Genomic DNA, 60,948 nt, shown 5'->3' with positions numbered 1-60,948 from the left:
ATTAATTACAAATATTGCCTACACAGACAAAAAAGCGCAATGTCACACACAGTGTCTCACAAAAGTGTGATGGCGGCAAAAAATGAGAAACTCTGAGCAAAAGAATATTATGGCACAAGGCTCTTGCTGCTAGTGCCTACCTTCAAAACAAATCACACAAAAAATAAATTAAAAGAAAACAACAAAACCAAAAACTGTTTGCTAAGGCGGATACATTTCTCACTAGTCCAATGGGCAGTTTGTGTGCCTAGAAGCAGATCTCAGTTACAGCGTTGCAAACGACTTTCTAGGACATCTGTGCTACAACAGCTACAAAGTAGCCTGCATTGAACACCAACTTTTCGGGCATTGCTTTTGTGTGTTGGTGCTTTTTTTGTTTGTATTTCTGTTTTTTGTAATTTCTGTTATTGCACATATAAAAGCCTCGAGAAGGCTGTATTATTTAACAAAACTAGTTGCTAGACAACTTTCCTTGCAATTTCCTACGCGACACAAGCAAATTCATATTCACTACCTACAATTGTCGCTTGACCGCTTAGATAATCCTTTGCGGCTTGCAACGTTTTAGCCAGATAAAGTTATAAATTTTACATTTGACAGCAGCTGGCTCCGGAAGGGATCGCAGCGTATCTCTATGGGCGTTTGGTGGCAAACAGTAAATGTGCACACTTTATTCTCCACTCAGCTAATTGCTTGTAAACAACAATAAGTGAATGGAGCGAGCAGCTTTGTACAGAATTGAAATTTACTATTAGCTCCTGACAAAGCATGGAAGCCGATGGACGACGGCAGCAATTAAAGTGCAATAAGATTGTAGCAAATGCAGCTTCTTGGTTTCTGTGAAAGTTGGTTGCAAAGTGGAAAGGAGTCGCTTTGGTCGGATGTAAGCAGTTAAGTGCCACTGGCAACGCTTGCAAACAACCACCCAAATGGTCACCATAACAACCTTGCCACCTATTGTTTAATCAATGAGTTCGTTCCAGCCAACTGGAGTCTAACTGCAGTTCAACTACAAATTGGCATGCGGGTAGAAAAAGTAAACAAAATTGACTTAATTTGAAAATTCTTGAAAAAAGGCAAATAACAGCAGAAAACAAATTTCCTATCAAATAAAGAAAAACGGTTCGAAAAACTCCAGCAAAACAATGTCACTTTTCGAAAATCCCGATCACATACGCATGTTGCGCGACTTACTCACACCACCTGAGGAGCGAGACAACTCTGACACCGATGACGACGAACCAATTGCCAGCACCGGCATACGCAACAATCTCAGTAAGTGTTTGAAAAGCTGAAAAATCTCACAAAAAATACGAAAAAATAAGCATAAAGACCATAAAATCCACAAACATTTCTGAATGGCATGGCAATTTTGTAGCACCCGCAAATATTGGCAAAGACAGCAATGAAGCGGGCGGCAAACAAAAACCAGCGCAGACCGAAAATGCACCTGAGCGACCAGTGCCAGCCAGCATTGAAGAATGGCAGCAACAGCAGGCGCGGGAAGACGCCGAGGTTTTAGAGACACGCCAGCGACCAGAGTACAATATGACCTATCGGCAAGCGGTGGGCACAGAGGACCTTTACTTGCAGGTACGACCAAGTAATAATGTGCAACACATATGATCCGTGCTGTGTGTGTGTGCAGATTTGTTGTTGCATGCTTCTATTTTGCGCCACCACATTTTCACATCCTTCACTTTATGCATTTTTTGTCTTTGCCGCTCATTCGCCTGCTTTGTTGGTCACAGATGGGCAATCGCACTAATGCCACGGCCAGTTGTGAGGATTTGCTGCTAGAAATACTGCTGCCGAACGAGACGACACCAGCGGATAAAATGGATTTGTCAATTACCGAAGATGAAGTGGATTTGGCGACGCCAATTTATCGCCTCAAATTGCCACTGCCGCACAAGGTGAATGTGGATCGTTGCAAGGCCAAATACGATGCCGAACTGCGCAAACTCTGTCTGATTTTGCGACTGCAACGTGAATTCGATTATGTGAACTTTTAGAAGCACCGAGGCTAAGCTGTCCGGCCCGTTTGCCGCTACCACTAACTACTGCGCCAAAAAATTTATGCATTGCAGTGGATTTGTTTTTCGCTCTATTTTGTATGCAATAAATGTTGTTGTGCAGCTAATAAATGTGTGTTTATGTATTAGTATATATATGTGTGTGTATGAGTGCTCCTGAGTTGTGCACCACCTGTGTGGGCTCCGCAGCAGCTTAAAGCGACTGAAGGCATCACGTTTAGGTGATTATGTGATGCAAATGTGATTTGGTCGAAAGCTGGCTCGTTATTTTGATGGTGCACAGCTGCGGTTGAGTCATTACAAAAAGACTGTGGAGGAATTAAAATATGGAAAATGCGCGCTGCTCGTTTGAATGAAATTTTGCACGTTTAGGCAACAAATAATATAATTTATGACTGATTACAATTATAATTGATTTTTATTTTTTGAAAACGAAAACAGTTACGATACAAAATGAAATTTATTGTATATGCTGCTATTAATTTTGAGATCACTAAATTTAATCAACTGACAAATAGCGTTCGGCGATGAGTATTTTCTGATTGAATGTCATTCAATAGCAGTTTATAGTGTTTAATTTTTCTTAGTTTTGAGTTTTTAAGTAATAATGGGTAGGAATGAGCTGGAAGAGAGACTTTCATGCTCTATTCGAGAATCAGAAATGTATACTCAATACGAGTAATAAGGACAGCAAACTGCCATTAGGTACTGAAAACATCTCTATAAAGTTAGTTATGTATATGCAACTTATGCTGAAGGACAGACAATCATTTCATTCCTAATTTGGCTTAACTGATTTCTGGAGTTGCTCAAGCTAAATGAAAAAGTGCCTGGAAAATGTGCAAAGAAATGGGAAAATGCTTTGCTTGCGGCTGTGCTGGTCTCAGTTACCAAAATTTTCAAAAGAAAACAAACTTTTAAAGACTGATTAATCTTTCAAAAACTTCTGGGTATGCAGTTTTAAGTATAATAAAATGTAAGTTTGAGGACGGACAAAAATTTTGTAGATTTTTGACAATTTTTTTTTTACATAGGAAGGTGAGAGTTTTCGGAACTGTTCATTTCCATTTTTTTTGTTATTGCTTTTACATTGATTTTCTTATTGTAATTTTTTTATTTATTTTCTTATAACAATTTTTTTATTATATCTTTTTTTATTTTCTTCTTATTATTTTTTTATTGTTATTTTTTTTATATTTATTTTCTTATTACTATTTTTTTATTTTTATTTTCTTATTATTATTTTTTTATTTATTCTCTTATTATTAATTTTTTATTGTATTATAATTTTTTTATTTTGTTATTACTATTATTTTTAATTATTTTCTTACTACAATTTTTTATTATAATTTTATTGTATTTTTATTTGATTTTTTATTTTCTTATTATTTTTTTTTTTGTTATTTTTTATTTTATTTTCTTGTTACTAATTTTTTATTATTGTATATTTTTTTTTTATTTTCTTATTATTATTTTTTTATTGTTATTTCTTATTTCTTATTATTATTTTTATATTTATTTTCTTATTACTAACTTTTTAAATTTTATTTTCTTATTACTATTTTTTTATTTTTATTTTCTTATTATTATTTTTTTATTTATTCTCTTATTATTAATTTTTTATTATAATTTTTTTATTTTGTTATTACTATTATTTTTATTTATTTTCTTACTACAATTTTTTATTAATATATAATTTTATTTTTATTTTATTTTTTATTTTCTTATTATTTTTTTATTGTTATTTTTTATTTTATTTCCTTGTTACTAATTTTTTATTATATATTTTTTTTTATTTTCTTATTATTATTTTTTTATTGTTATTTCTTTATTTCTTATTATTATTTTTTTATTTATTCTCTTGATTGGTTTAAGGGTGACCCCGCATCGGAGTGCCACATAGACCGCAAGTTGGGTCCGTTGTGTTGCCTTAGAGCTCAATATGTGATATGATTTCCCCACCTAACCGAGATTTTGGTCAAAGATGTTAATTCGTTTCGAGAATTTGATGAGAGATTCGATTTCCAGGTTCGAGAGTACTGAAAGATTGTCAATTGTTGGAGAGCCAAGAAGAGCGAGTCGACTTCTGGCTAGACCGGGACAACTGCACAGCAAATGTCTGCACAGGTCGTTTTGAGGAACCCCGAGCCGACGTGCGTGAGTGCCCAAAAGGCAGTGTCCGGTGATAAGAGATATTATATGCCTTAGTTCGTGTTTCGAAAGATTTATAAGGGTTTTTGTCTGTTTCAGATTGTAGGATGGCCAGATTTGTCTGGTTGTAACGCAAGTAGTTTCCACTCGCCACCTCCGATCAGCAATGCTGTGAAATTCTCGATCAATGAGCAATTTACATGTTGAGAGCGGAATGTGGATTGTGGGTAAGTTACTAACATTTGATTGCGCAGCTCCCGCTCTTGCGAGCTCATCAGCTTTGCAGTTACCTTCGAATCCACTGTGACCCGGTATCCAGATAACTTGGACAGAATTCTGAACACTTATCTCGTTAAGAGATAAGAGACAAGATCGAACCACATCTGAGTGGGTAAAAGAGAAGCTGAGTGCTCGAACGACCGCTTGACTGTCGGTGAAAAAGCGGATATCCTCTAGTGATATTCTATTTTCTAAGAGAGTTTTCGCAGCATACCAGATAGCGCATACTTCCGCTTGGAATACGCTACAGTAGTCGGGTAATCTAAATGATAGATTGATGTGAGGGGAATTGGAAAAGATTCCAAATCCCACTTTGCCGTCTTGTTTTGAACCATCTGTATATATAATCAGAGGGCCATCGATTTCGGTTAGATTTGTCTTCCATTCTTCCCTAGTTGGGAGTGAACAGGAGAATAGCAAGGGTGGTGATGGAAGACTTACATGATAGTCTATGTCGGAAGAGATAACAGTGTTCCTGTTCAGTATGGCCGAATGGCCAAGATACTAATTCCATTTCGATATAGCATTCATGCGAGTCGCTGCTTTCGCTGCAATCGCTTTGCCAGCCAGATCGATAGGGAACAAGTGAAGCAACGTGTTTAGAGCCTTAGTAGGTGTTGTACTTAAGCATCCTGTTATCTGGAGGCAGGCTGTTCTTTGAACTCGATCAATTGTGGCTACTCTACACCGTTTTTCGAGTGCTGTCCACCATACAACCACACCGTAGAAGAGTATCGGTTTGATGATCGAGGTATATATCCAATAAATGATCCGAGGTGAAAAACCCCAGGTTTTGCCTATAGCTTTCTTACAAATATAAAGAGCTATGAAAGCTTTTTTACATCTGTTTTCGATGTTCAATTTCCAACTCAACTTCCTATCTAGAATAACTCCTAGATATTTAGCTGAATCAGATAGAAGTAATGATTCCCCTTTTAAGGTTATTGTTTGCAGTGGAGGAGATTGTTGTTTCCTATTGAAGAGAACAAGATCTGTCTTTGCTGGATTCGCATTTAGTCCGCATTCGGTGAACCATTTTGACAGAATATTGATTGAGCGTTGCATGAACTCAGTGAGGGTATTCAGGTGTTTGCCTGACACGCAGAGAGCAATGCCATCTGCATAGGCTACAACCTTGCAGCCTGCTTTTTCGAGATTTCGAAGCAAACTGTTTACAGCGAGATTCCAGAGAAGGGGTGAAAGTACTCCGCCTTGAGGAGTGCCTTTGACGGCGTACATTCTCATGCGGCTTAACCCAAGCTCTGAAGTGATTATTCTATTTTGGAGCATTTGTTCGATCATCTTTCGGATGGAGTAATTAATACCCAATTTGGCAATTTCAGACAAAATAGCGTTGGGTTCAATATTATTAAAAGCACCTTCTATGTCCATAAATGCGACAAGAGAGTACTCCTTATTGTGAAGGGAAGTTTCCACTGTTTGCACCAGTGAATGAAGTGCCGTTTCAGTCGATTTCCCTTTAGTGTAGGCATGTTGTGCCTCAGAGGTCAACTTAGTATCAAGTTGGGTTTTGATTTGCTCATCTAAAACTTTTTCAAAAGCCTTTAAGCAAAAAGAGGTTAGGCTAATGGGCCTGAAGTCGTTTGGTTTGCAGTGTGAAGGCTTCCCCGTTTTCGGAATGAATACTACCTTCGATTTCTTCCAAATTGTCGGAAGGTAAGAGAGATTTAAACACTTGTTAAAGATCCTTGTTAACCAAGGCAGTAGAATTTCCAGTCCTTCTTGAAGTTCTGCTGGAATGATGTTGTCAGGACCTGGCGATTTAAATTTTTTAAAACTTAGTATTGCTGTAGAGATGCTATTACAGCTGATTAGATCTGATCTATTCCCATAATTACTCTGAAGAGTGCTGGGAAGTGCAGGTAAGTTGGCAACACAGCCTGGAAAGTGAGATTGTAGAAGTATTCTAAGAGAAGGGGTGAAAGTACTCCGCCTTGAGGAGTGCCTTTGACGGCGTACATTCTCATGCGGCTTAACCCAAGCTCTGAAGTGATTATTCTATTTTGGAGCATTTGTTCGATCATCTTTCGGATGGAGTAATTAATACCCAATTTGGCAATTTCAGACAAAATAGCGTTGGGTTCAATATTATTAAAAGCACCTTCTATGTCCATAAATGCGACAAGAGAGTACTCCTTATTGTGAAGGGAAGTTTCCACTGTTTGCACCAGTGAATGAAGTGCCGTTTCAGTCGATTTCCCTTTAGTGTAGGCATGTTGTGCCTCAGAGGTCAACTTAGTATCAAGTTGGGTTTTGATTTGCTCATCTAAAACTTTTTCAAAAGCCTTTAAGCAAAAAGAGGTTAGGCTAATGGGCCTGAAGTCGTTTGGTTTGCAGTGTGAAGGCTTCCCCGTTTTCGGAATGAATACTACCTTCGATTTCTTCCAAATTGTCGGAAGGTAAGAGAGATTTAAACACTTGTTAAAGATCCTTGTTAACCAAGGCAGTAGAATTTCCAGTCCTTCTTGAAGTTCTGCTGGAATGATGTTGTCAGGACCTGGCGATTTAAATTTTTTAAAACTTAGTATTGCTGTAGAGATGCTATTACAGCTGATTAGATCTGATCTATTCCCATAATTACTCTGAAGAGTGCTGGGAAGTGCAGGTAAGTTGGCAACACAGCCTGGAAAGTGAGATTGTAGAAGTATTCTAAGAGTGTGGTCAGTTGAAGTAGTCCAAGTTCCATCTTGAGTCATGATAAAACTGGGAGAGACTGGGTTTGATGCAAGAATCTTGCGTAGTCTGCTTACTTCTGAAGTGTTCTCTAATTCTTGAGTGTATGATCGCCAGGATGTGCGTTTTGCACTTTTGACAGCTTTCTTAAAGTCTTTGAGACATTGTTCTCTTACTATTAATTTCTTATTCTTATTATTAATTTTTTATTATAACTCTTCTATTTTCTTATTATTATTTTTATATTTATTTTCTTATAATTTTTTTATTGTAATTTTTTATTTTACTTATTATTAATTTTTTATTAAAATTTTTTATTTTCTTATTATTATTTTTATATGTATTTTCTTATTACAATTTTTTTATTATAATTTTTTTTATTTTTCTATTTTTTCTTTTATTATTATGTTTTTATTAATATTTATTATTTCAAAACTTTTTTGGTCAACTAATCTCCCTTCCATGAGCACTCATGCCTTCATTTAGTTCATAAGTATCTTCCAACGATTGACTGCCGTACATTTATCGCGATATTTAAAGTAATATTTATTTAATAGTTGCTGCTCATGTGCAACCATTTTTGCCGCAGTTGCATACAACTGACAGAACTTCAAACCCCTTAAGCCTCATACTATGATTTCAAATTTTAACAAAATCTACTGGTTAGCTGTGGTGAATAGCAATATTTTTGGCGACAAGCAGTCTAGTCTTTAGAAGTCTACTCAAAAGGGATTTAGTGGCTTCCAGTTGATGTACAAGTCGCGCTGTTTGGTAGATAAGCAAACCACTGCTTTTTGCTGTAAAAGTACACAAAACTAATATTGCCAACTGCAGTTATATGAAATTTAAATACATACTAGCTGGTTTGGAGTTACTCTTTCCATTTTCTCGCTTATTAATATTTTACCTTTTTAAATCAACTTGCCGCGTAAAAGTTCAAGAGCTTGCTAGCTAGAATTACTACGAAATACTAAGTGCTGCCGCAACATATACACACAAATCATATATAAATATATGCAAAAATATTTTTCTTCTCAACAAAAAGCATAAAGCAATGCCGAAAGTGACTCCGCGGTGAGTTGTAGCGCACTCCTTGACATAAATGTAGTTTACATAGCATACATGAAGGCGCTCATACTAGCATTTCAGTAGCCAACGCTTGTACGCGCGCGGTGCACTTTTAGAATGCCACGGTTTCTCTTAAATTACATACTCTGTGCACACGCATACACACTCTGAAATAACAAATGTGTGCTATAAAAATTATTACTACCAACCAGGGTCGTAAAAAACGCGCTTATTACTTTGACTGCATAAATATAGCCTGCTAAGTAACTTTGTGGCAACGCAAACCAAGCCAAGTTAAAATGAAATACTCAAACGAAGATGCTGCAGAGGAAAAGGCAGAGCAGCAAAAACATATTCAAAATAATGTAAAAGCGGTGCTAAATATGTTTTACTCACAAAGTTAATCTGGACGGTTATGCGGCTGTAAACAGTCTTTGCAAAAGTTTGCTGTAAAATGTGCCTAAAAGCAGCCAAAACACAATGCGCGATTCAAGTGCGCACCTGTAGCTGGGTGGACAATTTTTCTGTACTTATATACATACGCAAAAATCTATTTTGGGGAGAATTTTTGCTCTATTTTTATTTGTTAATTTTGGCCGCTTCCAGCGTTTTTCTCGTGCAACCAGTCTAGTTCGTGGGTATTTGCATGAAATTGCTTTACGCCAGCAGCCATTTTGGTTCATTTTTAGATTTGCGCTTGTTCGCATATGTGGCTGAAATAATTGTTAATGGCATGCATTGCGACTTTCTTATGGTCAATTTGAGCAGTGTAATGCGTGAAAAGATAAGTTGGAAATTTCAGTACCAGGTCACAGGAGAGCTTATGTATCGACAGGAGCAGCAGTCTGTTAAATTACAGTAGAGCAGTTGTCCATGAAGATTACAGATCTACCAAATAAATAACGCCTGAAATTTTGGACAAATTTTTTTAATCCATTTCGGTTTCAAAAATTGCCTCAGAAAATGCTCTGAGAGAAGCTATAATAACAGAGTAACTCCAAACAAGTTGTTTTCCCATTTTCATTATTATAAAAAATAAAATGAACACCAGATATACATTTTTTTTTTTTGATTGTTTTTCAGGTTTTAGAAAAAATGCTCAATTGTTTTATATGCTCAATATTACTTATTTATTTTTTCGTTCAGGTTGTTTATTTTTTCGAAATAAGCTATAATTTATTACAAAACAATATTAAAATAAATAAGTAAAATGTGTATACATATATAAATATTTTCCAAAGTCATTCGAAAAAAATTTTTATATTTTTAATTTTTGTATTTGCTTTTAATTATTTCGGAAAAATCTTTTAAGCTGGAATTTATTTTTTAGTAATTTAAATTTTTTGTAATCTTTTTAATTATTTAAAATTTTTTTAAGTTTAATTTTAATTTGTTCCGAATTTTCTTTTTACTGTTTTTTACTTGTTTTTAAATATTTTGAAGAAAAAATTTCCATCTTGAATTTTTTTTTTAATATTTGCAAATCTGTTTTTAATTTCTCTAATTATTTTGATATTATTTTTTAGTAATATTCTTCGCTTTTAATAAGGAGGGATATCAAAAGTGAATATTTTTCAAATAAAGAAATTTGCAAACATTCTTTTTAATTGTTTTCAAATGTTTTTCATTATTTAGGAATTTTTGTTTTTTTAAATAGCTTACAACTTTGATGGAAATTGGATGAATGTTTGAAAACTTGGCACAAAATTTGAAACTTGGATGCAATATACTTTTTAAACAGTATATTATTTTTACTTTCACCCTAAATTTTTGAAAAAATCGAAAGTTTTTTATTTTACATCTAAAAGACGTTAATTTTTTCCGCTGCTAAGGGCCTCCTGTTAATATTTTCTTTACAGAAAATAATACAAACACATTTTTAAATTTTTTTGCTAACCTAATTATCACACTGGCTACATGTAAAATATATAAAAAAAGGATATTAACAACTTTCAATGCAAAATTAAAAAAAAAAACCGAAAAATATGCTTTTAAAAATTAATACTTTTTTTAAAGCTGAAAAATCTACCACTCGATTTCAAGCAAGAAATTCCATTGGAAGGTGCTCTAATTCATCTAATCTATTACTGCTAGTGAAATCGCATAATAACTTCAAAAATATTCGTTATCTTTCTTCACGCTATAACTACGAAATAGATGATTAATTTTGTTTGATATTTCTATAGAATGTTTCTCAAAGAATTCCAATTTGCAAGCAAAACTTTTGCTTGTAGCCAATTTTGTAGCCAATGCTGCAATAAAAATATATGCATGTAGTTGTGTGCATACACTGCAGCTGTTCCATTCGAAGAGCTGCACAGAGAAACTATAAATTACAAATTCGGAATGTTCCATACATTTGCAGTCAATCGGCATTAGAATTACAATCAGTTGCGAACTCACTTGGGTTGCCCGCATACAATTATATAATATTTTTACTTCATTGATGTCGTCCTGTGCAGAAAGAAAACGTCAACAAGAGTTGCCAATTTAGTCTCCTGAGCTCTGCTTAGGTCTACTGCTGAAAACAACTAGCAATCAGCAAACTTTTCAAGCCTCTCGAGATCAAATCAAATGTTGGTGTGAAAGTTTCGAATAACTTATGTACATGAATTATGGCGCTCGGAGTCACATACGGAAAAGAGCTCATAATTCAGTTCTGATTTTCACAAACAGAGGTAAGAAAGTAATTGCGGTAATGCGAGGAGCTCAGCAGATTACTATATAAGTAAGTAAGTGTGCCACACAATCGGCTGAATGATAGTAAGAAAAGTGTAACAAGAAATGGTGGTGGAATAAAAAGTAAAAAAAGCACAGCGAGTAAGAAGTGAAAACGACAAGTGAAGGAGGGGAAAAAGTTAGACTTTGTTAAACAGGAGCAAGGCATAGGGTTTTGATGGTTGCTTACTTCGCACTTACTTTTACCCGGCTCGAATCTCTATCCTGCGCTCTGCTTTGATAACCCTTTCGATGGCTCCGTAATCTAACACTTTTGGATTAGTATTACCGCTTTGGTAATAATAACAACAACCTTAGTACTTAATTAAAAAACATATGGAATTTAGTTTTTATTAAAAGTTATTGATTTTAAACCTTGAAAAGGCCTTTCGAAAGGATTTCCGTAGCTCTTCAGTAGCTGATACAAATATCAGTTATATATATAACTGGCACTAACCTTACCTTTATTGGGTGCTTGGCGGAGCTCCTTCTCTCATTTATGGTGGGCTCCTGACCAATTAATTTGATAATTTTTTTTCTTCAATTTTTTTATTTATTTTTGACGTGATAACGTCTTATAATTCGATTTAGCCGGCTGCACGCACGAAAAAATGTGTCGTTACCTTGCTCATTAGTGTTACCTTGCTCATTTGTCGTTACCTTGCTCATTGCCGTTATCTTGCTCATTTGTCGTTACCTTGCTCATTGCCGTTACCTTGAATGAACTGCAAGGGAAAACGCGGAACGAACAAACAAACGAACGGCAACGTTCGACATCTTGCTCTCTCCTACTTCAGGGAGCGTACATATGTATGTATATGCGCATATGTACATATATAAATTCACGTATTTGTATTTGCATATGCCTTCTTATTGATTATTATTAATTTGATTTACTTGAAGAATTTAAAATAAAACCAAGTTTGTTAATAATACCTGTTGTTTTAATGTTATTATTAGTAATTTTTTTATTATATATGAAGAAAAAAATGTATGGTAATATTTACCATATACCTTATAAGATATGTTGTATACTAATATATGTTTATAAACATGCATATACATTTACAATTTCGCGCAATTTTCAAAAAGAACAAATCTATATGTAAAGATGCATACAAGTCATATGAACATATCAAATATACGAATCTATTCCGTACGCAAGCAAATGTAAGCTAATGTGCTTGAACTGCAAGCGAGAGCGCGGAACGAACGACAAAGAGCACAATCGGCCCCCGCGTTCGGCAACGTTCGACATCTGGCTCTGTCCTACTTGAGTGAGCATATATATGTATGTATATGCGCATTTGTATATAAATTCACATACTTGTATTTGCATATGCCTTCTTCCTGTGTGCATGGTAATGAACCATTTCTCTGTTGAGAATAGGACGTTGATAGAAAAAGTAGGAAATGAAAGGGAGTGTTTCGAGTGTAATGTGTCTTGAAAAAGGCAAATCGATGATGGTGCCTCTTAGTGTTGTTGACTTATTAACGTCTGATGCACAATCGAAATTGAAGATATCTTTCATGAATTTGATAAATGTTTCGTCATTTTTCACGTTTGTGTAACTGTAACTTGACCAATTCTATTGCAATTCCATTTACCTCCTCCTCTATATCCATACAAAATATTAATCAAACAAATAAAATTAAAATTTTGTTTTGTAAATTGCAACCATTCAACCATCAATATTTTCTTATGACGTTGTCACGTTAAACTATCGTCAGTAAACCGACTTTACAGACAACCTCTTTTTTTTAACTATTCAAAGGTATATATAATATATAATTTTTTTAATATTTTGAAAAGTAAGTTTCTAAAAAAAGTTTTTAATTATAATATTTAAAAATATTGATTTTTATTTACAAAAAATTATTTTTATTTACAGAATTTTGGTTTAGTAACTTAGGAAAAAAAAGTTTTATTTAGTTTTAAATATATTATCCAAAAGAAATTATTTTGCTGAGGAATTTCTTATTTAGAAATATTTCTTACATAGGTTTTAAATTTTTTTTTCATATTTAAAGGTGTACAAAATCAAGTTTTCATTTTATATTTTGAAAAAACATTTTTTTCAATTTTTGTATTTTTTTAAAGTATATAAATAAAGGTTTTGTCAAATATTGTGAAAAAATTATTTAAAATTTATTTGTATACTTAATGACGCATAAATAAAGTTTCTTTTTAAATATTTTGAAAAAAATCTAGTTTTTTTTTAATATATAAAGGTAGATATTTTGAAAAAAGAATTAAATGTTTTTCTTTTTTTATTTGTTTTGAACTTTTTTCCTTAAGTTATTTTTAAATTTGTTTTTAAATATTTACAGGTAATATACATAAAATTAATTTTTTTTAATAATTTGAAAAATAATTTTTAAACTTTGTTCTAATATATAAAGGTATATAAAATGATGTTTTGTTCATAAATATTTTAGAAAACAATTTAAAATTGTTTTTTTTTATCTAAAAAATTGTATTTGGTTTTTTATTTAGAAAATTTTGTTTTTGTTATTTAGGAAAACGAATTTTTGTTTCATTTATATTTGAATATTTAAAAAAAAATATTTTTCTTCGGAATTTCATATTTAGGAATTTTTTTATATTAGTATTATATGGTATATAAATTTTTTTTTATAATAATATTTCGACTTAAAACTTTTTTAAATTTGTTTTTAATTATTTAAAAAAGGTTTTTTTATTTAGGAAAGTTTCTTTAGTAAACGAAACTTAGCCAACTTTCCTTAGGTTAAAAGAGAATTGCGCAAGTTTGTCACTCATCGCTTCCCACACACAGAAACATTGCAACTTGGGCGTATTGTATGGGAGTCACAGAAAACCCCATCGGGCTATGCTAACCACCCTCATGGTGTTTAGCAACATATGTTTACATAACTACTACAAAATCTTAGTCATTTGAATAATAAACATTTGGATATGAAAAAAGGTAAATTGTGGTTAGTTAGGCAAAACTTACTTAAGTGCTGAACTCTACTTTACAAAGCAACTACATTCACAGTTTCTCCTTACTCCAGCTTTGGCGACTTGCCTTCGCATTGCACCTGACGACAATGCCGACCCAGTTACTTTTGTAAAAAATCTTTTTCTTTATGGACTTTAATAAAATGTCAACAATCCAAATGCACTAGGCAATAATGGCAGACGTCATGGCGCTTGGGTTAGCACACACAATCATATCTAAAGGTATATGTACTTCATAATAAATGTAAACTAAAAAAAGTACGACATAGTTAAGTAAGGCAATGTATTTTGCGGCTGGCCGGCAAATAGATTGCACTGAGGTAGTTAAAAGTGGGGCACAATGACAGTTCCAATTTGTTAGCGAGTTGTTAATGCCATTGCACGAGTATTGGCAGGTAATTTGTGCTGTTTTAATATTAAATGGACTGCGCGCGTGTGTGGCAGACGCATTTGGTTGTGGCTGTTATGGCAGATAATGAACGACCAGTTTTTGTTGCTTTTGACAATATTATCTTTATAATTTTGCTCGGCAATTGATGTTCAAGACTTGTAGAAAATTAAACCCATCTTTCATGAAAGAATATAAGCCAGCAGTGAACTGAAAATGCATTACATTTCTCACAAACTTTCTTGAGAATATCAGCACACAGAAGTCATTAGTTTTAAATAATATCACCACATCTATCTAACCAATGCATGGCTTGCATCGAAGAGCAGAGGGGCTTGGGATATGCATTTGCAAATGGGGCAGCCGGCAGGTAGCTGTTTTGCAAATTGCAGTTGGTAGGCGCCACAAGAGCGTGAATAATGAGTTTGCTTTTGCATATATATGTATGTATGTGTGCACGTACACAAATTTAAGCATGCCACACTTACACATGCAGGCAGATGCATGATTAGATTTGTGCACGTACGAGGATCGTTTGAAAAGTACGTGGAAATATTTAAAAAGAAAAAGTTTTAAATATTAAAAAAAAATTTAATTTAGCTTAGGAATTTCCCATTTAGCAAATTTTTGTCATAAGTTTTTTTTTTAATATTTAACGGTATGTAAAATAAATTTTTTGTTTTGAATATTTTGAAAATGCAATTTTCCATTTTTTTACATATTTAGAGGTATATAAAATTAATTTGTTTTAAAGATTTTGAAAAAAAAGTTGTTTACATTATTTTAAATTTATTTTGAAAAAAAATGAAAGTGTTTGTTTTTAAATATTTAAAGGTAAGAAAATATTCCTTTTTAAATATTTAAAGGTACATAAAATAAAATTTTTGGATCTTTTTCGAATGTTTAAAGGTACATAAAATAAAATTTTTGGATCTTTTTCGAATGTTTAAAGGTACATAAAATTTTTTTTTTTTTAATATTTTGAAAAAACAGTATTTGAATTTTTGTGATAATTAAAAAAAAAATTTGTTTTTTCTTTAAAAAGATTTCGTTTTTGTTATACAGGAAAAAACGTTTTTTGTTTATTTTTAAAATATTAAAAAAATTAATTTAGCTTAAGAATTTTTTATTTAGGAACTTTTTCTTAATATTTTAAGGTATATAAATAATTTTTTTTCAATATTTTGCAAACGCAATGTTTAGTTTTTTTTAATATTTAAAGTTATATAAAATTAGTTTTTTCTTATTTAAAAAAATTTGTATGATTATAATATTTTAAATTTTTTTTTACATTGTTTCTAAAAAATAATGTTTATTTTTATTCCAATTTTTTTGTTGTAAAATTTTGAAAAAGAACAATTTTACAAATTTTTTTTTAAATGTTTGTATGTACTCATATGTCCGTGTGCCCATGTTTGAAAAATCCTTGCAAAAATAAAAAAACATTTAATTGTTTGGGTAAAGCATTATTTTTCGACATATTCTGCTTTTAGGCTTATACAATTCATCCAACGCTGTTCTAGTTTGTTAATAGGATTTGTCCAAGTCTGAAAAATAGCCATTCGTTTACGCAATCCCTTCCTCGTTTGAATAAAATCTTATTCCCGTCAGTCATTTCTTCATATTGGGGAACAAATATTTAGTAGTCCGAGGGATTCGAGGGAGCCAAATTTGAGTAGAAGCCAAGTTTCCAAATGAGTTGGAGGCCTAATTTCATTAAATTTGCGATCACAACTGCTGAGGCGTGAGCTGGTGCATTGTCGTGCTCGAAAAGGAAGATCACTCGACTTCCGCGATTCAAAGAATGCCAAATAAATCGATCTGGCTGAAACTTGGTGTGTGTTCCTCCAAAAAACGCCGGTAGTACCAACTCTTTAACTTTGACCAGACTCTTCCAACGACCCTCGTATGTATGTTTGTATGCAAGTATGTAGGTATATTTACTAAAATACAATTGCTTGCATTCGAAAATTTGCATACATTGCAACTTCCGTCTTTCGGATTTTATTACAATTTGAGTACATAAATCGGTGAGTCTATATTCAAATGCAACTACGCAAATGTGGATTTAATTGCACGCACGCATATACACACATACCTACTTATACATGCACATACAAGCATATGCGTAATGCAAATACAAGGCAGCCTCAAAAAGGCAAAGAAAAAATTGAAATTTCGAAAATGAACTGAAATGTTTGCTGATTTTCAGGCCAAATAGAGTAGACAAAGTAGACAAACATACAGCGAAGAAGCAGCAAGTTATCAAGAGAAATTGAGTGACAAACAGACAGACATATGGATATGGCAGGGAGATAAACAAAACTGTAGACAGCCAGGCAACGCAAAAGCCGCCAGAAAACCCACAAAACCAATGAAATGTTGAGAAAGTTTAAGGCAGGCGAAGCAGCAAATTCGTGCTTGCATGCATATCGTGCATACATACACACCTACTTGCATACACACATCAAGTATTTGTGCAGCAGTACAATGAACCAAATGCAAATATACGCAGTTAGTTGTATAACAGCACGAGTACATATCAAGAAGAGTGTTTTTTTTCTTAGTGCTTATACTTATACACACATACACATATATGTGTGTGCCCGCTTGTATGCCACAGAGATTGCTCTGCAACAGCCTAGTTAAGTATTGCCAAGTGGAGCAGGCAATATTTCGGTTTGACCTATTAAAAGCGACTACCAAAAAATAATTGGAACGTAGCGGCAAATAAGCATCGGAGTATTACAACTAAACTAACTTTGCTTGCAATCACTTTCGTACTTGTATTACAAACATTATAGCATTCAAAAAATAACCGCAGGCATAAACCAACCATAAAGGCACAATAACTTTCATTGTTAGACTTTCACTAACTGCCAATGTTGCCAACTACAGCCAAGCGAATGATTGTAGTTGTCGTGCATTTGCTAAGAAAATGTGACAGCGCCATAAGAACTACTGGGCACCAGCTGAATTACAGCCAAAATGAGTTGCGCTAGGGCAAATAGAAATGAGAAAATTAAAACGGGCTATGGCTTTTTAGAAGCACAAAAAAAACCTTTTCTTAGCAGCAGATTTATCATTTAAAGCTGAGCATTTATAACCTGTATTTTGCGCCCTTACCGCACTGAGCCAACGAAGGTTGTTAAGTTGCTTTGTTTGAGTTGCTCAAGCTTTTGTGAGGAATGAGTTAATAGCCAAGTTGATGTTGCAAGCTAATTGATACTATTAATGCTGTATTCAAAGTTTTGTAGGTTCGTCTCTCCAGACTTCATGAAAAATCCGTGAAAGAATTGATATTCCAGCGGTATATTTCGTTTAACTTTTTTATACCGTGCGCTGCTGAACTGTTGAATAATTATAGCAACCCACGAACGTATAAAAGAACTCATGGTTTTTACCACTAAAGACAGGGTACCCCATTTTACCCTACCGCTAATTAATGGACAAACTCTCACAATTCCAGGCAGCGCAAAGTACTTACTAGCAATCTTGGACTCCAAAATTAGGTGGAAACTGAACCTTGAAGAACGGGTAAGAAAAGTAGAAATTGCTATGTAAGCCTGCAAACGTATGCTTTGAAGAAGATGGGTCTTCAACTTAACTATACCTTATGGCTCTATAAGGCGGTTATACGAAAAATTTTGTCATACGGATCGGTAGTTTGGTGGAGAGCTCTAGAGAGAGAGTACAACATTAAATTACTTGGTAGAATATAAAGAGCAGCCTGTGCAGTTACGGTCGCTGCAATCAGATAATGTCCTAGGGAGGCTCTTAATGCACTTACACGCGTTATTCCAGTAAATCTCCATATCGAGAAGATGGCTATCATGAGTGCATTTAGGTTATATAAAGCGGGTCGCTGGAGGGAAGATAACATTTAGTCACGCCAGTTTATTATTGCATCAAACTCAGTTCACCTCGGGGAGGACTGATTACATCACCCCAACAATGACATTTAATAGGAATTTCGTCATTAAAAGACTAAAAAGTCGTACTGATACAGTCTCAATTCTTAAATAAATAAATTGATTAATTTTCACATAAAATTGCAAAAAATGCAAAGTTTGCCTATATTTAAGGTTATGTGACATAGACGTTTTTTTCCACAATAAAACTTTAGTTAGTATCTTAAAGCCCATATATCTTCTTTCGAGTGCCGGTGAAACATAACCTTTTGTCGCAGTATTGAGTTTTAAAGATTTCAGTCTATATGAATGATTTTTAAATACTGCGAAATTTTTAGATTTTAAATGCGCCATTTCGGTGAAAAAGTGATATTGGATTCAAAGGAATTCGAAAAAGGAATATTCCGTAATTAGAGAGCCTTTGCAACACAATTTTCTGGTTCCTAGTAAAATATTTTCGGTCAATGTTCAAACGATTCTCAAATTTGAAATTGAACTCATTTTATAGAGATGTCTGCTTTGCTCAATAAAAAAAAACCCAAAAACAAAACAAACAATTGACGTCTCCAACGTTTGACGGCTGTGAGAACCAAACAGTGCTAACAGTGAAAGGCTTTGTAAAATTAAAGGCAAAAAAGTTGTTATTTTTGAGTTTATGTAGCATATAGTACGAGGATCGTTTGAAAAGTACGTGCAAAAGTAGAAACTACTTAATTGTTTGCGGTAAACCTTTTTTATTTTTCGACATGGGCTCCTTTTAGGTTTTTTTCAATTTGTGCAATACTATTGGTCCCGTACGAATAACAGAATTTGTTCAAGTCAGAAAAACAGCCAATCATTTCTGCAATCACTTCCTCGTTTGAACAAAATCTTTCTCCCGTCAGCCATTTCTTCATATTAGGGAACAAATTGTGGTTCGAGTGATTCATGGGAGCAAAGTAAGCAGAATAGGGGGATGTGAAATGAGTTGGAAGCCGATTTCCATTAATTTTTGGAAAATCACTCGACTTCCGCGATTCAAAGGAATGCCAAACACAAAGAAATAGAGCGATCTGGCTGAAACTTGCTGAGTGTTCATCCAAGAGGCGCTACTAACTAAGCATAGCCTCGATACGCGCCAGTAGTGTCTTCTCTCTGACTTTGCACGCACTTTTGAAACGAAACGCGTACTAAGAAATCGAATATTAAGGTTATAAATATATATAACTGCAAAAAATAGCAGTGCGAGTAGTTAATTTTTAATTATTTTTTTTTTATTAATTTATGTTGGCATCACATTTGTTTACCTTTTTATCATAATATTTAGAAATTTTCAAGATTAACCTTAAATTAGCCTTAACCTTAAATTAATTCGCCTTACTTCTCAGTTCTCACAGTTTTTTGCCCTTTTACTTTGCTTTTTTATTCTTACGAGGGGTGCCTTTTATATGTCGGAATTAGAGAACAAAAACAAATTTTAATCATCGAAAATCACTTTATTGTTTTTCAAAATATTCTCCATGAAGATCTATACACTTTTGCATGCGTTTGAACCAATTGTCGAAGCACTTTTGCCACTCTGAATGAGGTACCTCCAAAACATGCATTCTGAATGCCGCAACCGCTTCTTCAGGTGTCGAAAAACGTTGACCTCTCAGTTTGCTTTTTACGTACGGGAATACAAAGAAGTCATTCGGTGCCAAGTCAGGAGTATACGGCGGATGACCCATTATTTCGATGTTTTGGGTGCTCAAAAATGCAGTTGTTTGAGCCGATGTGTGAGAGCTCGCATTGTCCTGGTGAAGAGTGATCCGTCTTTGGCGATTGGTTTTCCTATTTTCTTGGAAGACAACTGGAAAATAAATGGTTATGTACCACTCAGAATTTACTGTTCTGCATTGTTCTAGTGGTACGGTTGCGACATATCCAGTTTTTCCGAAAAAACAGGCGACAGTGTGGGATCCAACGCGAACAAATTTTTTTGACAGTCAAATGTTTATGCAATATTGAATGTATGCTGGTCCCACTAATGCCTAAGATTGTCTCAATCTCACGATAGGTCACGTGACGATCTTGCAATATCAGTTCGCGCACAGCATCAATGGTTTTCGGAACAACAACTGATTTTGGACGACCTTCACGAAATTCGTCTTGGAGTGAACTACGACCACTATTGAATTCACCATACCATCGATAAACACTGGTCTTTGATGGAGCTTCATCGCCAAAACATGAATTAAGTTCATCCATGTAATGTTAACTCAGCAATACGTCGAAAGTTGTAAAAAATAATTGCACGAAAATGTTCATGATTTAATTCCATTTTTGGACCGAGATGAATCTTTTAAGTTACTGTAAACAGCACAAATAGCGCTGGTATTTCAAAACGTTCTGAGTACGTAAAAGCCAAAAAATGTCAAACTTTGCGATACAGCTGTCAGTTGCCAGATTGCGACACCAGGGTTGCCAAATCCCGAAATATAAAAGGCACCCCTCGTATCGTTACTATTATCGTTTTCTTTCTTCCCTTTTTCTCAGCTCTGTACTCGCCTTGAATTTTGTTTCGCTTCTCGCTCATCAATATTCTTCATTCTGTCTCAGTAATTGTCCTTCTTATATATTCTTTATATAATAATATCCATCCTCTATCTTCCTATCCTCTTGTTCTTATTACTCACTTTCTTCAAATTAAGTTAAGAAAATTTAAGTCCAATAATTACAAAATCACACCGCCTTGGATATTTGAGTATATTTTATAGATTATCATCCAACTGCTATTTCTTCCGCCCACGCTTTATCCTAAAATTTTATTACGTTGCAAAATTTATATGTAGGTGACGTAGAAACTATCGTTACATTGCTGACAAAGTATATTAGAAAATGCGAAAAGTCACCAAAAATGTGCCTCTAATGCGTTTAAGAGGCTTAAAGGAATAAAAACTTAAGAAGAAATGTTAAAAATTAAAAGAATAAAACCAATTCAGCGTAAAACCCGGCAATGCGAAGCGTAAAAATTTAATCTAGACTGCCAAGTAAACTCCCCGCTCGTAGCTAACAAACCGCAACCAGCCGAAGTAGCCGAAAATGAAACTGAAGCAGCAAATAAATGTGAAGTTAAAGCTGCAGCTACAGTTGCAGTTGCAGCTCAGCTGTAACAAAATTAAATGAAATGATTTTGCGGGCAAAAAGCCAAAAACTCTATTGTAATTTTATAAGGAGGCATAAACATCTGTGCTGACGTATACACTTTTCCGTGTTTGTATGTATGTATGTGTGACTGCACTTGTATGATATTTGCGTACCCAACACAAATACCAATAACCGCCAAAGCGCAAATACAAGCAAGAACGCGGACAGGCACACAACACGGTAAACGCACAAATAAACAGTTAGTCAAACAGTTGGCCAGACAGGCTCCGGATAGATGGGCCTCCTTGCATTCTTGTAACATACTTACGTTTGAGCATTCGGCGGCGACATCTATTTTCATTTAGCTACTGCCGCATTTACATACAGCAGTTGCCTTAAAGCCGTTGACGTTACTGCTGGCGCTGCTGCTGCCTTAGTACGGCTTTTGCAACAACTTATGCGCCTTGATTGCAGCGCTTTTATCTCCGCAATTTCCTACGTTTTTTTACTACTTTGAAACGCGCAATTTTGGCGTCTCTTACATACAAATTTTAATGCATTTTCATGCACTTTTTCCGCCGTTGTTCTAAAGATATTCTTCTCTAGTTTTGTTTTTACTCCTTCCGCCATTCATTTCTTAGTTTTTCGCTTTGCAAGTGAAAAGTGTGAAATTTGCGGCTTTGCCATGAATTTATGCTGATTTGAATTTTACGCTTCCGCTTTTCAACATCACGTTTCTGAGTATAATTCTGAAGCCATTTTTCATTTCGACTGCTCGTTTGTTTACACATTGTAATAATTAATTGTTGGAAGTGGTTAGTTGTTTTTTTTCAAGGTTGAAAGGGAATGTGCAATTAAATTGGCTTGAACTTGCCTCATATGCTTGCATTTTTTATTTATAGTTAAATTTTGATATATGAAAATATTTGTGAATGAGTTCAACTGGTGAGTATTAAATTCTATGATACAAATTTATTTCAGAATATTCTACACTGTTCTTAAGTTTGTAGCAAATGATAGTTGAAACTGTCTGGGGATCGTTTTCTCAACTAACCTTAAAAACTTGTTAAACTCTAGGTCTGATATACTTGAAAGTTAGTTGATGTGCCCTTTACAAATTTGATGTGCCCAGTTTAGTTTGCGGTGTACGGAATTTAACACGTTCCCGCCGGCATATACCACTATTGGTACACTGAAGCCTCTCCCATTGGACGGCTTGTACCATTGATGGTACATACGCAATTGTCTCATCAGGCGGTTTTCTGAGAATGCTGGTAACGATTTTCTGAGCAAAAAGGAGAGAAATAGTTTACATCTAACGCAGGCATAGCGATATGCAATTACGGTTACAACAGCGCCGTCCGATATAACAATCTTGGAGTTACAGAGCCGCCAGATGCCGAGAACAACAAATTCGGTCGCAAGCGGGAACCTGTTAATTAAAGAAATTCACATAAGTACACAGCGACTGATTGTTTTCCTCAGCAACCGTTTTTTTAGTTCTAAAGTTCGTTTGTAAAGTTCCGAAATTCACAAAATTACATTTGTCAAGCAGTTGAGAGAATGAAACGAATAAGGCAAACAATACTGAATTGTTCCTACGTCTACTTTTCTCAACTCTCGTATACTCAGTGCTCACCGGCATCGGTGTTGTTTGATCAAACGCAGACTGCGTAGGCGTCAGACCAACAACAGCAGCAAAAAAGTAGAAGCATCATTGCCAATAAAATAACTAGAATGTGACAAAGCCGAGAGAATATTCGTTTGCTGACAACCAGCCGTATCAGAAACAGCAGCACTAACAACAACAGCTTCGGACATCGGTGCAGCATTCTCAGCTGCATAAACAGAGCGTGAAGGTGATAGATCAGCAGCAGCTGCGACAGCAGCAGTAGAACTACGCAAAGAAGTGCTAGTACTGGCACCAACAATGTTGTGAACTATGCGTACATACGATAAACTCGAGAGAGCATTCGTGTTATGATTGGCTGCTATATTAGAAATGATGGCATACTAGTAGGTGCAGTTGAACCCTCTTCTTTGCAGCAACAACTGACGAATTAGCAGTTAACATTCTTGCATTATTAACTGGGCAATTAATATGTTTAGATAACATAATTTTAAGGTCATTAGCCTTCTTTGTTAGGCGTAAAATTGATGAGACCAAATTTGAAGAGTTTTGTGGCAAAGATCGCAATAAAACGCAATGCTCGTATTATTAGCAAGTGGCAAGAAAAAAATTACCTTTTGCTATTCATTATTTCATTTTAAATATTTTTTTTCTAATATTCTATAAAACTTAACAAACAAATCCGATGATTTTTCGCTAGCTGTAGATTGCGATTTAAATATAATACAGCAACTTTCGATGCAAGCGAATAATCAAAACAGCACAGCAGAAATGAGCCAATATAAATAGCCGCTGTTTTCTCAAGAGGTGGCGGTAAACCAACATTGCCCACACGCATAACCGCCGTTGGTACAGTTAGGATAAATATTGATGTATATATTTCACTTTGTTGGCATAACAGTTGAGAGTTATTCACCCACTGTATGCTCCAGATTTCCCAATGGCAAGTGGCATCTGGAAAGTAAGCCAAGGCTAAGGCAAACAACTTCTTGACACCGACGGCTGCACACACATAAGTGAATAAAATTAGAAAACAAATATGCTTTGCAGAGAAAAGTTGAACTGGTTGGCTTAAATTATGATACAGAAGCAAAATTATTTATAAATCGCAACTTTTCTGCTAACCTTTGTTAAACAATCTTTAATTTATTCAAAGAATTCCAACTGGAATTTAGAAAATTTGCTTCAATTTGCAGTTAAGCATAAATATGTGGACAAAAATTGTTGATGAAGCCATGGTCCCCTACGAACTGTGAAGCTAAGAAGAAGAAATATGTAGAAATTTCTAATACGGACAGATAGGTGTTAACAGGCTGCGACCGCCATATTTTTTTGCAGCATAAACATTCTCTATACATGCACGAGGAATGCTGTTGTAGTGATAGTCCTTGACCGCATCCGCAATCTGTGTCGTTCCGGTAACGTAAATTTTAAAAAGAGTTATTACTTTTTCAAAAAAACTAGAAATGGAAATCTGTTAGGTTCGCTTTGATATTTTTGGGAAATTTTCCCCCTTTTATCAAATCATGGAAAGTGAACAGGCCTTGCTGCTTCAAAAACAGCCGGGTTTATGTTACCAGAGCGATTCAGATTTTTATTCTACTAAAGAGCGGAATTTCAGCAGTATTCCTCAAAATAAATATTGCAAATCGTTTCTTTACAACAACAGCAGCCTCCTTATCGTTATCAATTCGTTCCTACGGCAGTCGGTTCTACGTTACCATTCAAGGACTTTCGCTCCACCACCTTTCCCCGTGCAAGCATAGGGAATGTTTATGCTGCTACAGCAATTACAACTAAGTCATTAGTTAGTAATACGTGAAACAGGTACTTGGAAACCTTACTCATCTCAGTACTCCTTAATTCTGGCGATAAAACTTAACCACCCATTCAGCCGACCAATCAACACCTGACCACATCAGAATGCTTACTGGTACCTGAGCGCTTAACCATCCCATATCATTTCACATACTTACGTACATGCAATAGCTGTACATATTATAGTTGTACATTATTTTCTGTAGTCATTCACATATTGTCTAATTGTAATAAATTAATTGCAAATTGCCTGCAGTCATTCAGCAGCATTTGTTCATTCATAACCACACGCTTGTAACGAAAAGCTGCCAAATGCCGGCAGCGCATATAAGCCTTACAAATTAGAATAATTACTTACGGTATAAAATACGCTAACATAATAATGGACTCCTGCTGTGTATACTGGAATGTGTGCATGTGAGTGTCTAACAGGGAAATCCCTTTCAATTGCATTAAGTTATTAGGCATATTAAATTTAAATGCCTATTTGAGAGTCAGCACTGCAGGCATTTGTCATGGTCTAAGGTTGACTGCTGCCGCCTACGAGTCAATGCCTTCAAAGGATGCACAAACGTGTTTACTTAATATGTGAAAGAAAGTTGGCATGTGTGTTTATGTAAATAAGTAAAATTTAATTTGTAGTAATTCATTAGAGAATACAAATATAAAGTGGCTGATGTAACCATAAATTTACATGATTTCGCATCTGTTCGTACAATTGTTTTCTGATTAAGGTCCAGCTGGAAATTGTTTTCTTTAGTGAATAGTAGAGGCATCCAGAGTGCGGTTTTATATTATGCTGAATGAATTTCAGTTTTAAATTTTGTCTGACCATCTGCCAATATCGGTGGCTTCATTTCGGATGAAGAGTATACCTACAAATATTAAATAGTATGATTGTAGAAAATTGATAAGGTTAAAAAAAAAAAATAGTGCCATTTTTTATCACAAAAAGTGCAATTACACCGAATATCAACGTTATATTATACGTTCCTAAAGCAGTCGGCTCTACGTTACCGGCACGGTTCGGTCCCGGCCCCGTCCCAAGGACTGTCCTCCCAGTAACATTATCCGCTCATGTCTGGAGATTTTGTATGCTGCTACAACAACAGCAATACCAATTATTAATCAAACCCCACTATGTCATAAAATGGGTGACGAGATCCCTAACACTTTAGCCAGACTGTGCTCTGAGGCCAACTTTTTTGGTCCTAAATCCGTTCTGCTACTCCCTTCTGCGGCCATCAAAGCCACGGTTAGCAAACAGCTACTTCGACTCACAAACGAGCTTGGCAGGCTGAGAGAGGCTGCAGATGGACAAAACTGATGTTTCCTGTTGTGTCCGATCGACGGAATACTTTCTATGGGCAAAGCATATAGAAAATGTGGGCATCTCAGACAGTGCACTATGCTCAGCATGTGTAGAGAAGGATGAGACGACGGACCACTTTCTGTGCATCTGCCCCGTCTTCGCTCGAATCAGGCTCGCGGTCTTTGGTACTGATGTGCTAAGAAGCGATCGCCTTGGCTTCTTGGTACCACAAGATCTACTCAGATTTCTTCGGAGATCGAGTAGATTTAAAGAAAATTAATCCGAGTGCAGTGCAATGAATTTAATTTTGTCTAAGTGCTGCATTTGCTAGCCTGTCCCTCAGCAGATTTTTGGTTTTAAAATTATTCTCTATTTCGTGAGGGCAGAAGACAAAATTAGATGAATGAAGCATGGCTGGAAGATGTAAATAAAAATATTTTCCCTTTAGCTAAATGAAAAAATAAATAAAATTCTTTTTAAATAAATTAAAATAAATAAAAAAATGCAATTAAATAAAAATACTTTTTTTCAAATAAATTAAAGAAATAAATAAATTGTCAAAGAAAAAAATTTTCTTTGTCCATCCCTTCAAAGTATAAAGAAGAAACCGATGTAACTTCTCTATGAGTAATTTAATTTTTTTCAAGCTAATATTTTCATTTTTGTCATAAAAAATAAGTCGCTAAGAGTCTATAACTCGAACAGGTGATTAGTTGTGTTCGATAGCAAAATTAGCCATTACCAGCTGACTATCCATATCATGGGCGGAAGCTTCGCTCTCACCGAACCCAAAATTTGTGTTACCCAAGAAAAATGCCATTAGCATAATTTATAAATTTTGGTTTTCTTTACGCTTTAAGTTTTCTATTTTATCGTAACTGACTATAAATTGCAAATTCCAACTGGTGAAAGGCCAAACGGGCACGAAATACCAGATTCCACAAAAACTAATTGCTTTTATTTACAAAAAGTTCAGTCATTTACTTTCAGTTCATATATTTTTGTGATTGATAATTTTGGCTGGCTAAAGCCAATGACCAAGCAATTCTAATTCCTCTCCAAACAGTAAAGCTAGTTTGGATGATATGGAATTGGAAGCTAAGGCCTTGATAGCTGCTTGACTATCTGAAAACATCGCCACTCTTGAACCAATTTCTTTGTAGTGTTTTAGTGATTTGCATGCTTCTCTGATCGCTAGTAGTTCTGCCTGGAACACGCTAGCACAGTCAGGAAGTCGGATTGATTCCGATATATTGAGCGGCTCCGCATAGAGACCAGCTTCCACATTACAGTTCATCTTAGAACCGACAGATTTCATGTGCACTATATATTCGGGCATTTATTTGTTAAGTGCGCTCCTTTTCGTTATTTATCCCTACTCTGTAATTCAATGTTTGCAAAAACTTCCGGCCGGCGGCTGCCGTAGCCGAATGGGTTGGTGCGCGACTACCATTCGGAGTTCACAGACAGAACGCCGGTTCGAATCTCGGTGAAAACAACAAAATTAAGAAAAACATTTTTCTAATAGCGGTCGCCCCTCGGCAGGCAATGGCAAACCTCCGAGTGTATTTCTGTCATGAAAAAGCTTCTCATAAAAATATCTGCCGTTCGGAGTCGGCTTGAAACTGTAGGTCCCTCCATTTGTGGAACAACATCAAGGCGCACACTACAAATACGGAGAGGAGCTCGGCCAAACACCCAAAAAGGGTGTACGCACCAATTATATATATATATATATATATTAAAACTTCCGGCTTTTTTACTTGGAAGATCATCAACATTACAACTAAAGCATGAAAATGATATGATGATATATTTTGCAGGCATCTTAAACAGCTTCTTATTCTAAACAACATACCAAAGAACTCCTGTGAATTTATTGCCTTTAACGCTTTCTATTGATTCATTAAATAACAGAATAGTAATCAGCATAGAGCACTCGAAATAGCGCTAAACTGCGAGATTTATTCATCTGCCACTATTTGAGTGATCATCAACTGAGACGTAGAATGGAATTGCATTTCGTAAAAATTTTCAACTTTTATATGTAGCTACTATCCTAAGCAACGACAAGTGAGCATTCCGACTACTTAGGACTGGTAGCGGCAGGCTAATCACCTACCCTGTCAGAAAGCAAACTAGATTAACGAAACCAACGCAAGACTGAGTCTTGTCGGGAAAGGAAAAAAAAAATTGCAATTTTTGCTAATTTTAAATTGAGATTTCCTACTGGGATCTTCAGCATTCTCTATTCTCATATTACCAGCTGGTGTCCCTACATAGCCGGCCTTCTGTGCTTTGTTTATTTGCTAATATTTTCTTGCTAACAAGGCAGTAAAACTTTTTTGTGTTTAGCGAAATTTTGTTTTACAGATAAAATATTTCAGTTTGTTGTTGCTAAAGCAGTTGAAATATATTTAGCATTATTTTATGATGTACAGTCGCATTTTATGTTTTATGATAACATTTAATTGTGATAATGTTTTTGTTATTGCTGGCTAACAATGAAGTTCTTGTTTCTAATTTCCTATTGCAAATTTTATTGAAGTATGGTAATAATGTAACTAAAATTCCAATTGTATTAAATAAATATTAGTGAAAATGTTGACTTTTGCGTATTTACGTTTTTATGTGCGCTGTTATCTTTTAATTTAATTTCATATAAATTTCAATGAAGTTTTTGGCAGAATTTATTTATTCAATTTTAAATGCTAATTCAAACGAATGCCATTAAATTTGAATTATTTGTAATAAAGCCTTATTAAGAAGACTGGATATTTGGAAGCATGGAAATTTCTCTCTGACACTAAATATTACTGACTCTCGAAGCACATGAATTTTCTTTACTGTTTTCGCCCACACACACGCGCATGTAGGTGTGCATTTGTCTGCGTGTAAGCAATAAAAATTTAATCGAAATTCTATTCGTTTGTCAGAAATGCGAATCAGTTAATAAAATATGTTATCTGATATTGCTTTTGTTGCTGGGTTATAAACAGTGTAATAAAATAGTTTAGGAATAACTCAAACACTTCAGAAAAGCAATAGGTTGTGGCAGCAGTTAATTTTATTACAGTTGAAAATTTGATAAGTGGCTATGAGTTTACTATGCCATGTTTATTTACGTAAGCCGTTATGAATTCATTGAATAGTTTCGTAATAAATTTTAGGCATAAAAGCCTTTTGAATTTGGCGTATATGGATGTTAGAATTATTTATATAATTCGATACTTTAAAACAAAGTAAAATCTTAAGAGTCTGCTTTTGAGGTCCGACAAAGACTTTACTTTCCATTTATGCTTTGGAAGTAAAAAAAAAAATAATTGAGTTCTGCAAAATTTTTTCTGTGTTTCACGTATTTTTCGTAGATACATAAATTTTTAATTTTAATTTAATTTAATATATTAAGTTGCGGAAAATTAGATGCATTATTTACCCGAAACATTTTTGCGCAAATATTTTAAAACTGTTTCATGGTCGATTTTTAGCCGCTGAGCACTGCTACGACTACTATCAACTTCAGTAAACTTCGATTATTTCTGTGATTTTATCGACATTTTCTTTAACATCCAAAATCCCTAAACGGAATCGACGAAGCGAAAATTGCACGTAATTAGATGTTACAATATCGGCAACAACTATTCTCCCCATGCCCCTTGACTCCATGTCATCAGCAGTCGTACTTGAAAAGATATACGGTGCGATGCTGCCAGGGGCTCAATTGTGGTCAAACTCTGAAAATGAGCGCGGCAACACTGTTTTCGCATTTTCCCGGATGGGTTCAGAACGGAGTACGGCTCCTGCTCTGTTGTCTACGAGAAATCCATCGGGACAAAACTAAACTTTTCTCTTGGAATGTACGCATCCGTGCTTCAAGCTCAAGTGTACGCTGTTCAAGAAGTAATGAACTTTGTTGTGGAAAACAGGTGGAGAGTCAGATCTGTGTGTGTATGTAGGGACAACAAAGTTGTGCTCATTGCCTTAGACAACACTCCAAGGACCTCAAATGTAGTTGAGTCCTGTAAATCGAGGCTGGGGGTATTGCGGGTAACGAGACCTCTAGTTTGGATGGGGGCTTCTGAGGCCAACTTCTTTGACCCGAAATCCGTTCTGCCACTCCCTTCTACACCGATCAAAGTCATGATTAGCAAACGGGTTACTTCAACTCACAAGCGAGCTTGGAAATGATGTTACCTGTCATGTCCGAGATGTCTGTCGCAGATCCTCCTGTTATGAAGCTGGTTAAAGGACTGCAGGCAAGTAGTTGGACTGATGACGGAATACTTTCTGTAGGCGAAACACACGGAAAAGGTAGGCATCACAGACAGTGTACTCTGCGCAACATGTGGAGAGAAGGATGAGATGGTGGACTACTTTCTGTGTTGAATCAAGCTTGAGGTATTTGGCACTGATGTGTTAAGAAGCGACCACCTTGGCTCTTTGGAACCACAAGATCTACTCTGAGTTCTTTGAAGATCGGATAGATTTAAAGAAAATTAAAAAGCGAACCCGAGTGCAGTACAATGGACTTAATATATTGTCCAAATGCTGTACTTGTTAATTGTCCCGCCAAAACAAAAAAAAGACAAAAAAGTGGTACCATAAACACCGTTCAAAATTTCAGCGGCCTGGCTTGCATTTTCGCCATTATCAAAGAAAAACTGTAAAATGTACCGAATTTCTCTTTGTTGACTTCCATTGTTAACACTCTGTAACGCACAACTGAATGGAACAGATAAAAACTGCAAACGACTTTTTTTAGTGTGAAATGTCACCTTGACAATGAACATAAACCTTAAATTGTTTGATCGATACTTTATGAGATATCGATCCCCACCGCCATCTATCGAGAAAATAATGGATTTCCTCTTCCCCAAACAATGTAATAACTAAAACAACTACAACAACTAAAGTTTAGTGGCAAGTGATTAATATTTCCTCTCACTCCTCCAACAAAAACCACAGTTTTCCCTATTTTCTTTGGTTATTTGATACTCTAGAATATACATAGCTCCGATATAGCTCCGACAAGGCACGTCGTGCTTGTTTGCTAACTTGCTGACAATGTTGCTGTAAAATTTGTATTGCCCACGATTCATCTTATATATTTTCCGTATATATTTTCCATGCACTCTCTCTCACACTAACATTTTCGTATATGTATATTTGACACCTTTTCTCTTGATTTCATTTTTCATTCGATAATGCACTTTTTTGCCACAACTTTTTGCTTTTTACTGCTCGTTCTTAGAGCATATCGATGCCACATTTGTCTTGCCTCTCACTCCGTTCGCCTCCCTTGATTCGTTTACTTGTCTCAGAACCTTGACACAGTGTTTTAACTCATCTTGTTGTTCTTGCTGTAGTTGTTTTTTTCTTTATTATTGCCGCATCACTTAATAATAATATTTATGTACGTTATTTTCGCCTGCTGCATTACTTACTTGCCACACTTGTCTCTTTTGCGGTACTCATGTCACTTGACACTCGTTATCAACGCGACTTTCACTGCTGCTGTGGTGACTCAAAGTGGCGCGTGACTGCAAAAAGCATCACACGCCAACAACAACGCAAAAAGTAGTGGAAAAAATTCATAGAATCTTTACTTGTAGAAAAGTATACTTAAACGACAGTTTGAATCTGTTGTCTGTCGTATTTCGACACTTTAGCGGTCGCTCTTTATCGGCTTATGCAGTGGCATTGGCACAAATTGTGACGGGTTTTCACTTGTTTTTGCTGAAAGTGCGCATGTGTTGGTGCGGTTTGTTTGTGCCTGCAACTGCACCAGTGTACGCTTGCCACATACAGGTATTTGCTCTTATGCACTTGGCACTAAATTTTTCCGCATAGCTTGCGGGCATTCCCAATGAGCGCATTATTTATTTCAAATAGGGATTATAGTACACACTTCGCTACGGAAATATTTGGTGGGCGCTTTGGCTGATAAAAAGGTCGACTGGCATTGAAGGTTAAGGTGGCAAGAATACATTGAACATTACAGAAGTGAAAATAGTCGAATTGTGCAAGTAGTGCTTTGCAAGGGAATATCTACTTAAAACAGAAAGTAATTGTAATGAAAATGTAATTGTAATTAAATTATAATGAAAATGCTAAAGTATCATAGTTGTATTTCGAGCTCATTAGAATCGGTACTATATATTTTTTTTAACCAGGTCTAATTGTAACGCAAAGTAAGCAGCATCAAAAAGTAATCTTAATTATAAGTAAGACGAAATCATTTTCAAAATAAACGCAAAATAGATGGCACTTCATATTATTTGATTGCAAAAGCGTCGAAACCAGAAAGTAATTGTAATGAAAAAGTAATTGTAATTAAAAAGTAATCGTAATCAAATTTCAATGAATTTCCCAAAGTAATTGCATTTAATCACGAATTAATAGGACTATGAATAAGTTCGTGCGGTTTTTTTCGAAATTTGAAACTTTATTGACGTTAAATGGTTACAAATTTAATATTCAAAATATTGTCCATCGCTTACTACTACTTTTTCCCATCTTTCTGGCAATTCACGGATTCCCTTTGTGAAAAATTCGGTCGGTTTTGCCGCAATCCACGAATCGATCCATTTTTTGACTTCATCGTAATTACGGAAGTGCTGGTCAGCCAGGCCATGTTGCATCGATCGGAAGAGATAGTAATCGGATGGCGCAAGGTCTGGACTATACGGCGGGTGGGGTAGGAATCCCATTTGAGCGTTTCTAAGTATGTTTTGACCACTTGTGCAACATGTGGCCGAGCATTGTCATGTTGCAAAATAACTTTGTCGTGTCTATCGGCGTATTGCGGCCGTTTTTCTCGCAGTGCTCGGCTCAAACGCATCAATTGTCGTCGGTAGACATCCCCCGTAATCGTTTCATTCGGTTTCAGTAGCTCATAATACACAACACCCAGCTGGTCCCACCAGATACACAGCATAACCTTCAGGCCATGAATATTCTGCGCCGACGTCGATGTTGAAGCATGGCCAGGGTATCCATACGTTGCCCGACGTTTTGGATTGTCGTAATGGACCCACTTTTCATCGCCAGTTACAATTCGATGCAAAAAACCCTTTCTTTTGTGCCGTTGAAGCAGTTGTTCGCATGCCATAAAACGGCGTTCAACGTCTCTTGGCTTCAATTCATACGGCACCCAATGGCCTACCTTTCGGACCATTCCCATGGCTTTTAAACGTTTGGAAATGGTTGATTGATCAACTCCCAAAGTTTTTGCAACCTCTTCTTGCGTTTGAGCCGGATCTTGATCGAGCAATTCCTCCAATTCGGCATCCATGAACTTTGGCGGCGCACCCTCGCGTTCTTCGTCTTCCAAGCCAAAATCACCACTTTTAAAGCGTGCAAACCACTTCTGGCACGTTCGCTCAGATAGAGCATGCTCACCATAAACTTCCACCAAGATACGATGACTTTCGGCTGCTTTTTTCTTCATATTAAAATAATGAAGAAGAATTCCCCGCAAAAACACATTATTTGGCACGAAATTCGACATTTTCAAGTGTGGTAAAAATATTGTTGTTTACGCTTCAAATAAAAAACTTATACTGACGTTTGTGCCTTACGACAGTAGCTCTCCAATGAATGTTTGGAAATGTGGATCGATGGAATAATAATCAAGTTACGCCATCTGTTGTAAAACCGCACGAACTTATTCATAGTCCTATTATTATAAGGGGAACCTTCTTCAAACCTGGTCTAATAGTTATGCAACGTAATCATTATCAAAAAGTAATCCTAACTACAATTAGGTCAACATTTCTTGAAGTATAAACCGCGAAATAGATGGCACTTCAAAATATTTGATTGCAAAAGCGTCGATACCAGAAAGTAATTGTAATGAAAAAGTAATTGTAATTAAAAAGTAATCGTCATCAAATTGTAATGAATTTCCTAAAGTAATTACCTTTAATCGCGATCATAAGCTTATTAGAATCGGGATCATATACTTTTTCAAACCTGGTCTAATCGTAACACAAAGTAATCATCATCAAAAAGTAATCCTAACTACAATGAGATCAAAATTATTTTAAGTATAAACTGCAAAATAGATGGCACTTTAAAGCTATGAAATTGGAAAGTAATTGTAATTCAATTGTAATGAAAAGCAGAAAGTATTTGCATTTGATCGCGATCCCAAGCTCACTAGAATCAATCACATATATAATATTTTTTCAAACCAGGTCTAATCGTTATGCTACGTAATCATTATCAAAAGTAATCCTAATTAATCATAGAGTTAAATCGTAATCTCAAAATAACTAGAATCTGCATCAAACATTTTTCCGAAACAAATCCCATAGTAATGTAAATTATAGTAAATTTATTGGAGGTTTGCATTTCGACCTCAGGCTCTTTTGTGCTCATTATAGTAAAGTAATTCAAACTATATTATGCCGAAATTAATGCAAACAACATCTAAAAAGTTAGGATTTTAAAATACTTGATTACAAAATATATTAAACCAAGAAAAAGTGATCGTAATATGCTTTAAAGGTTTTAATGGTGATGAAGGTAATAAGGTTTTTAAGCAACTACAACGTTGAAATTATCATAAAGTAGTCGTAACAGCGGAATTCACAAAAAAAAAATGAAAATTAAACAATTCGTAATTGTAATGCCGTTGTAATCTAAAAGTAATCGCGTCCATATTTTGACTGTAATAATAAAAATATGAGGACCTTATGTGCATGCCATTATGGTTTCAAAATAATATAGGCCTTAAGTAATTGTAATTGCAAAATTATGGTAATCATTAATGTATTTGGGATGAAAAAATGTTAACAGAAGTAACAAATTTATGGTGAGCTGGTAATGGAAGCAAGTTAGGACAAACTGAAGTTTAAAAAAGAAATTAATAAAATAAAATAAAATAAAAAAAAAACAATTCACTAAAAATTGGAGCAGTAGATTCTGTTTTTGTGCGGTATATACGTTCCGCAAGAAACAGCATAAAAAAATAGCATAAAAAAAGCTACCAGTTCTATAGTAAAACTACAGATACGTTTCAAAAGTGCTAAAAACCGCGTAAATCTGAAATAATGTATTAAAAAAAGGGTACTAGTCCCATATTATAACTATAAATACGTTCCATAGACCGCATGAATCTGAAATAATTAAATAATATCGCATAAACAAAAGATTGTATTTTTGAAAATTATATCTTTATTTAAGAAACGTCAGAATCGAAAAATAAATTTACATCGTCAGAAATAGAATCAGAACCCGCATGTTGCGCATTCGTTTAGGATTTGGCGTAAAATCACTTCCGTCACTTCCGTCTGATCTGGATGGTGATGCAGGCAGTTCCATACTTGTAGGGTTAGCATTTTTGATATAATCTGTGATGAGTTTTTGCTTAGCTGGCTTAGAATCTTGTTTATATGTACAATTCCCGATAGGTCGACATGCATTTTTTAACTTAAAAAAAAAAACCGCACTATTTCAAAACCGCATAAAAAAAACCACATAAAAACAGAATCTACTGTATTTAAAAGGTAATAAATATTTTCAAAATAGCATTGTTTTGCTTTTAATTGCAAAAATATTCGCAATGCAAATCTAATCAAAGTAATCGTAAAAATTAACCATAATCATAATCACAATCATAAAGTATTTCAAGTCATAGAAGTGAAAGTTTTCGCAAATTAATAGTAATGGAAATATAATCAAAGTAATCATGATCATTACATATAAATATATAATTGGCGCTTACACCGTTTTTGGATGATTGGCAAAGCTCGTCCACCTCTTTGAGGCCTGCGTCTCGATGTGGTCCCACAAATGTATTATCATACTCATGGAATCATTTAACTAAACCTGAAACTGATGTTATTGCTCCAGTTGAAATTCATGGACTGTAGTCTACTAATGGGAAGACTTTACGAGTAGTTAGTAAAGCGAACTTTATCTCATACATTTAATCGGAAAAGTAACCAACAATTACAAGTACTAGAGCTATTAAAAGTAACTGCATTCCTAGTAACAAATGGCTGTTGATTGTTCATAATTACAAATATTGCTACAAATATAATTACAAGTAATTGCGACCTTAAAAAGTAATCTAGGTACACTATGTATTAATTATAACAAATACCCTCAAGAATGTGATTACAAAGTAACCACAGTGCGATAGACACCACGGGACTGCAATTTCACACTCAGAATCCCTGTTGTTTATGCTGGCTAAAAAGTGTCTCCGTTTACCCCCCCATTAAAGGCTTTTCATTTTAAGCTTTCCCTCTCGACGGCACACTGCACCATCACTGCATCGAATTTTCGCGAATAGACTGCGCGATGACATTTGGCAGTCCATTTTTGCGTGGAAAGATAAAATTTCAAAATGCCACAGCAAAAAGTTATTGAACTCGGCTGTGGCGGAAAGTGGAGAAAGTGTTTACAGGAGCCTACGCCTGGAGCTGCATTCGAAATACACAGTGAGAATGTAGGATTTTACACAGCTACGTGAATACATGCAACATTCATATTTTGTGGCTCACATAAATAAATATGTATGAGTGTGCTTTTTTATCCAATAGTTATTTCAATGTGTGGCCTGTGCCTGTGCAGGCACTCACAAACAGACAAAGAAACCTACGAGCGTCATTTAAAAGTACAGTTGTACCTCGATTAACCGGGTTGCTCGGGACCGGGCTCAGCACGGATAATCGAAAACACGGTTGAAAGAGGTTTTTTGAAATACATATTCAAAAATTTTATTATTTTTATTTATTTTTAAAAAGAACATGTAAATTTGCATCTATTAACATACTTATGAATACAGATACATATCTTATTACTGTTTTTATAATATACTTTCATATACATACATATAGGTACATAAATGCATATTTATATTAATTTAAAATATTCGTTTAAAGTAGTTTGTCTTTTAGAATTCATTTGTTCCTTAAGTAAATGACTTTGTATGCGATACACTTGTATTTTGTCTGGTTCTGAAATACCTGTACCAGTATAGTTTTCTAAGAACTTTAACAAAACACTACTAGCCTCTATTGCTTGAGCTAATGTGGGGGTTTCTACCGTATTACCTCCATCTGATTCCTCTGAATTTGACTCAAGCTCATATTCTTCTGTTTGATTGACCATGTTAACGATTTCATCATCAGATACAATAGCAAACGGTGCGACATCAATATCGCACTCCATCCACTTTGAGATAGCATCAGCTGTAAAACCAGGTGGTATTAATACATCTGATTGTATCTCAAAACTAAAAGTTGAATCATTTTCATCATCTTGAGATAGTAAGTTATTCCAAACTTTATTTAAAACACGTGGGGTTACAGAATCCCACGAAGTCGCTGCTGTCCATAAAGCTGACTTAATGTTCAAAGATTTAACAAATTCGTGTCGACTATTAGAATCCACAAGTTTTTGCACGATAAATTTACGGTACTGGCATTTGAAACTCCGAATGGCTCCTTGATCCATAGGCTGAATCAAAGATGTACAATTCGGTGGTAGATATTTTACTGTAACATTATCAGATATCATTGCATTTACATCCGGGTGTGCTGGACAGTTGTCTAATAGCAAAAGAACTTTGCAATTCTTTTCGAGACCAATGCGTTGTAAATGTTCTCTTACCTCTGGTACAAAATTGTTGTTAAACCACTCCAGAAATAGCTCTTGTGTTACCCAAGCTCTCTTATTAGACTTATAAACTACAGGAATGTATTTAACATTTTTTAAACATCTTGGATTAGCACTTTTTCCTATTATCATCAATTTACACTTGTGAGTCCCAGCTGCATTTGCACAAAGTAAAGCTGTGATTCTTTCCTTGGACTCTTTGTACCCCTCAATAGAATATTCATCACCACTCGCCAACGAATTTTGGGGCAAACACTTCCAAAATAGACCGGTTTCGTCTGCATTATAAATTTGTTCAGTTGTAAGTTGTTCATTTTTAATGTATTCGTTTAAGTCTTCCACAAACATCGTTGCAGACACATAATCAGCACACTCCTTTTCTCCTGTGGATTTCAGCCTACGAATTCCATGCCGATTTTTGAATTTTTCCAGCCAACCAGATGAATACTTACACTCGGAATTTATGTTTAATTTACCATGAAAATATTTTGCCTTCTCAGTAATCATTTCGCCTAGAAATTGCAGGAAATTTTCAGTTTATGTGGATGTCTGGATTTGAGTAATATTACCTGTAATGGGACATCCCTTAAATCTTTCTTGTCGAAACCATTCATATGTTGCAAAATCAACCTTTGGATTTTCGGATTTTTTCAGAGTATGTCTATTTTTTAAACCGTGAATTGAATCACTTTCCGATTCATATTTCAAAATTTTTTCTTTGTTTTTTATTAAGTCTCGTACAGTTTGTTTGCCAACACCATATTTTTCAGATAAAAAATGAACGGATGGGTTCTTGCGATATTCGTTAATCAGTTCTATTTTCTCTTTAATTGAAAGAACTTTTCTTGCTCTTTTTGTCAGTTTACTTATTGATGGAGCCATTTTCACAAAAGCACCTGTTAAGAGATCAAATTTCACTTACAGACTGAATGAAAGTGAAATTTGATACAAATTTATTACATAAAAACAAAAAATGGGAATCCCCGAATTTTATTTCTTTGCACATTCACTTAAATTGAAAAAAGTTATTATACGCCGCACGGATAATAGAGGTAAAGCACGGTTAATAGAGATATAAAATCAAACACACAGCATGCCGGTTAACAGATGTACCCGGTTAGTAGAGGCCCGGTTAACCGAGGTACAACTGTACATGCCTTCACATGAGCACGCGTGCTGGCCAAAATGTTGCACCAAAACACTCACAGCGCCACAGCAATTTGCTAAAAACGCGACCATAAAAAGTTGCCGCTTGTCAACGACAGTGAAATCTGTCTATTTTGTTTTTCTAAATATGTTAGGTTGCGCATCCGCCATGGCATCTCGTCGGCTAGGTTGCCAGTTTGTGCGCTGTGGCACTATTCATTAGTTGTGGGTATTTTTTGTGCGGTTGCTTTTAGGATATGCGAATTCGTTTTTGTTCTCTTTTTTATCTCAGCTGATGAATTTTTTGTGCGCCAACGTTTGCCTGATTGTGGCCTGTGGTGTGTGGTGTTGATTGCTCATAATTCAGTCAATTCTGGCGAATGATTGTCTAGTTGTGTGCGAACTGACCTGAAAAATTATTACAATTGGCCACATATAATAAATAGATTTAATCGGTATTTAAAAGTTTCTAAGGAATACTTGTAGAAAATATAAGGTGGCGCAAAATGGATCACCTATCGGAAAATAATTACAATTAACTTTTACAAATGGCATCTTATTCGACATTTGTGCACTATAAAGCTGCAGTATACAAACATACAAGCAAGGGAGCGCATAAAGTTAAAATAAAGATTTCCATTACTCAATAAAAACGGAATAGGATTGTGCCACAAAATAATTTTTGGTTTTTCAAATAATTATTTTTATTTTATAATAGTTTTTGTTTTCTCTAAAAACATTCAAAAACATTTGTGCAGATTTAAAAGGATTTAGTCACAATTGTAGAAAAATTATGAGAACGCAGTTTTACAGTTTATTGAATTTTAGCATAACAACAAGCAAGCTTGAAGTGACTAAAAAATTAAGTTGAATTTTGACAATTATTTGCTTTTTTTCTGACGGTGTTGGGCATTTTCTTTCATATACAAAAACTACCAGTATTCATTGCATGGAGAAAATGCATAGGACCGCCTGCAAAAACACAAAACCAAAATACCAAAAGACAACGCAATTTTTGTGCCTCTTGAAATTACACTTTATTGAACTAAAATTCAATGGACAATAATTTTGCATACTCGAAATTTCTATAAAAAATGTTGAAATTTTAGGGAAAAAATGTTAATTTTTTATATGCACATAATTTAAACACAGCACACATATCTTGGCCATCATCTCGAACTATTTCTAATACCGATTTACTGAGGAAGGCTAATCAAACCGATGTGGCGACTGAAATCCGCAGAAAGAAATGGCAATGAAACGGCACACGCTGAGGAAGAATAACGCTACCATCGCCAAACAGGCGCTGCGATGGAACGACACTAAGAGACAGGAGGAAATGTAAGCACACAACGAACAACTTGGCGCCGTTTAACGAAGGCGGAAATGAGGTTTTTGAATAAGACTTGGAACGAACTTAGAACCCTTGCACAAAACCGTGTTTGATGGCGAAGAGAAATTGATGACGCCCTATGCTCCAACTAGGAGGTAGAGGATCTTATATATAACACACAACTTCAATTCTCTGTGAATTAACTCTGCGAATTTACATACATAAGGAAATTTTTCTCCGAAACTTATAGCACCTACTTAATTTACCAGGCATACGATTTCTCCTTACTTTTGAACGCCTCTTTTCTGATTTTCAATCGATTCCTCAACCAATTAATCACATCATTCCAACAAACTGATGACTTGTAGTTACAATTATATGAAACACATAGCAATAACTAACACCTTTGCTCAATACGTTTTCTACCAACAAATCTCCTTTGGCACTAATTTGATCTAACATCACTTTCCCCCTATGCCCCTACATTTCCTTGAGTCACGTATTCGGCGTGAAAATCATTATCACGCAATTAGTTTGTATGCATAAGTGTAGGTATATGATGCCGCGACTAAAGCGATGTATTCAGCACTCGGCTCTGACATTGTTAAACTCTGAGTACAGACATCTTTACTCACACAGTAATGGTGAAATGGCTCATAATTGGCGAAATCGTACTTGTCCTGAACTTGATAATTTTCATCAGTTCAGTTTTTCCCTGCATAAATGCTTCAATCCCTTCCCATCAGGGAGACTTTCTGTTTTTGTTGCTTAAGCCTTCAATGGCTTCTGCGGCGTGCCTACTGTATTACTGGCTGGGCACTCTAAATATGTTGTAGTAAATATGTAGCTGGTGAATACTAAATGCTCTTGTCAATTTACGCTTTTCAACTTCTAGTATTGACGCATATTCTCCATTGTTCCAATAATCATTCTTAGAACTTTAAGCTCCCATCTGTCTGTTGCTGCTATTACCCTCGCTACACTAATACAACAACACATTCTCTTCCATTATCATTACGTAGATGCACTAATTTATTCGGTACCTCATTTATTCCTTAATTTCATTCATTTTTGGTAATTCGCAGTTTGATTACCAAATGAATTCGCCCTTTAAGGTTATTGTAGAGGGTAACTACAGGTGTGTTAGTTAGCTCGAAGCGACAACAGCGGTAGCAGAAAAGAGTGTAGCTGTGTTTAATGGGAAATTAAAAAAACACAAAAACGAACATTCCCGTACGCATAGCATTGAGCTGCTGATATCACCCGCAGCGCTGAATACATTATACAACGGCTTGATATCTGCCGTAGCGTAATAGCCAGCAATTGTCCTGCAGCAGTGTGCGCGGCCAAAAACATAGAACAGCAACTGCCAACTTCAGCTTTTAAACGTTCGATAGTCGGTGCTTGGCGTTGGCCATTTTGACGTTACTTGCAGTTCATTTTTTCCCCCAAATCACTTCAGTACTTCCCCTTCAACGGCTGCAGTTAAGTACATTCCAGTAGTTGGTAGTGTGCGCTGAAACCTCTGCTAAGCCTTGCCAGCTAAACCGAGCACTCTAGCCATCGCTTCGCCATGGTTCTTCCACCCTGCGTCATTGATTTTATCTAGATTTTCTGGCGCATTTAATAGCTGCTGCTGCTGCTTGATGGCAATAAAAATGCAAATTGAAAAAAAAAAATTTGAAGTAAAAAGTGCTAAACTCCAGAAGATTTTTTTGCGCAAAAAACGATATTGTAATGTTTGTATTTTAATTGAACTTGTCGGCGACACTTGTGATGATTGCAATTACAACACTACGGCAGCCAACACTGAGCAACACCCATCATATCAATAGCACCTCCTCTCATTCGCGCTCTCGCTCTCCCTCTCTGTCTGTCTGCAGTCAAGATAGATGATATCGGTGTCAGTGTCGGCAGCGTTAATATACATATACGATTGAATAGAACTGTATTTGGCAATGAAGACTGGCAGCTGCTTATGCACTTTTGTTCTTACAGCGAACAGTGAAGAGTGAAGAGTAAGTGCTCTTCTCAACCGATTTTGTACTCAAATGATGGCACTTACTTGCGGAAGCGCTAAAGTGGGTGAGTGAGTGAGTGTAAGTGATGTTCAAAAGCACTACCCCGATCATTCAGCACATAATAAAGTAAAGTTGAAGTGATTAAAAATAATTGAGAAATTGGCGAAAAAAATTAAATTGTAAGTGAGCGCTGCCAATGTCAGATAAGCGCTCACATTTGCAATTCCCATTGTAAAATTAAGGAAGTCTACATCAATTTTACTTACCATTGAGTTGGTTTGAGCTGCTCGAGCATAATACCCGTGCACTCGTACAAATATGTAGTAAGCAAAGGGCGACGAATTTAATGTCAAGCGCAACCGGTTATTACTTAAACTAAAAAAAAACAGAAATTCAATAAATGAAAAGTATGCTTTAAATTACTGGTAAAGTGAATATTAACGAGAATAGTTTATATTTACTTATATTTTGTAATTAAAATTTTTATTTCGCAAGAGTCAAAAAGTATAACAGTAATAGCAGATATTTGCACAGAAGCAAAAGTAAATCAGCCAGTTTGCAGAGCATTGAGAAAAAATTTTAGGAATTATCTAACATAATAAAGAGGCAAATATTTAGTAGGAAGAATGTAGCTATGTAACTATGAGTAACTATACGTATATGTGTATGCCTTCGCTCTCACGCAGCAAGAACTTCTGACGTAAGGCTGCCAGCTGGGTAGATCGATACCTCATTTCAAATTTTTCTTTTCTTCGGTATTCACTTACAAAAGACTTCGGCTGCAGGGCTTATTGAAATGGAAACGATTTTTCTTTGCTGACAGAATGGTATTGTGACGACTGAAGCAGTTGGTGGAGAAAATTGAAAAGCAAGAAATAAATGTGCGCATAAGTGATATTAAAATACTAGGTGCGGTAGCTGGTTCCGGGATTTCGGAATATTTTTTATATATTTAATTTCTTAAATTCAGAATTTAATAAGCCTAATATTTTTTTAATAATATGTAGAATCATACCAGCATAGCTTTTAATGATGCTAAATAAATTTTTTGGAAAATCAAAATTGAATAGGTTGCGAATAATATTAATTTTTAATACAAATTTTAATAAGAAATAATAATTTTCAAACAATTTAAAATGCAAATGTAATTTTGAAAGAGATTATTGGAGTTAAATAGAATAATTTTACAAAAAATTAAAACATAAAGAAAAGTCTGCAAAAATAAAATTTCTGTTTTCTCCATAAAACCAGCAGTGCAATGTTTATGGGTAGACGAAACACTGTCTTTTACTTGAAATATTGCGATTTATAGTTATGCTACTAATAAATGTTTAAATACAAAAGTATTTTATGAGTCGCATGACTGGTGCAATCATTTAATTTTAAACTTCTCAGACTGCTAAAATTTAAAATAGCACAGCTTTCTATACAACTTTAAATGGTAAGTGCACCACAAATTTTGCAATTAGTGTAAGTGTTCATTTCATGCTTTATGAAAAAATACGCGAATATTTTGAATAGAGTCTGGATGATTACCCATCAGGTTTCAGAGCCAACTAGTCTAGAGTAGATCAAGGGGCTTCATAGCGACAAAAACTTTCGAGAAGCTATACTAACAGGATATTTACGCCTACTGTTCACTCGTGGACTTTCAACAAGCATTCCACAGCAGACTAAATTTTTACTGCAGTCAATAGGCGTCTAGCTAAAGCTAATTGGATTTCCTACGCCAAAAAATACCACGGCGAAGGTCATTGTGCAAGAAGAGTGCTCGAAGTCGTATCGGACGTTAAACACGAAGACACTTTATCAACGTTGATATTCAACCTAGTACTCCACGCAACAATAACCGAAAAAAATCCAAATGAAACTATGTAGCCAAAGCCGTTCCAGCTTTGTACAGTACATATGCAGATGATATATTTAAATAGAATGGCGAAAGGCAGAAGTGAATTAAAAAGTGCGTTTGTAAAACAAGAAAAATAGTACGAAATTCTTGGCTAAGAATTAATAGCGAAAAAACTAAGTTTATGGTCCGATGCAGCTGCGGTTTAAGGCATGATGCCCTGCTAATCGGAAACTATGCATTCGAGAGTGTACAAGAATTTGCTTATCTGGGTATCAAAATATCAGCCATTAAGGATGGATACATCATTGACAATAAATGATAGAGTTTAAGTAGTAAATAAGTCTTACTTTTCTAATTTCAAGCTGCTTAAGTCCAAATTATTATGCCGCAACCAAAACTTAAGGATATGCAAAACCTTGATACGCCCCGTGCTTAACTACGGTTGCGAACTATGGACGCTAAAAGCAACTGACATTAATCAACTAATAGAATTTGAAGGAAAAATATTGCAAAAAATATATGAATCTGTAAGACTGCCAGACGGCACCTATCGAATTAGATTAATCATGAGTTGGAACTATTAGCAAAAAATGAAACTGTGATAAGATTTTTGAAATCTCAGAGGATAGGATGGCTCAGACACGTGCTTAGAATGCCTAAGACAAGAATTTGTCTCTTCTGACAAAAGTCCTAAACTTCTTGCACATAATCTGCTAACGAAAGCAACACTTTGCAAGTAGGTATTGCATATAGTATATTATTGAATGGCTGGTTTTGTATACTCATCTTGTGTTTTTTTTCTTCGAAAATTGGGCAATTTGAGCTAGTGAGACCTTTTTCATAACTCTTTATGTCATACCTTTTCTACACTTAAGCTTGAAAGAACTTCAAAAATTATTCCTGTATGTACAAAAATGCATCTCACCATTTTCGGTACTTAAAAATCCACTGGATCCCGGAACAATCTGGGACCAACATCTCTAGTACATTCGTTCTTGTCCAAGGTATCCCGGTGACGCATTGCTCTTGCAGAAAAATATGAAGAACATTGAAAGAACTTAAAGGCAGCCGGCGCTACTGTTCAGGCAAACGGCAGCGAAAATCAGAAAATCTTAAAACTTTTGGGTGTAAAAACTTCATTAAATACGAATTTTTCCCTCAGGTATAATTAACTTTTAAAAGTAAGTCTGTGGAGGCAGAAACTCACACATGTAAGCGTGGGTGAGTTACGAAATTTGGGAACTCAGTTGAGGGCGTAAAAAAATTCAATGCTCATAACTAACGCATTGCAACTTTTTGGCAAGTTTTGATAACATTTGACTGATACTCTTGGATTGATTGAATAATTTTTTAAGAAAATAAAGTTCATTCCACCACAAACGCCATATGAATAAAAGTTTCCAACTCTGTGCAATTAAAAAAAAAATTTAATTTTTATAAAAATTTCATATTTTTAAACATGTTTTTGAGAAAAAAATCGGGTGTCTCAAAAATTGCGTTGTTATTGTTTTTTTTTTTTGCTACCGAAAAAGTAGTTAGAAAATTCAATGAAGCAGTGCTTTTAAAGCAGCAGTTCGTATCATTGAGACCTTTCGTGTGACTCCAGAGTGATATTAGCATAGATGATGCGAAAAATAGCCCAAGAATTAATATTTCATTTTCCGTTATTTACTTACAAAACTATTTGTCAATATTTTGTATTTAATTTGGTTGAGAAGCCCGTGTATTCTTAGGTAAACTCGAAAATAATTCAGAGATCAATCAAAAGCAAGCTTAATCACATGCAATTAATCAACAAACCGCAAATATTCCAAGCATCTTGGCATAGGCCTGAAAACCACAGCCACGCACAGCTACTATATCAACAACTGTATGACACTAACCTTTGAATGCCCCCATACCAACAACTGCACACACCCATACGCATTTATATAAATTCATGAATACCCTCACATTGACAGCTACTACCCACACTGTGACAGAGCAAGATTAAGACCTTTTGTATGCACACGTAACTGTATGTAAAATACATTTATAACCTTTGCCGGTGACAGCAAGGCTCGTTTAGTTTTGATGGGTTTCCTTCACTCAATTTGGAAGAACAACAACAGGAGCAACAACTAAAATCAGCATAGCACAATTGTGGAAATGGCTCACATTTGCCTTCAAATCAGCATCAAATATACCTGTCAGCTACAAGTTGCCAATTTAGCGAATTTCATTCGAGAACAACACAAGCGATTGAGAAGCGAGGCGCAGCAAGAAGAAGTGGACAGAGAAGGTCAAATGGGGAGAACAAAGCAAAAGTAACGTTGAAAAAGTAACGATGCGTACAGCGATGAGTAAGCGTATGCCATCTATTACCTAACATTCTATTGACGGCAACGGAAAACGGAAGGTGAACCGTCAAACGCATTTGTTAACAAATTGTGCGTGCACAACAAGAAGAACCAACAGGCACAGCAAGCGTGCAGAAACAAGAAAAAAACCGAAAATATTTCGCTTGGCGCTTTCACCAAATTTCACTTAGAAGCTGGAATTCGTTCACCTACCTGATATTTGTTCATACAATCAGCGTGAACGCACCGTGATATACTGCATACGTGTTTGGAAGTGTGCTTGTAGGAGTATATGCGAGTGTATACAACAGGCATTCACACGCGCGCAAATTAACAATTCAAATTTTATGTCAAATGCTTGGGGAAATTAAATTCAGTGTCAACTGGATGTAAATGGTGCACGATGCCGACTGTCGGAGCGCAAGCTATCTGCGCGGGAAGAGTGTATTGTGGTGAATATTAACCAAAGAAATTGATGTTTTGAGAACAATGAAATGCGGTGTGATATTTTGGGGAGGGCAGCTAAAGAATTATTTTAAATTTTTGAATAGAATTTGTCTTCAACAGGCAGAGATACAAAATGTCGGGTCGTTATACATCCTCTGCCAAAAAACTGTAAAAAATCAGAGATACATTTTAGTCACTTAAAACTAGCACACTGGAATTTAATGAGGTATAAAACTGCATACCTAGAAAATCTTAGAAATCCTGGTTAAAAATTTAGATGATATTTGGACAAATTTTATACAAATACTGGCAAGCCAAGCATCGAACCAACACAAAGGCAAACGACCAATCTGTTTGGTTAACCGTTCAGCAAGATTCACACTGATTTGAAAAACCGACTATATCAAAGATGAGACCCCAAATCCCCTCTTGAGTCATTGCCATCAAATACAAGTTCTTGCTGCTGGAGTGGCAGTCTTTGCCCGGATATAAATCCAAGTCGTTCCAGTAACGTTCTGACCGACTGTCGTAGGAACGTTAATATTACTATGTTCCGTCATGCTAACCCACTTCTAGTTGAATCCGTCTCAAATGGCAACTAATACTCGAAATAATTCATGCAATATCTGCTGATATTTGCGTCTTCAAGTAATGTGTTTTTTACATACAGAGTAAAATCGCATCTTTTTGACGGTCAATTGACAAATTTTTGATAATAGATTTTCATGTATCCCAAATTTGTTAGAGCAAAAAGCAACCCATTTGGTAAAAAACCAACTATAAATAAATTTTATGACTTATTACAGAGGTTATTTTAGTAATTAAACTCAAAAAAGTTCCTAATTCAAATTCCTAACCTTAGATAGCCATCCTATGTATCCTCAGAAATTTTCACTTAGTACCAGTTTTAATACAGCGAATGCTAGCTGTGCGCTAATTTTAACTGCTTGTGTCATACAGATAACAGCTACGGCTAGTTTGGGTGGAAGTAACATACCCAATCTCCCACTACCAACAACACTTACCTTCCTTATTTATTCTCTCCTTACCTCTCCACTTACATTCTCGCATCTCTTCTTCACGTTTGCTCTCTAAGGAAATTTTCAAAAATCATGCGATAAAACCTACGATACTACGATACGGAAGGGAAGTAATTTCTCGTTTATATGGGGCTCTCATTAGTTTGATCGTAACAGCTGAAAGGGGACTGCGTTTACGTTGGTGACTGTTTGCAGCATTACTCACAATCGTTTTCTCTTTGTTACATAACAACAACAAGAATTTACATTTTGACTCTTACTATTAGTTTTTAAGCTCATATATTTTAACTTAGTTATAAGAATAATGTCACCTATGAAATATTTAATAAAACTAATTTCGAAAAGAACGGATTATTTTTATATATAAGTACAAGCTTGGGTCAACTTATAAAATATTTTAATTCACTATTATTATATATATTATTTGAACCATTAAATGTAAAAAAAATGTTATACGTATCTGAATAAAAGAAAATTTTTGTTTATTGAAACCTAAAATAAAAAGACCGAGCTCTAGTTTCATTTAATGCCAACTACAATACGGAGTTCTCCATTGATTGATTAAATTTTTGAAGTGAAAACTTCTTTAGAATCGTTGGGAGTGATTTGAGACTCGATGAAACGAAAAAGCGACACAACGAAGCGTTATATGTTGATATATTCGTAAATATTTTCATTTTTAAATATTTACCGCAATTGCAGGCGGTATTGCAATATACCACAATCAAAATGACGGTGCTCGTATTGTAACTCCACAGATAGATCTGAATGCACAGCAACTAGAATCACTGTCTGTTCAGCTCTCTAGAGTGGGAGAAATATGTGCATGCGAAACCAGATTGAGCAATGGAAAAACAGTTTTAATTGTGGCAATTTATATTTCACCGAATCAAACAATAAATACCATCACGGAATTCATTCACGAAAATTTAATAAAGTATACACCAGAAGTATCGCGGTTCCTTTAATTGACTTTCTCAATACAACATTAAATTTAAAAATGTGTAACAATCGCACTGAATCGACAACACGATCAAAAACAATAATTGACGCGGTATTTCAAAGATATGTTGACAACATCGAAACCAAAGCATCTGTAGCAAAAGCATATTTTAGCTATCATAAGCCACTCGCATCATTTGTTGAAATTGAAATCATTGAGGATGAATAATAATAAAATGAAGAAAATAAAATATGAACTTTATAGCAATATTATAATGAACCTATAATTATCCCGCTCCTAATGCTGCTTTCGTCTTATTCTCTCTCAGTTTGTTTTACGGAAGGTTTCACTTCTATCGCGTCTAACCGTTGGACTGGTATTTTTTTTTTTTATAATTGTCGCTCCAAAATATATAGTCATTGGACATTTTCATAAAAGCAAAAGAGGGCTGAGCAATGTGAGACCTTAAAAGTAAACAGTTGATAAGCACCTTCGGCAAAATGACAGAAGCTCAAAAATGAAATAAAAGGCGACAAAGATAATAGGTATTGAAGCAACCACAACAACTACACCTGATGTCATATTGTCATTATCGCATTATAATACAGTGCAGCAAGAAGCCCTGAGGGATGTGAATGTGAAAACAAGAAGCAATAAAGAGTACATTAACTAAGAAGTAAATATGCACAAGTATGGCAAAGAGGAGATAAATCAACAACAAGCAACATAAGCAAGTACTGTTACGAGTAAGTGACAGTGAGTGAATAATCATACAATAATAAAGATAATCAGCATAAAAGGCCGTATGACTTGCAGAGTCGTGGGTGAGCATAAGCAAGTAATCATATGTGCATATATCAGCGCAGAACTTACATACAAGAACATATGCTGCTCCCAAGTAAAGAGAGTGAGAAGGTGAACAACGGCATTTCTAAAGTGCGCCTCATTATGCAATGGACGTTGTGAACTGCAAAAATGGCTTAACAAACAAACATTTGCCAGCCAAACGAACTTCGCCAAACTGGAGAAACGCAGCAGTGGACGACACCTTCTGCAGACAAGTGAGCTACTATGCACACACGTAGATATACAATGCATACAACCTATGGTTAAGGCGCCGTGACAAGTGATGCCATTACCATACAATAGAGAGCGCCTAACAACATTGACAACAACAACAAGAGATTTTACAAAAATAAACATATGCTTGCGAAAGTAAAAGTGCCGTTAGGAATTCTTCAACAGCAGAAGAGCATAACAGCAAAATTTTGCAGGTGGCAGTGCAGTGAGGGGAGAAGAGTGCTAACACATCTGATATCTAAGTGTGCGATTCATGCGATATATTTGTATACTCGTACATGTGCACACAGCTCAACAACTCAATTTATAAGCACGTCAGTTGTTTGCTTTTGTCACAAATTAAGATAAATGCGTGATGGACAAGAGTGCATATGCTGGACTGAGTGCGTGTTAGAGTGTAAGCGAGGTTGGTTGGAGTAGTTGCCACTTCAAAACATACTAATAGCCAAAGGGCACACACGTGTAGTACAACCAGTCGGCCGACAAAATAACCTTTTGACAATGTTATTGCTGTTGTTGCAAGTGTTTGTGCCTAAGTGGCTAAAACTGCTCTGTAATTTCGGCAGTAAGACTTTTACGAGCACAAAAATGGTTTTCGCTTGTAGTTACTGCTGAAATGACATACAACTTTTCTGGGGCATAGATGATGGAAGACACACTTTACACATCGTTAACGACTGTCTGTTACATTTAGTATACGATTTGTGTTATTGTTTTATTTCATTTTTTTATGTGCGCACATACGTTAGTACATGTATGTGCTACTGTACAAAAAAATGGACGATGTGTTGTAAAAAGGAAACGGCCTGCAGAGTTTTAGCCCTCAGAAGTTACTCATAAAAAAAAATTGACATCTTCATATGCGTTTGCGTAAATGTATCTATGTGGTGATACTAATAGACTTCAAGTATGCCTTCTAGTGTGCAGTAACGAATGTGAAGGTCACGTATACAACATATATGTAACGGTACGACTCTCGGCTGGACAAGCAAAAGTCGGCAGATAGCGTGTGTTTGTGTATGTGAAAATACTAAAAATGACAACACAGTAATATGTAATATAAGGCAACATGTTGTATCTCTTACGCGACACGTGCACGTACAAATGTATTCACATGTCACTCACAATTCAGCATCGCCACTGAAGCTGATAATGCCACTTAATAGTTATCTATTAACAGGCATTTGCAGAAATGTCTATTATCTTTTTTATGCGTCCCTTAACGTCATGCTGAAACACGAGTGAGATGCCTAACAAGCTTAATTGACCCCAAAGTGATGTGCTGAACTGGAAGTGCTGAAAATATAAAAGGACCTAATTCACCTGGATCTCTATCATGGCTTTAACAATTTCTGGCATTTGTGTGAAATTCCCAACAATAGAGATTTAACGTGAGCTGGAAAGTAACATAAATATTTTGAAAAATAATTCTTGAAAAAGTTACTTGGAATTTAAAAAAAAAACTGCACTTGATTGAGAAGGGAGAAACAAAAAATTAACAAAAACACTCAATCAGAGCTGCTTTGAAAAATCCCAATCAAAATTTATGTATTGCTGCGCGCGTGCGGTGGTGGATGAGTGGCATTTGTCTTCATAAACGCACTGCAACCAACGGATTGACGCTGAACACAAACTGCACACCCCTTCGCTGTGTTCATATCTACACGCATACAATATTTATGTGTGTGCGTGCACATGTTTATCAGTGTACGAGTGTAAGTACGAACACAAAAAAACTGGAGTTAACTGGTGACACGCTGACGCCAGCTTAACTGATTTATCGTAGCATGACAACACCAAAAAAGAAAAATAATTTAAGAAAAATTGCATTAAAAATTCCACAAGCGCATAAACAAACAAACACAGACCGCGCAGGAAGGAGGATCTATGGCTGGAAGACACATGTACAGCAGCTAAATACATAGACAACTGGTGGAGCAACAGCGAGTGGGGTGCGCAAGTGGCAGAAAGTCATCAAAAACAAAATCAATGCACACGAGCGCATAAGTGCCAACAACAAATAACTTCAGAATAAACGCAAAACAATAGCAGTTATAGCACAGTGTATATTGGCTGTTGCAGGAACAGCTGTTTCGAGTTACTACACACATACACATGCATGCGTGCGTGCGTGCGTGCAGATGCTGTATTGCTAGACTCAGAATTTTTATGAAATCTCGCATATCACAACTTGGCAGTGCTGCTATGTGATTGTAGCGTTTTTTGTTGCTATTTCCGCCGCCATTGCCTTAGTGGCTTGACAGCAATACTTATGCGATTTCCTTGTGCAAGGAGTCTCAATTTCTTGTGCGCCACTATTTGCCCATTCACTCCTCTGTTGTTGATTTGCTTGTGCACGCAAACGCGTAAAGAATTACTCGAAAATAAAGAAAAATTGTTGCCATGCAAATAGCAAAGAGCGCAAACAGAAGTTAAATAAGTGGATACGAATATGGGGGAAAAATACTTGCGCAGTCATGGGACAACTCTGTAGTTTGGTACTTCTGGAATATTTATTAAAATGTAGTTGATGTATTTGCCGCAGCGCAGAGTGAGTTTGTGAGTGACTACTACGCTATAGGTTAGGAGTTTATTGCTCACCATGGATATGTAGCAAGCAGTGATAGGAAAAATTCTTTGGCTGTCACACTTTGGTGGGAAAGTACAAAGTTTCGAGTACATTTTTTGCCTTGGAAAAGCTTGCTATAAAAATCAGATGCTGCTCGAAAACGGCACTAAGCTGCAGATCTCAGATCTCTCTTTTTTGGGGCTTAATATTAAGATACTCCGGCTTGGTGGCCGCCGTAGTTGACTGATAGAAAAAGTTGTTTCTAATAGCAGTCGCCCCTCGGCAGGCGATGACAAACCTGCGAGTTTGTGTCTGCCATGAAAAAGACCCTCATAAAAACAAACCTGGCGTTCAGAGTCACCATAAAACTGTAGGCTCCTCCGCTTGTGGCCCAACATCAAGACGCATACCGCAAAGTCGTACCTCAGCAAATCTGAGGAGCAGCCCGGCCCAACATCCCACAAAGAATTCGTGCACCAATTATACTTTCACATTACATAGATGCACTTTACTTAGTTACGCCAACAAACAAAACTCAATAAGTCAACACTACAATAAAAACTTAATTAAAATCACAAGACGAAAGTGCTAAGCGAGAAATAAGCGAAAGCAGCAAAGGAGGTTGAGAAAATGCTAAAATAATGGCAGAAAATAAAATAAAAAACACAGCAACACTATTAATAACAGTTGTTGACTGCTTGTGCAACATTTGTTTAGCTTGTACGTGCCCCAGAGACTACAACAAAAATTAGGAAATAATAGTTGAAGTGCCGGAAAATAATTTAAAAAAATGCCAGCTATTTAGCTATTTCAGCGGAGCTAATTTTTTCCACTAATTCAACGTAAAAAAAAACCAATTTAAAATCCCTCTAGTTAATGATTTCGAGAACTACAATTGCGTGCTCTGCCTACAACTTATGGCATAAAATGCTTAAATACTAAACACACAGTTTGCGATTTAGGGACTTAGAGTTGGCATGCTCCTCTGTTCTATGATAAACCAGCACTACTCTTTCCAAAGGGTTTTCCTCAAACATTAGGAAGCACTCATTCAAGTTATTCTATACAGCAAAGACTGATATCATGATTTCGAGCATAAAAGTGTTGTTCTTCATCCACCTCCGCAGAATCTTTCATACTAGTAGTTCTTCATTTCATAGCAGTAGCCGCTTCAGTTTTTTATTGTCAAGACATCTAGAGCTAAGTTCTGCTCAACTCGTATAATTGTTATCATCAGACCATAGTGCACAGCGACCTCTTATGTGGGCTATTACGCCCTTCCGCAAGCTTATTATTGGAGGCTTCTAATGAATTTGTGCACCGCCTCTGGCTTTTTGTTCCATATAAGGCAACACTTTTTTTCGTTTTTTTTGCTGACGGTGTTAGTTTTTTCCTTAGTTGTTTTCCTCACAATAGATCGACAACAGTATAAGTGAGTTGGTTTGCAGATTGACTGCCACTTCTACCGACATAGGTGCACTCTTCCATATAAAAAAAAGTTCGCGCATTCCTTATATGGAGAAAATGTCATTAAAACAAATCGTTTTAATCAGTGAAATGTAAGAACCATTTCAAACTTTAATTCATAGGGTTTTTGCAGGTAGAAAAAAAATTATTTAATATTACTTTAAAAATATATTAATAAAAAACTGTTAAAATCAAATAGGAAATAAATAAATTTCAAAACTTGACAAAAAGGTCCTGTGCTATAGTTACACACATTGCGCTATATTTGTTAATTTCATTAGCAATTTCGGGGAAAGCAAAAATTCAACAGCTCTGCAGAACAAAACTATTTTTTTTTAATAGTTACGATATTGGAAATTTGACAAATACTGCAAGAATATGACGAATATCATATTTTAAAGAAAATTAAAAAAAAAAAATTAAAATGTATCGGGTGTTTTCTTAAGTTGCATGAGAACCATTGACAGCTGAGAAAGCAAATTCTTCAGTAAAGTTTGGCAAGTCCTCATCAATCGTTAAACGCTTCCAAATTGTGGAAATGTAAATACTTTGAAAACAAAAAAAAATTGAATCTATTCGCGAAGTTCATAGAGCAAAGTGTTGAAGAAGACGCGAAATGTCGGTTTATCGTCAATCTTAATTTGTTGGCCTTTGCTCTTCGACTATATGGAAGATTTGGCGTAAGGATGGATTTTGGCTTTGATTATTTATGGATGGTTTATGTGCTGATTCTCCAAGAACCCAATTAGCGCTTCCGATTTATTTCGTTGCCACATTCACGCTAGGAAAGAGTTATATGGGTTGCTCATTTACGACTATATCCAGTCTGTTAATTTGAGATACCTCGTTTACGTTTTTAGCAGCCAGCTCTTCGAGGTTTTCAAAAAGCGGTTTGCCAAGAGTTAACATCCTCGTCCTCCATAGGGCAGAGCATTCACAGAGAAAGTGGAAGGTGGCTGCTTGCTCACCTATGGACCACAAGCCGTGAGTCTGCAAGCACCCTTCGTTTCATATTTCTCAATGTTGAGGTTTGTTTGTGTTTGTAGTTGGGGCATAACGTTCTGCTCACTTCTCGTCCTTCACCTTTAATGCCTCGATCTACAATCCACGATTCGTAGGTGTTTTGCCGAGTTGGCATTCTTGATTGCACCCAGTGGTGTGAATGCCCATTCTGCAGGAATATTGCTCATGCTAGATCCTGCAAGAATTTAAGCCAAATGACCACCGTTTGCGTTGCACTTTTGCTGATTGGGCTCATTTAGATTTATTATTCAGATTCATTGGAAAAAGTAATCCAAAATTGAACTGATCCAATAGACCATATAACTAGTTGCAGCGGCGGACATGTGACATCGAATAAAAAATAAATACCATGAAATTATCTACCAAATGATATTAAAAATAAACAAAAATAAATGAAGAAAAATAAACAAAAAATCTAAAAAATTATATTTTGTATTATCATTTCAAGTTCTCAAATTCTTAAGAAAACCCCGATATTTATACCCTATTTTACAATAGGACCAATGGTCAAATAGATCAAATGGGTCAAATTGGCAACTGATGGGACTCGCCGAAAAGTCTGGATAGTGTTAGCATCGTGCAGTTTTTTTCCTAGCACCGCAATGAGCCTCTCTGGGCACTGAGTGAACTTTCTTTGCACAGCAGCCCGCCTAGATTAGGCTTTAATTTAATGTATTTATTTTCAGTTTAAATACCGCTAAAACCTCTTTGTGCCAGTTTTTACGTGAACAGCTTTTTTTGTTAAATTTTAATCTTAAATTTTATATTTGAGCCTCTGGCCATACCAGCCATTGTACATTTCTTGACATTCTGCGCACCTCGAACGCTAGCGAGCTGTTAGCAAGACAACTTAATGCGAAACAAATGTGCGATTTTCTGTAACATTTTCTGCAAAATTGCTACTTTTATTGCCATTTTCAACACCGCCAATGTAATAACAAAGCGAAAGCCGTTATTTTTATTCTTCATTTTTTTGTTTGTTAGCCACCCACTTCCTCTGATTGCTACAACTAAAATGGAAGGAAAATGTAAAATACATTATACGCGACTTTTGCTCAAGTTGCTGCCACAAGTTGTTTGTTGCCGCTAAAATGCCTGACAAACTGAGTGGCTGACTGTTTGACTAGATGTCACTATGCGTGGCTGACTAAGTGACAAGCTGTCACAATTGTGATGAAAGTACGCGCAAACAGCTGCTGTTGGTATGAAGTTGAAAAATAAAAAATAGACAAAGGAAACTGACTGCTTACGTTTGACGTTTTCGTTTAATAGACAAATGCTCTCCACTCCCTAGCATCCCCTCTTCGTTTCTCTCGCTGCTGCTGTGCAAATAAGCTACAGCTTTAGAATGAAATTGATGTTGCATGAGCGTGCGTGACTCCTGTTTGCTTTCGCCTGCATTCCTTCACATTTTAAATGCACCTCTACATATGAGAAACAGCGCATGCACGCACACAAGCACAAACCTCTACGACTAGCTTTCATTTCTTTTTCACATTCCGCGCATGTATTGCGATTGCCAATTGTTTTGTTGCATGAAAGTCACTGGGAAGTTGCGCAGATTATTCGCAAAGGTAACTGGTATAGCAGCTGCATTGGTAATCGTGCAATACGTGAAACGTGTATGTATGCGTTTGTGTTTATTGAGAGCCTTGTGTGTCGCAAAGCCAGAGTAATCGCATTCTGTGCTTTTTGATTATTTTCTATCATTTTTCCTTTTCATTTTGATATACCAGTGCACACATATATTTGTTGACGTGATTGGCTTTTAGCTGTAATATTTTTAAAGAAAATAAAACAGTAGCTGCAAGCAGCTTACTGCCAAAGACAGCTTCACATCACTTCTCATTTTCATTTCAGCTAACATTTTTTAGCTTCTCATTATCATCACTATGACAAATAGTGATAAATGCACCTTGCACACTCACAACAAATTTTTCCGGCATCATCACTTACGTGTATTTCAATGGCATTTGTCAAAATTTGCCTGATTATCATCATTCGCAGCCACTGGTTTTCTGCTCTTTCACCGAAAATTTTTGCGGGATTCAATCATCATTTAAGCGTGTACAGAAATGCATATTCCACATCTAATATACAAGCATTTTACAGAAAATCAGCTTCTCACAAAATACTACTAACACAATCGAAACTTTTCTCCCCAAAGAGAAATTTTTTAGTCATAAAAACCAATCAAAAGGAGCTCAGCGCCATACAGTGCCATATATGCGCCAAAATGTTATATGGTATTTCTTCATTTTCATGTTATTTATTAATTTTCCCGTGAAACATGTGTGCATGGAATCAGAAGTAATTCTTATGAGGAAATCATAAAACCTGCAATTGCTTGTGCTGCTTGCATATTTAATAAGGCCAGTGCAATAGGGCTGTTACTCATACGCAGTGGTGCTGCTAATACAATATTCTACACTTGGTACCAAAGCGGTGTTTGCTTTGCGATATTGGCTTCAATTATCGCTACTTGATTGGTATAATTTTGATTGTTGATAGCAGCACATGGGAGTGGTCTACAGCAAACGTGAATTCGATGATACGAAATCACCAACACCCATGCAGCAAAGCGTTTGCTAGATTTGAAGTTTTAATGCATACGAGTTTTAACACACAAAATTCGACAAAATTTTTCATTTAATAAATTTGATATACAAGTGAAGTGAGTATTCTACAAGTGCGTATCCCTACATAGATACATACACACATTATTATTATAATTATTATGAGAGTACTTAGCATTGCGATCAGGAAGATCTATTGTCACCCATCATGAATTCAGTGTATTTCTTTGAGCCTTACTTCTTCAATAAATTTCAGCGCAATAACCACAGCATTCTCTTCGTCACCAAGCTGTCGCTGTACCTGTTTTGCTGAGCCCATTTGCGTTGAGTTAATACTCACAACTAACAGGCTGGCACCGGATGCCTTTTCTGACAGGCATCCGGTGACAGCAGCCAGCGATCGAAGCTTTGCTCATCCCACACTTTTTACTTTTCGTGAGTCGTCACTTTTGTATTATTATTGGATTTGGTATCGTCTTGAATAATTGAAACCGAGTATGTGCATCACAAGGGGCGGGTATCGAATGCAGAAAATGCACTGAAGAAAAATTGGCCACAGTAGCAAGAGTCAAAGAAAAAAGAGTAAAATTTTGACTCATCATCCGTATTTTCTAGACGTTGCTCATTTCGAATTTGCTGCGATCGATAGAAATGCTCGAGCTGATCAGCATTTTCACTTTTTTCACAAGCGAAAAACATGATTCACTGATTCAATGATTCGAAAGACGACAAATTATTTCCGTGTGGTATTCGTGCGCCACGTGTTAGGTGGTAAAAGTTAGTGTCAAACAACGGACAATATTTAAGGGGTTATACGCAGTTATGACTTTCAAAAAAATCGATTTTTTTTATTGCATTTTTGTAATGTACATATATTCAAAAGTATACGCACCAAATTTGACGTAGATCTAAGCAATACTTTCGGAGTTATACCTAAATATGTAGAGATGCCTCGGCACGTTTTAAGGTAGGTATTGAAACTTTAAACGTGTTTTTTTCAAAACGGCATTTTTCAAGTCGGTGTACACGATATCTCGAAAACGGCTTGTTTGAGCGGTCAACCGTTTTAACTCACTCTTTAAAGATACATTTTCTAGTAATTAATCGTTCCTTTTGTAAATCTGATACTTATTTTCCATTTTATAATCAATTCACGGCCAAATTTTAACGTAAAAATCGAAATCATTTATTTTAAAAGCTACCATTTTGTGAAAATTCACTATTTTGATTAGCCGATCGATTAATTACTAGATAATCTAATATATTAACAAAATTTGTTTAGTTTTTTGATTTCAGATAATCCAATCCTGAGTTACGATGTACACCGTAAATCGTCTTTTTTTAAAGGAGGTTCCAGAAATCTCCTGCAGCGCGCTCTATAATCAACATTTTCATAAATAAAAAATTTTGTTACGTTCTTGAAGGATGCTTTTATAACCGCCAAAAATTTTCAAATTAAAATATTCTGAAGTTTCTTCAGAATAAATCCTTGGCACCCGTCTTTTATTTGCTTCATAACTGCGTATAACCCCTTAACAGCGTAAATATTTCATGACCATAAGTCATCATATATGTATATATATAATTCACGCTTACACCCTTTTTGGGTGTTTGGATAAGGTCCTTCTTTTATTTTTGGTGTGTGTCGATGACGTTTTTCTACAAATTAATGGCCCACTCCGAACGGCAAATTATTTTTTATGAGGATCTGCGATCGAGGGTTTTCCGTTGCTTACTGAGTGGCGACCGCTAATAGGAAAACCTTTCTCTATATTTCTTAGAATTTTTTTTCATCAAGGAATCATAAAAGCGGCATAATAAAGTCATATTGATAAGTTTGTTGGTATATTTATTGGTATATTTTAATTAATTTTAATTATTATTTTTTTCTAAAAAATATATTTTATTCTAAGGCGCATTCATTAAAGGTGGTCGATATGAAGTGTTACCTATTCAAAACACCTTAACTTTTTTGTGTGAAATTAGTTTTTATTGATTTCAAAGACAAAATTGTTCAAAAATGATTACAATTTTAACATATATTCACTTTAGCTCTATATGACAACTTTTTGCCTTGACTATCGCCTTCAAACGGTCAAAAAATAAGTTGCATGCTGCACGAATGTGATCTTGAGGTATTTTGGCCCATTCTCGTATAATCGCTTTTCTCAGCGCAGCCATACTGGCATATTTTTTAGTACTCACCTTGCTGTCCAAAATGGACAAAATGAAATATTCCATTGGATTTGTGTCTGGCGAATTCGAAAGCCATTGCGTGGACGAAAGGAAGTGTGGAACATGATTTTTTAACCATTCTTGGTTCACACGAGCTTTATGAGACGGTGCCGAGTCCTGTTGGAACGTCCATTGTCTATGACCGAAATGTTTGCGTGTCCATGGCTCTAAAGCAGCTTCGAAAACATTTGCCCGATAATAAGTCGCATTCACTTTGACACCAAGCTCGATAAAAAAGATTGGAGAACGTCCATCAGCGGTCACTGCGGCCCAAACCATTACTTGCGATGGGAAATTTCCTCGAGTGGCCATACGTAGACTGAAATTTTCGTATGAGCGTTCGGTCAAGTAAACACGATCGTTTTGAGTGTTTATGAACTGCTCAATTGGGAAATTTGTTCATCAGAAAACACAATGTTAGGAAATTCACCACTTTCGTGTAAGCGCAACAACTCCTTTGCTCTTTCGCACCGAACTTTTTTTTGCTGGGGTGAAAGATCGTGTGCTGTTTGGAACTTGTAAGCCTTGACCTTGAGCACATTTTTCAATATGCGTCGAATGCTGTCTTGCGATATTTTCAGTTGTTTGGCCATTTTTCTTCCACTTCAGCGTGGATTTCGTTCCAGTCGAGCCTTCACTTTCCGAACCATTTCTGGCGTTGTTGCGGTTTTTTTAGTTCACCTCCATAGCGTTTTGCAATGCTACCAGTATCATTGTAACGTTTTATAGTGCGATACACAAGCATTTTATTCACTTTGAGGTGATTGAGCTCACAAACAATGGCTGGTTGTGATTTTCCAGCCAAACATAACGCAATCACAGTATTACCTTTGAATTCCATTACAGAAAAAAAAATTCAACAAAACTGAGACGCAAATCCTTTCGATGGCTTATAAGCAATATATTGAACTGTCATTAGAACAATTTTGACGTTGATGCCATGACCTGTTTTATAGATACAAGCAGTGCGAAGTTGGTAACACTTCAAATCGTTCACCCTGTACATTAAAATGTCACAACAAAAGAAAAAAAGAAGAGGCCGAACTACATTCAACAGCCGACATGCGTTTGAAGCTAGCTGCGTACGACGATAATGCGAAAAGAAGGAGTTTCGTCGTTTATTTTATGCTGGGATCAGAATGTGCACAGCAAA

General features: G+C 35.7%; 2 protein-coding genes and 1 long non-coding RNA gene across 3 annotated transcripts; 2 read left to right on the top strand and 1 right to left on the bottom strand.

The window, feature by feature from the left end:
• Positions 1-398: 398 nt before the first annotated feature.
• LOC128860570 (dynein axonemal assembly factor 6) lies at positions 399-2,145 on the top strand. The gene is made up of 3 exons (XM_054098168.1): positions 399-1,275; positions 1,379-1,593; positions 1,752-2,145. The coding sequence occupies exons 1-3, from the start codon at positions 1,146-1,148 to the stop codon at positions 2,013-2,015; spliced, it is 609 nt and encodes a 202-aa protein (XP_053954143.1). The 5' UTR covers positions 399-1,145; the 3' UTR covers positions 2,016-2,145.
• Positions 2,146-3,533: 1,388 nt separating this feature from the next.
• Positions 3,534-5,534, top strand: LOC128860569 (uncharacterized). Its single transcript, XR_008454259.1, has 2 exons — positions 3,534-4,218; positions 4,287-5,534. It is a non-coding gene; the product is annotated as an uncharacterized LOC128860569 (long non-coding RNA).
• Positions 5,535-23,016: 17,482 nt separating this feature from the next.
• LOC128861946 (jerky protein homolog-like) lies at positions 23,017-38,075 on the bottom strand. The gene is made up of 3 exons (XM_054100320.1): positions 37,868-38,075; positions 37,076-37,798; positions 23,017-23,327 (listed from the first exon to the last, which is right to left on the bottom strand). Exons 1-3 carry the CDS (start codon positions 38,073-38,075, stop codon positions 23,017-23,019), a joined length of 1,242 nt encoding a protein of 413 aa, XP_053956295.1.
• Positions 38,076-60,948: the final 22,873 nt, after the last annotated feature.

Source organism: Anastrepha ludens, chromosome 4, assembly GCF_028408465.1.
Source record: "Anastrepha ludens isolate Willacy chromosome 4, idAnaLude1.1, whole genome shotgun sequence".
NCBI classification, from domain to species: domain Eukaryota; kingdom Metazoa; phylum Arthropoda; class Insecta; order Diptera; family Tephritidae; genus Anastrepha; species Anastrepha ludens.
Note: the sequence above shows the minus strand (reverse complement) of the source record. Positions and strands in the feature narration are given on the sequence as shown.

Bases quoted from the DNA above. Each gene is read 5' to 3' on its own strand.
- LOC128860570 (XM_054098168.1), top strand. From the start codon at position 1,146: ATGTCACTTTTCGAAAATCCCGATCACATACGCATGTTGCGCGACTTA. The intron at 1,276-1,378 runs GTAAGTGTTTGA...GCAATTTTGTAG, and splicing joins CGGCATACGCAACAATCTCA to CACCCGCAAATATTGGCAAA. The intron at 1,594-1,751 runs GTACGACCAAGT...TGTTGGTCACAG, and splicing joins CAGAGGACCTTTACTTGCAG to ATGGGCAATCGCACTAATGC.
- LOC128861946 (XM_054100320.1), bottom strand. From the start codon at position 38,075: ATGTTTGTGGAAGACTTAAACGAATACATTAAAAATGAACAACTTACA. The intron at 37,799-37,867 runs GTAAATTGATGA...ACATTCCTGTAG, and splicing joins TGCAGCTGGGACTCACAAGT to TTTATAAGTCTAATAAGAGA. The intron at 23,328-37,075 runs GTATTTCAGAAC...TTTCTAATATAG, and splicing joins AGAAAACTATACTGGTACAG to CAGCCAATCATAACACGAAT.